This window comes from Capra hircus, chromosome 4, assembly GCF_001704415.2.
Source record: "Capra hircus breed San Clemente chromosome 4, ASM170441v1, whole genome shotgun sequence".
Taxonomy (NCBI): domain Eukaryota; kingdom Metazoa; phylum Chordata; class Mammalia; order Artiodactyla; family Bovidae; genus Capra; species Capra hircus.
The window spans coordinates 15,337,860-15,398,807 of NC_030811.1; the positions used below are offsets into that span (position 1 = coordinate 15,337,860).

Here is a 60,948-nt window from a genome sequence, read left to right on the forward strand (position 1 = left end):
TGATCTCCTTCAGAATGGACTGGCTGGATCTCCTTGCAGTCCAAGGGACTTGCAAGTCTTCTCCAACACCAGAGTTCAAAAGCATCAATTCTTTGGCACTCAGCTTTCTTCACAGTCCAATTCTCACATCCATACATGACCACTGGAAAAACCATAGCCTTGACTAGACGGACCTTAGTCGGCAAAGTAATGTCTCTGCTTTTGAATATGCTATCTAGGTTGGTCATAACTTTCCTTCCAAGGAGTAAATGTCTTTTAATTTCATGGCTGAAGTCACCATCTGCAGTGATTTTGGAGCCAAAAAAATGAAGTCTGACACTGTTTCCACTGTTTCCCCATCTATTTCCCATGAAGTGATGGGACCAGGTGCCATGATATTCGTTTTCTGAATGTTGAGCTTTAAGCCAACTTTTTCACTCTCCTCTTTCACTTTCATCAAGAGATGTTTTAGTTCCTCTTCACTTTCTGCCATAAGGCTGGTGTCATCTGCATATCTGAGGTTATTGATATTTCTCCTGGCAATCTTGATTCCAGCTTGTGCTTCTTCCAGCCCAGCATTTCTCATGATGTACTCTGCACAGAAGTTAAATAAGCAAGGTGACAATATGCAGCCTGACGTACTCTGTTTCCTATTTGGAACCAATCTGTTGTTCCATGTCCAGTTCTAACTGTTGCTTCCTGACCTGCATACAGATTTCTCAAGAGGCAGGTCAGGTGCTCTGGTATTCCCATTTCTTTCAGAATTTTGCACAGTTTATTGTGATCCACACAGTCAAAGGCTTTGGCATAGTCAATGAAGCAGAAATAGATGTTTTTCTGGAATTCTCTCGCTTTTTCCATGATCCAGCGGATGTTGACAATTTGATCTCTGGTTCCTCTGCCTTTTCTAAAACCAGCTTGAACATCTGGAACTTCACAGTTCACGTATTGCTGAAGCCTGGCTTGGAGAATTTTGAGCATTACTTTACTAGCATGTGAGATGAGTGCAGTTGTGCAGTAGTTTGAGCATTCTTTGGCATTGCCTTTCTTTGGAACTGGAATGAAAACTGACCTTTTCCAGTACTGTGGCCACTGCTGAGTTTTCCACACTTGCTGGCATATTGAGTGCAGCACTTTCATAGCATCATCTTTCAGGATTTGAAATAGCTCCATTGGAATTCCATCACCTCACTAGCTTTGTTCATAGTGATGCTTTCTACGGCCCACTTGACTTCACATTTCAGGATGCCTGGCTCTAGGTGAGTGATCACACCATCATGATCATCTTGGTCATGAAGATCTTTTTTGTACAGTTCTTCTGTGTATTCTTGCCACCTCTTCTTAATATCTTCTGTTTCTGTTACATGCTAGTAAAGTAATGCTGAAAATTCTCCAAGCCAGTCTTCAACAATACATGAACCATGAACTTTCAGATGTCCAAGCTGGTTTTAGAAAAGGCAGAGGAACCAGAGATCAAATTGTCAACATCCGCTGGATCATCAAAAAAGCAAGAGAGTTCCAGAAAAACATCTATTTCTGCTTTATTGACTATGCCAAAGCCTTTGACTGTATGGATCACAATAAACTGTGCAAAATTCTGAAAGAGATGGGACTACCAGACCACCTGACCTGCCTCTTGAGAAACCTATATGCAGGTCAGGAAGCAACAGTTAGAACTGGACATGGAACAACAGACTGGTTCCAAATAGGAAAAGGAGTACATCAAGGCTATATATTTGTCACCATGCTTATTTAACTTCTATGCAGAGTACATCATGAGAAATGCTGGGCTGGAAGCAGCACAAGCTGGAATCAAGATTGCCAGGAGAAATATCAATAACCCCAGATATGCAGATGACACCCTACTTATGTCAAAAAGTGAAGAAGAACTAAAGAGTCTCTTGACAAAAGTGAAAGAGGAGAGTAAAAACATTGGCTTAAAGCTCAACATGCAGAAAACTAAGATCACAGCATCCGGTCCCATCACTTCGTGACAAATAGATGGGGAAACAGTGGAAACAGGGGCTGACTTTATTTTTTTGATCTCCAAAATCACTGCAGATGATGATTGCATCCATGAAAATAAAAGACTTTTACTCCTTGGAAGGAAAGTTATGACCAACCTAGATAGCATATTAAAAAGCAGAGACATTACTCTGTCAACAAAGGTCCGTCTAGTCAAGGCTATGGTTTTTCCAGTGGACATGTATGGATGTAAGAGTTGGACTATAAAGAAAGCTGAGCACCAAAAAATGGATGCTTTTGAACTGTGGTATTGGAGAAGACTCTTGAGAGTTCCTTGGACTGCAAGGAGATCCAACAAGTCCATCCTAAAGGAGATCAGTCCTGGGTGTCCATTGGTAGGACTGATATTGAAACTGAAACTCCAATACTTTGGCCACCTGATGTGAAAGCTGACTCATTTGAAAAGACCCTGATGCTGGGAGAGATTGAGGACAGGAGGAGAAGAGGACAACAGAGAATGAGATGGTTGGATGGCATCACCGACTCAATGGACATGGGTTTAGGTGGACTCTGGGAGTTGCTGATGGACAGAGTGCTGTGTTTCATGTGGTCGCAAAGAGTCAGACACCCCTGAGCAACTGAACTGAACTGAAAGTGCTTAGTGGGATTTCACAGGTGGTTCAGTGGTAAAGAATCCACCTGTCAATGTTAGGGATGTGGGTTCAATTCCTGGTTCAGGAAGTACTCCTGGAGAAGGAAATGGCAACCTAGTCCAGTGTTTCACTTTTCACTTCATGGTACTAGAGTCCCATACTGTACAAACACTGTACTAAGCATTTTGTTATTGTTGTTTAGTCACTCAGTTGTGTCCAACTCTTTTGAGATCCCATGGACTGTAGCCCACAAGGCCTCTCTGTCTATGGGCAAGAATACTTCCCAGGAAAGAATACTAGAGTGAGTTACCATTTCCTCCTCCAGGGTATCTTCCCAAACCAGGGATTGAACCCATGTCTCTTACACTGGCAAGTGGATTATTTACCACTGGACCACCTGTGAAGCCACACTAAGCACTTTAAGTTCTTTTAAAAAAAGAAATTTTTTTTAATTTTCACGGGAAACAAGATAGAGTGGATACATTTTATATTATTTTACAAGGTAAGAACTGAACCTTAGGAAACATACTTAAGGTCATACAACTAGTAAATGATGGTTTGTTCAAGGATCCCAATTTCAGTCTATCTGGTTCCAAATCCCATGTACATCCTTCTCCTCCACATGATCTCCCGCTTTTCTTCACCCTGTCTGCAGTTTTCCAGGACGACTTAGCTCATTCCAGTCTCCCAAAGGCTTAGGACTTCTTGGTTCTATCCACAGTCACAGTCACGCAGCCTGTCCTGCAGCTCCCTGACTTTTCCTACTAGCACACTGCAGGGATGCTCAGAGACCAGTCATTGTGACTCCAACAGCAATAAGTTCATTAGTTAATCAAAATTGAAACTTCAATTCTGGCATGAAAATATAGGGAGAGATATTCTGAACAGATGGGCACTTAAATATAGGACAGTACTTATTCTCTGGAAACAGATTATCTGGATTCAAATTCTAGCTCTATCCTTACCAGTAGTAGGAACTTGTACAAATTAGGTAGATCTCTATAGCTTAATCTCCTTATTTGTACACTGAAATCACAAACGAACTTCTCTCCTAAGGTTGCTGTGAAAACTGAATGCATTATGTTTGGCATATAATGCATATAATGTGTGTTCAGTAAATGTTATTTTATACCATAGCAGTTTCAAGAATATTTTTATACTGATAAATTGCAAACTAATACTCAGAAAAAGATACAGACAAAGCCTCTCCATTACCTACCAAACAACTAAACACTGGATACTGACTGATATCACCCTTTATTTGCGTTATTGCTACTTGTTTATCAGTGACAGCTCCAGCCCTAATTTAATCCTCCTATCTACTAATTAAAACATTTAAAGTACCCAGTTAGGGTTAGGGTACCCCAGTTAGAGTCAGAATGTTCCTTCTTGACAACACCAAATTCTGAACTGACTCCATTTCTCTAATTCCATCTTCCAAATTATCCATCAAACCTTTTAAGATGCTCCTCCCAAGTTCCCTTTACTGGGACACATGACGTTCTCTGGAGGTTGTCCCTGCTGCATAAAGTTAAATAAACCTCACTTTAAAAAATTCTTGGTGTTGTTCTTGCTGGCATCTGGTTAGTGGGTTCAACAACTTAGGTCAAATATTGCTTTCTCCAGTTCAGGAAAGGAGACAGGAAAATATAAAACTATTACTTATTTTAAAAAAATCTCTGTTCCAACTGGGGTTTCTCTTGCTATATCAATTTATATTTCTGGGTCTATGGGTTTTCATCTAATAAGCAGTAAAAGAACAATGATTTATGCAATATCCCCAAGCATTCAGCATAATGCTGAGCACATGGTATAAACTCAGTACATAGGTATTATACAAATAAATGAATGAGAGATTAGAGTAAAACTCACTTTGCATGCAAGGGGCCATGCGAAGGCTCTGAAATTAATGCAAGGGTTTTATGGATTCATATATGAAGCAAGCATCATCACTAAAGGCTAATATTATGTATACAGACATGTGTACTTCTGTCCAAATATATACATGCATGCATTTTTTAATCTGTTGAATACTAATTGGTTTCTGCCATGCATACATGAATGCATGCTAAGTTGTTTCAGTAATGTCTGACTCTCTGCAAACCCATGGACTGTTGTCTACCAGCCTCCTCTGTCCATGGGATTCTCCAGGCAAGAATACTGCAGTGCGTTGCCATTTCCTACTCCAGGACATCTTCCCAACCCAGAGATCAGACCCGTGTCTCTTGCATCTCCTGCATTGGCAGGTGGATTCTTTACCACTAGCGCCACCTGCTTCACAACTTTTTTTAGCATAAGAACTCCTTTTAGTCTTAAAATATTTTGAATCTTTTTATGATGCTAATGTTGTTGTTCAGTCTCTAAGTCATGTATGACTCTGCAACCCCATAGTCTGAAGCACACCAGGTTTCCCTGTCCTTCACTGTCTCCTGGAGTTTGCTCAGATTCATGTTCGTTGAGTTGGTAATAATATCTAACCATCTTATCCTTTCGTCTTTCCCAGCATCAGGGTCTTTTCTACTGAGTCAGCTCTTCGCATCAGGTGGCCAAAATATTGGAGCTTCAGCTTCAGCATCAGTCCTTCCAATGAGTATTTCAGGTTGATTTCCTTTAGGATTGACTTGTTTGATCTCCTTGCCATCCAAGGGACTCTCAAGATATATGATGTTAATACATCATGTTTTATTAATAAGACTAAGAGGGGTTCTTATGATCAAAAAGGTTGCAAACCACTGGCATAGGCAATGTTCTCATTCCTTCTTACTCTAAACTCTTCCAGCACATAAATCTAATTCTTATTTAACTCCCACAATCTATCCCTGAATCCAGACCATCTCTTGTTAGCGTGAATGCTCAGTCATGTCTGAATCTTTGCAACCCCATGAACTGTAGCTCACCACACTTCTCTGTCCACTGAATTTTCTAAGCAAGAATACAGGAGTGGGTTGCCATTTCCTACTCTAGGGGATGTTTTTGACCCAGGGACCAAACCCACATCTCCCATGTCTCCTGCATAATCAGGTGGATTCTTTACCACTGTGCCACCCGGAAGCCCAGAAGGACCATAAAGGAATACTATAAACAACTCTATGCCTACAAACATGAAAACCTAGATGAATTCTGTCCAAGATATACTCTGCCAAAACACAAACAAGAAGAAATAGATAATCTAAATATGTCTATATCTGTTAAACATATCGATTAAACAATAACCTTCCAAAAGAGAAAGCACTGGGCCCAGATGAGTTGACTCATGAATTCTACCAAGCATTTAAGTAAGAAATTACACCAATTCTCTGCAATCTTTTTTAAAAGATAGAAGCAGAAGGAATATGTCCTAAATTATTCTATGAGACCAGCATTATCTTGATACCAAAAACAAAGTCATTACAAGAAAACTACAAAAAAAAAAAAAAACTTCTCATGATCAAAAATCCTCAACAAAATATTAGTCAAATCTAATTCAACAATGTATAAAAAAAATATAGATGCTCTAAGACCATGTGGGATTTCTGCTATGTATTCAGGACTGGCTCAACATTTGAAAACCAATTAGGAGCTTCTTTCCTACGTTTTCTTCTAGGAATCTCAAGGCTTTGGGTCTTTTGTTTAAGTATTTAATTCATTTTGAGTTAATTTTTGCGAGTGGTGTAAGACAGGTTTTCCATTTCAGTTTTCTGCATGTGGTTATTCAGTTTTCCCAACACCATTTATTGCAGATACTATCCCTTCTTTGTAGAGGGTTCTTACCTCCTTTGTCAAATATTAACTGATTGAATATATAAGCATTTATTTCTAGGCTCTCTATTCTGTTTCACTGTTCTACATTTCTATTTTTATGCCAATACCACAATGTTCTAATTACTATAGTTTTGTGGTACAGTCTGAAGTGTGATGCTTCTGGCTTTGTTCTCAGGACTGCTTTGGCTATTTGAGGTCTTTTGTGATTCCATATAAATTTTAGGACTGCTCTTTTATTTCTGTGAAAAATGTCATTGGAATTTTGATGGAGATTTCATTGAATCTATAGATGGTTTTGGGTAGTATGGAAATTTTAACATTAATTCTTTCAATCCATGAACACGAGATATCTCAATTTTGTTTATGTCTTCTTTAATTTCTTTCTTCAAAGTCTTACAGTTTTCATTGTACAGATCTTTCATTTCCTTTGTTAAATTTATTCCTAGGTATTTTATTTTTTTATGCTATTATAAAAGGGATACCATAAAATTCCTAGAAGTAAACATAGGGAAGAAACTCCTTAACATGGGTCTTAACAATTTTTTTTGATACGACAGTAACAATACAAGCAACAAAAGCAAAAATCAACAAGTGATGGTACATCACACTAAAAAGCTTCTGCACAGCCTGTACAGACAATGGCTGGTAGATGACATATTTCCCAAACTTCCCTGTTTCTGGTCCATCAGCTCTCCCTCCCAACAGAGCTCTACAGCCTTATCTCATAGTTGAGGCCCAATCAAACAAGACAGAGATACCTTTAGTCACTCACCAGTTATCATCAGCAAGGATAATAGGATACACTTCATGTTGATGCCTGAATCTCGTCCTGAGGATAAGGTTGTAATGGGAATAGTCACAAAGCAGGAACAGAACTTATAACCCACTTAGGGATTCTGAAGAGCAGGATGAAGTGCAAATGAGAGAACTGGGATGAGGACTCTATAAGTCTGTCATTTAGAGGCCGCTTCTCCCAGTCTTGATCCTTAGTATAAAAAAGGAGTCAGTTGGCACAGAAATCCTCGCAGTCTAATTGATATCTGCCCTATGGGAAGATGAGTTTCAGGGGTCTAAGCCTTATCCCTTATCTAAGGAAGTGAGAAGCGAGTGAACTTTCTGTGGTATTAAAATTCATCCCAAGTTCTTTCCCTAGCTTCGCAGTTCTTTTCACCAGTTTCTTCCCCACAGTGTTTAACTAGCACCCCTCCCTCTACATGTCCCATTGGCCCTCTGCTTTCTGGGCTACTCTGATGAAGCAGAGCTATGTCTCCACCCTTCTCTGTGACATGGACTCCCTTCTCCTTTATTCATGTCACACTCAGCCCACCCCTCCTCAGAACCGCTTCACTTGTACAGGCTGTATTCACAAATACCATTTGAAGAAAAGTTCTCAACCAACACCAGTACTAGAGGCCCCTGTCAGATCTCCAAATCTGTTCCTACTACACTACCCTCTGGGACAGCGTACTCTTGTTCACTCACTCTCTCCTTTCTCTGTGCCTGCCTTGTTTAAATGGATTTTTTGGCAGCAAATACAACAAGTGTGAGTGAAAGTTGCTCAGCTGAGTCCGACTCTTTGTGACCCCGTGGACTATACAGTCCGTGGAACTCTCCAGGCCACAATACTGGAGTGGGTAGCCTTTCCCTTCTCCAGGGGATCTTCCCAACCCAGGGATCAAAACCAGGTCTCCCACATTGCAGGCAGATTCTTTACCAGCTGAACCACAAGGGAAGCCCAAATACAACAAGGATATTGCTTAAATAGAAAATCTGTTAGATGACAGAATGAAACAGTAATAGATTTAGAGTCCCTTTAAACCTTAGATATTCTGTGGAATGAGGCCACGGACAGGTATATCTCCATGTATATATATGTATGGAATCTATAATAACTCTAATAAAGAACTTAACAATAAGAAATTTACAAACATGAGGAAATGTTGAATATCATACATATACATATATACTCATAGGATTCTAAAGTTATCTTTCACAAAGAGAAACTTTGAGAACAATGTCCGTATCAGATATCAATATCTCAAAAGAAAAAGGGGGGAAAAATGAAATTGGCAAACTAAAGGAAACATTCAAGGACTAAATGTATCATTAAAAAAGCTATTTATTGAAACAAGAAAATTCACACTTGAAAGTAGTTTTGCAGGCCTGCAAATAAGTATGTTGGGTGAGCAGGCAGGAGTGGGTGGCAAAGAGGGGATGAGACATGACGAAGTGAGGTGATGTCAAGGGATCTTCCTAAACCATGCTAGGGGTCATTCTACAGTCAGTAGGGAACTGCTCAAGAGTTTTAAGAAAGAGACTAATACTCTCTCACCTACATTTTAGGAAAGATGACTGAGTAAAACAAGGTTAAGTGGAGCAATAGTAGGCAGGCACATGCATTAGTTCAAGTAAGTCAAGATTATGGCATGGAGTAGGGTGGCAGCAGTGAGAATGGAAAGCCATGGATGGATTGAAGAGATCTGGGGAAGCAGGATGGACTTTGGGATTGAGTGGTCAGAAAAAGAGAAAAAATTTTAACTGAAAGGTAGAGCTGTCTCCTAAAAGGAAGAAAAGAGGCAGAAGACTGAATTTGAAAGGCTAGAGGAATAAGGAGTTTAGCTTGACAGGCTACATTTCAGGAGCCGAGAGGAGATGCAAACAGTAGTTTCCAGGAAGCAGTCGTGTATGCAGGACCAGAGCTCTGGGCTACAGGTACCAATGTGAAGCTCATCAACAGGCAGCAGACCCCGGTGCCAGCTTCTCCAGAAAATCTGCTTTTCTGCTCTCAGTCCTCACATCCCCAGACAAACTCCCTTCCTGGCCCAGAATTCATCCAAAAGAACTAGGGAAAAAAAACCTGACAGTAAAGTCTCTCTCCTTCTCAAATTTTTAACCTCTATTTAACTAATCCCACCCCCACCATTACTGCACAATTGCACTCATCTCACACGCTAGTAAAGTAATGCTCAAAATTCTCCAAGCCAGGCTTCAACAAAACGTGAACCGTAAACTTCCAGATGTTCGAGCTGGTTTCAGAAAAGGCAGAGGAACCGGAGATCAAATTGCCAACATCCACTGGATCATCAAAAAAGCAAGAGAGTTCCAGAAAAACATCTATTTCTGCTTCATTGACCATGCCAAAGCCTTTGACTGTGTGGATCACAATAAACTGTGGAAAATTCTGAAAGAAATGGGAATACCAGACCACCTGACCTGCCTCTTGAGAAACCTATATGCAGGTCAGGAAGCAACAGTTAGAACTGGACGTGGAACAACAGACTGGTTCCAAATAGGAAAAGGAGTCTGTCAAGGCTGTATATTGTCACCCTGCTTATTTAACTTATATGCAGAGTACATCATGAGAAACATTGGGCTGGAAGAAGCACAAGCTGGAATCAAGATTGCCAGGAGAAATATCAATAACCTCAGATATGCAGATGACACCCTACTTATGGAAGAAAGTAAAGAAGAACTAAAAAGCCTCTTGATGAAAGTGAAAGAGGAGAGTGGAAAAGTTGGCTTAAAGCTCAACATTCAGAAAACGAAGATCATGGCATCTGGTCCCATCACTTCATGGGAAATAGATGGGGAAACAATGGAAACAGAGTCACACTTTATTTTGGGGGGCTCCAAAATCACTGCAGATGGTGATTGCAGCCATGAAATTAAAAGATGCTTACTCCTTGGAAGGAAAGTTACGACCAACCTAGGCAGCATATTGAAAAGCAGAGATATTACTTTGCCAGCAAAGGCCCATCTAGTCAAGGCCATGGTTTTTCTTGTGGTCATGTATGGACCTGAGAGTTGGACTATAAAGAAGGCTGAGCACCAAAGAATTGATGCTTTTGAACTATGGTATTGGAGAAGACTCTTGAGAGTCCCTTGGACTGCAAGGAGATCCAACCAGTCCATCCTAAAAGAGATCAGTCCTGGGTGTTCTTTGGAAGGAATGATGCTGAAGCTGAAACTCCAATACTTTGGCCACCTCATGTGAAGAGTTGACTTTTTGGAAAAGACTCTGATGCTGGGAGGGATTGGGGGCAGGAGGAGAAGGGGATGACAGAGGATGAGATGGCTGGATGGCATCACCAACTCGATGGACATGAGTTTGGGTAAACTTAGGGAGTTGGTGATGGACAGGGAGGCCTGGCGTGCTGCGATTCATGGGGTCGCAAAGAGTCGGACACGACTGAGTGACTGAACTGAACTGAACCCCCACCGCAGAAAACCTTCCACAACTCCATCCTGTCCAGGAATCTCAAGTGTATTTCATAAACGAGCCCTCATCCCAGTGTGGCTCTGTGTTCATTGTGAGGTTTAGGAAAGTATGTGCCATGGTAACTTTTAAAAACTTATTTGTTTTTGGTGGCGCAGGGTCTTCACTGCGACGCGCGGAGTATCTCCAGTCGTGGCAAGCAGGAGATACTCTTCCTTGTGGTGTCCGGGCTTCTCGCTGAAGTGGCTTCTCTTGCTGCGGAGCACAGGCTCCAGGCGCACAGGCTTCCGTAGTTGCGGCTTGCGGGCTCTGGAGTCAGGCTCAGTAGTCGTGGTGCAGGGGCTCAGCTGCACCAAGGCATGTGAGATCTTCCCCGAGCAGGGGTTGGCTCCGTCTCCCCTGCACTGGCAGGCAGATTCTTAACCACGGGGCCACGAGAGAAGCCCCCATGTTGCCTTTTCTTTCCACACTTCAGGAAATTTGTCTGAGTGACTGTGTAATTTTCCAGGATTCATGAATGCTGGCTGATGAGGTGAAGCTTGGAGGATGTGGCTAAAAAGCGGTGGGTATCCAGTAATAAAATATAGATACTGTACTTCTAGTCTTTCCAGCCACGTGTGATTTTGAGAAAATCATTCAAATTCTTTGTTTCAGTCCTGTCACTACAGATCAGGAGAACAGAAGGAATCATACCAGCCCTGACTCATCTTTCCAGGGTGGCTGTGACACTGGAATGAGACTGCGAGTTTATGAAATTTTCAGGGGTAAGAATGATACAAAGCTTACTTAATTTTGTATCTCAGGTTTTCATATAAAACCTGACATAAAATCACCACTAACAATGTCTGTAAAGAACTGTGGTCAGTGGCTGGGATGCAGTAAATGCTCACAGAATGTTGGCTATTAGCATCCAGACTCTGTGTTCCCAGTTATCCAAGGATGACATGGCAGTCTATTATTGGCTGACCAATCTCTTCATTAGGCAAAAAGCACTTAGAGGTCCTGCCAACCATTCAGTAGAACCTAGATCTAATGTAATCTAGAATGTAAATCATTCCCTGACTGTCAAAATGACTGCTCAATGAATGCTTTACGTTTCCCCATTTCCTTAGCTCAGACCTGCTGATGACAACAACCAGGCCAAGCTATGATGGCAGAGTGATGAAATAGTGACCCCAGGGAAAGATGAAGCTAATGTAATAAAGAGGGGAGGGGCTGAAGTAAAGTATAAGTAACTGTTAGGGGGCTCAGAGCAAACCTGTGCACACCGTCTTCCTGAACTAAGGTATAGAATCCTGTCCCCCACAGCTCTGGCCTGAAAAACTCCATGGGGACATAAGTCCTAAGCCTGGAGTTCCCTTTCCCACAGATAGCTGAACTGCTTTTAGGCAGATGGGCTTTTAGGGACAGCAAATTGAGGGACCTGGGTCCTGAAGTCCAGACACAAAGCTTCCTTGTCTTTCCATGAGAGGCATAGTCCCCCACCTTCCCTGGAACAGAAGGGCCTCCATCTGCCTGTTGGAGCCCTCTTCCCCTGTTCTGCTCATGCCCAGAGCTGCCTTTCAACCCTCCTGCCTAACCGTACCCACTGGTTCTACTAGGTGTTCCAGAGAAACTACTGAACGGAGAGCTCCATACTCTGCTGATCTTCTGCACCTCACAAGGGGAGACTATGAAATTTACCTTCTGTTTGAGTGTCCTTGCTGGTATGTATCCAGGACTTTCTACTCTGTCATATAAGGCACAGGTTAATATAGAAAGGAGGAGAGCAGATGCAGGATGTGGGGATGGTGCAAAAAAGAGTCAAGAGAAACTGTGAGGAGCAGCACTGGGGATCCCCTCTCAGACTGGCCAAAGGCTCTCTGGACAGGCTGAGGAGCCCAGTGCTAAACTTGGGGGCAGTTTATGGTGTATGCCTGCCTTGGAGAGTCCCACACTCAACACTCAACAGTCAGTGTTCCACCATGGCTATTCCAAATTACAGGCTTCATCACACAGGGGCAAGTCTCAGTGCAGTCACAAGGACAGAGAACTCATTTTGATGACTGATATGCCTCCCTGTTGCAAAAGCTTAGAGACTCAGAATGCGGGGAATGGAGAAGATGGGAACAAAAGACCAAATGCAAGGACCCTCCATCCTGTACTCCCTATCGTGAAGCTCTTCTGAATTCGCCAGACCAGCCTTTCCCACCACACCCTGACTGCCTAGGTTGTTGCATCACAAATTAGCTGTTCGTGAGCTTGGACAAGTTAATTAATCTATCTGGGCTTCAGTTTCTACAGTCAAAATGGGGATATTACTACCTATATTATAGAGTCATTGTGAAGATTTAGAACAAGAGTGCAATGGCTCTTGTCCTTATTTTTACCCCACCCTTTTTTCCTTGGGGTTTCTAACAGTGTGACTTCACAGAAAAGGGTGTGGTGAGGTACAGGCCTGGGTTTGGAAAGGATTAACATAAGAACCAAGGGCAGCTGAAACAAAAACAATATTTCTGATATTAGAATCAGCCTTCCTCCTCTTTCTTCTCTTTTTCTTAAAATAATTCATTTATAAAAGCACCGCACAGTCACACTAGAAAATTGAGAAATATTAAAAAGTATAAAAAATAAACATCATTCATAGTCCCCTCAGTCAACACACGCTAATGCACTGTTTGAATTTATTCCCAGGCTTTATTTTATTTATTTTAATGGTTTATTTTTGATTCTTTACTTGTTCTTAGATAATTGGATTACTAGATTAAATGTACATTTTTATTATTTTTTAACTGAAAGGTTATTAGTATTCCTTTGTTGTTTAATATTCTTTATAAATGCAGTTTTAATATATATGCTGTTCCATTTGTTCACATCCCTTTGTATTTCAATATCCAACATTACTGTATCGGACATTCATATTTAAAACATTTACCTATTGTAAGAAAGAAAGAAAGTGAAGTCACTCAGTCATGTCCAACTCTTTGCAATCCTGTAGCCTACCAGGCTCCTCCATCCATGGGATTCTCCAGGCAAGAATACTGGAGTGGGTTGCCATTTCCTTCTCCAGGGAATCTTCCCAAGCCAGGGATTGAACCCAGTCTCCCACATTGCAGGCAAATTCTTTACCAGCTGAGCCACAAGGGTAGCTCAAGAATTACCTATTATAAATAGTGTTAAAATGAGCACATTTACTAATAATCTTGATCTACATCTGATTATTTCTTTAGAATCAAGAATTCTTGGGGTTGTAATTATTAGGTCAAAGGGGACAAACCATTTACAATTCTTGATGGTCATTTTTAAATTGCTTTTGAAGAAGACAGAATCAATTCCCATTCCTATAAGTAGTAAATGAGAGTCTTTCTCATCGTACTTTCTTAGGTTGAACATTGTTCAGTTCAGTTTAGTTCAGTTGCTCAGTCACATCCGACTCTTTGCGACCCCATGAGTCGCAGCACGCCAGGCCTCCCTGTCCATCACCAACTCCCGGAGTTCACTCAGGCTCACATCCATTGAGTTGGTGATGCCATCCAGCCATCTCATCCTCGGTCATCCCCTTCTTCTCCTGCCCCCAATCCCCCACCAGCATCAGAGTCTTTTCCAATGAGTCAACTCTTCGCATGAGGTGGCCAAAGTACTGGAGTTTCAGCTTTAGCATCATTCCTTCCAAAGAAATCCCAGAGCTGATCTCCTTCAGACAAAAATCATTATCAAAACTATTAGATACAATGGTATGTCATTTTCATGTACATTTTGATTTTTTAATGTCAAGTACCTTCACATTTCCTGCCCAACTGATTACTACTTTAAAATCGTCCATATTTCCATTCAGCTAGGAAGCTGGTGACTGTCTTGTTTGTTCTAAGAACTTCTCATATCTATTCCTCAGGGACATTTTTCTCCGCTCACTCATCTGTGCAGAAAGATGACCCTGCCCCCTATTTGGTCTACCTCAAGTCTCACTTCAACCCCTGTGTGGGCGTCCTCATCAAAAGCAACTGGGTGCTGGCCCCTGCTCACTGCTACCTACCGTGAGTGTTGAGCATCCTCACCCACTCTACTCACTTTGCATTGGTGATTCTCAAACAGGGGCAACGTTCCCCCCAGGGTACATTTGGCAAAGGAAGACATTCTTGGTTGTCACAATAGAGTGAGGGCTGCGGGGAGGGCTGTGCTAACGGCATCTGCCTGGTGAACAGATGCCAGGGCAAGGATGCTGCTTACCATCCTACGCTGCACATGGCAGCGCCTCCACAACAGTCATCCAGCCCTGCATGTCAACAGGGCCGCTGGGGAGCCTCCTCAGTCTCCCATCAGTCTTCCCAAGGTTTTTTTACTGGCAATATGAGTTTTGTCAGTTAAGGAACCAGCAGGCAACTGATGGTGCACTTAGATTTTATTAAATTGAGAATTTATAAAAAGAACTAATGACAAAGGTATGGTCTAGTTACAGGGAAAACATAGACAGCAGTTCAGGTCCTCTGGGGTTCAGTACTAGAATGATGCACTTACTACTCCCAGACCTAAAGAGGCAGGGGGAGAATGATTTTAAGCGGGGAGAGGAAAAGAGTCCATGAGAGAGAGACAGCACTGTGCAGAGATGGCCTGATAGAGGTCCTAACCTTCTGTCAGGAGACGGTCAACAGCCACAACCTTGTGGCAACCCAACGGGGCAGGGCAGGTGTGAGGATAAACACCCCAACCTCTCCCTTCTCCTTCCAATTCCTTTTTGGTGCTTCTTATCAGCCAAATACCAATCAAATGCCAGAGGACAAGAAAGCTCATTGACTTAATCCACCTATTTCACCTTCCAAAGTACAGAGATGGATGAAATAGAGTTGAGGAGATCTGATAAAGCAAACAGGAGCTGTCCAACACTCAAGTCACCTCATTCTCTTCCCGACACCAGATTGGAAATGCCCAGACAGGCTGGAGCTGGAAAGGAGGGGAAATAATATTTCTAGACCATGCATTCTTTTCTCTCCCACTACATGAAAACAGAGAAGTTAAAGACTCCACCACTTAACTGTGTGACCATGGGTGAATACTCCCGTGTGCTTCCATTCCTCCACCTGTAACACGGGGATTCTGTTTTGAATCACTGCTTTGTTGTGAGTAGTAAATTAGTGAATCCAGGACTCAGACAAAGCTCTTGGCAAAGCACCTGGCCCACTGTCACATCAGCTTTGATGATGATACCAACAGTGATGATGATGGTGACTTCCAACCCCTTATCCCTCCAGAAATCTGAAGGTGATGCTGGGAAATTTCAGGATCAGAATCAGAGATGGGACAGAGCAGACAATTAGCCCTATCCAGATTATCCGCTACTGGAACCACAGTCATAGTGCGCCCCAAGATGACCTCATGCTCATTAGGCTGGCTAAGCCCGCCATCCTCAACGAAAAAGTCCAGCCCATTGCCCTCGCCACCAGCACCGTCAAGCCAGGCACCATCTGCATGCTTTCCGGTTTGGACTGGAGCCAAAACAACAATGGTGAGTGCACCTGCCCCCAAACATCAGGTTGTCAGTTATATCTGATGAGACAGGTTGGGGAGGAGCCCCATGTCTGTGTAACTGAGAGCAGAGGAGGGTGGAGGGGAGACAAAGGGGAGGTACTATCTGAGGGGTCTGGCAAAAACAGACCCTCCCAGAAGCCCAGAGTCCTCCTTTCCCAGGGTGTCTAAAGCCCTACTGCTTCTTCAGAGCTTTGGCAGATGGAGCCACCAGGCCACCTGACTCAGCACAGAAGCCACGCCTCCTGATGGTCATAGTTCACATTAAAAAGGCTTCTCTTTCCCATACTGGCTCACTTCTCTTGTGGAGGACACCTGAGAACTTGAGTCAGGTCACCTCTTATTCCTCCAAGAACAGACACAGAGTAGAAAGAAAATGCTGCTTTTTAAAGAGGCATAAAGGCCATTTCAAAATCCTCAAGATTAACTCTCATAACCATGCACAAAATCACGTCTTCTTTCTTCCTCATTATTTTGTTCAGTTCAGTTCAGTCACTCAGTCGTGTCTGACTCTTTGCAACCCCATGGACTGCTATACGCCAGGTCTCCCTGTCCATCACCATCTCCCGGAGTCCACCCAAACCCATGTCCATTGAGTCAGTGATGCCATCTAACCATCTCATCCTCTGTGGTCCCCTTCTCCTCCTGCCCTCAATCTTTCCCAGCATCAGGGTCTTTTCAAATGAGTCAGCTCTTCACATCAGGTGGCTCAAGTATTGTTCAGACAGACACAAAACATCAGTTGAAACAGAGACTGGGGATTGGAAAGCTAAATGGCATTTGTGAACAGGAAGGTTTCTTTTATCTCTGTCTTCCCTCAGGCAGACACCCTGATTTAAGGCAGAACCTGGAGGCCCCTGTGATGTCCAACACAGCCTGCCAGGAAACCGAACAAGGAAAAAGCCACAGAAACTCCATATGTGTTAAATTTCTAAAAGTGTTCAGTCGAATTTTTGGGGTAATCTTTTCTCTCTATCCAATTTTCATTCATTTGGATATGTCTAGTTAACTATTTAACCACAGTATTTAAAAAATAGAAAGCCCACAACTTCATAAATTTTTGAGAATTTGGTAAGGCTGCAGCAAAGCCTCCCATTATCTTCAGTAAAGGACCCTCATTAGAGATGTCTGTATTCATTAAGGGGCATCACGCAACAGCTAGAGTTAATAATTGGTTTTTATTCTCATAGCTGCAACTGAAAATGGGTAGCACTTAAAAAAAATAATTCAAATACTTCACAAATTGAAACAGGCTTCATCAGTTCAAGTAAGTGGAGTTTGACTCCTTTTACATGTGAGTTCTAGAAAGGCTTTTCTCTGACTTTCTCAATGTCACGCAAGGCTAGTTGCGACAAAGTTAGATGAATGAATCAAGCTTCCAGTCTGCGGACTCTTATCTTGATGCAGCACGCTACCTCTAGCCAGGGTGCATCCACATGGGGACTAGAGAGTGCCTATAAGGAGATTTGACTGCATCTGTCTGCCTCCCTCTCTCTGTGTGATCCCTTGTAGGAGGTGGCCGTTGCTACTGTCATCTGCAAAAACAAGCTGCAGGGGATCGAGGTCGGACACTTCATGGGAGGGGATGTGGGCATCTACACCAACGTTCAGAAATATGTCAGCTGGATTGAGAGCACCACTAAAGACAAATGAGACCATGTTTCTCCCTAAGCATCCCAGTGGCCCTGCCATGGACGATACCAACCACAACTTACCCCAAATTCAAAATAAAACATCCAAATAGAAATATTTGGATTTACCACACCAGTATCTTGTGTTCTCTCATTTGTATCTCTGCGCATATCCCATAATGAGCTGAAGAACCAAGAATGAAACATGAAATAAGCACTTTCCACACTGTCCTGGGTTATACCTATTATCTCATTTAAAGCTTATAACAAATCCGCGAGGTTGTCTTTTCTTCCCACTTTACAAATGGGAAAAATGAGACAAAGAGAAGTTACTTAACATTATCTATAGGTGGTAGTTTAGCAGAGCCTGAAATGGAACCCCAAAATGCCGGATTCTTAGCCCTGTGCTCTTACCCTTGAAATTATAGGCAAGTCCATAGCATTACAACAGATATTGGATTCTGTTCCCTGGTACCTCTCTCCTTTGCTTTTTGCTTCTCTTCTTTTCACAGCTATTTGTAAGGTCTCAAGAGGCAGGTCAGGTGGTCTGGTATTCCCATCGCTTTCAGAATTTTCCATACTTTATTGTGATCCACACAGTGAAAGCCTTTAGTATGGTCAATAAAGCAGAAATAGATGTTTTTCTGGAACTTTCTTGCTTTTTCCATGATCCAGTGGATGTGGGCAATTTGATCTCTGGTTCCTCTGCCTTTTCTAAAACCAGCTTGAACATCAGGAAGTTCACGGTTCACGTATTGCTAAAACCTGGCTTGGAGAATTTTGAGCATTACTTTACTAGCGTGTGAGGTGAGTACAATTGTGTGGTAGTTTGAGCTTTCTTTGGCATTGCCTTTCTTTGGGATTGGAATGAAAACTAACCTTTTCCAGTCCTGTGGCCACTGATGAGTTTTCCACATTTGCTGGCATATTGAGTGCAGCACTTTCATAGCATCATCTTTCAGGATTTGAAATAACTCCACTGGAATTCCATCACCTCCACTAGCTTTGTTCGTAGTGATGCTTCCTAAGGCCCACTTGACTTCACATTCCAGAATGTCTCGTGTTGAGTGATCACACCATCGTGATTATCTGGGTTGTGAAGATCTTCTTTGTACAGTTCTCCTGTGTATTCTTGCCACCTCTTCTTAGTATCTTCTGCTTCTGTTAGGTCCCTACCATTTCTGTCCTTTATCGAGCCCATCTTTGCATGAACTGTTCCCTTGGTATCTCTAATTTTCTTGAAGAGATCTCTAGTCTTTCCCATTCTATTGTTTTCCTCTATTTCTTTGCTCTGATCACTGAGGAAAAGCTTTCTTATCTCTCCTTGCTGTTCTTTGGAACTCTACATTCAAATAGGTATATTTTTCCTTTTCTCCTTTGCTTTTGGCTTCCTTTCTTTTCACAGCTATTTGTAAGGCCTCCTCAGACAGCCATTTTGCTTTTTTGCATTTCTTTTCCTTGGGGATAGTCTTGCTCCCTGTCTCCTGTACAATGTCATGAACCTCCGTCCATAGTTTGTCAGGCACTCTGTCTATCAGATCTTACTTCTTCTCTCCGCCTCCACTGCTACCACTCTGGTAAACCTGGAGTATTGCAGTATCTCCCACTTTTGCCTTACTAAGTTCAACCTACTCTCAATACAACTTCTTTTAAAACATAAGTCAAGTTCTGTCACTTGTCTCTGCTAAAAACTCTCCAATGGTTCCCTCACTCAGAATAAACAAAAAATGTGTACAGTGGACTATATAGGCCCTAAAACCATGCCCCCCCCACCCCTTTGACCTCATCACCCACACCTCTACTCCAGCCACACTGGCCTCCTTGCTCTCCCTTGAACACATTTGACACTTTTTTACTCAAAACTTTCACACTTTTCCCAGATTCCTGAATGGCTACTTCCCTCACTCCCTAAAATCTTTGTTTAAATATTTCCTGGACTTCCCTGGTGGCACAGTGGATAAGAATCTGCCTGCCAACATACACCTAAGCCCATACAACTAAGCCCATACACCACAACTACTGAGCCTGCATTATACAGCCCGAAGCTCCAACTATTGAGCCTGCGTGCTACATCCACTGAAGCCTGTGCACCCCAGAAGCTGTGCTCTGCAACAAGAGAAGCCACCACAATGAGAAGCCTGCACATGGTAATAAAGCAGCCCCTACTCATCGCATCTAGAAAAAGCCCCCACACAGCAACTAAGATTCAGAGCAGTCAAAAGTAAATAAATAAATACATTTTTTAAAAGCATACAGGGATTTCCCTGGTGGTTCAGTGGCTAAGACTCCATGCTCCCAATATAGGGGCCCTGAGTTCAATCCCTGGTCAGGGAACTAGGACCACATGCTACAACTAAGACCCAGTGCAGTCAAATAAGTAAATTAAATAAACAATTTTTTAAGTAATAATAAATATCTTATTAGTAAAGTCTTGTCTGACTACCCTATCTAAAATTAGGACCTCACTTCCAGCGCGTGTTCATCCTCCATAAGAATTTGGCAATGCATAGGATAAACCTTAGAACTACGCATTCGCATATTCTCTGACATCTACCTTTAGAGTTTTACAAGGATGTTCACTGTGACACCGTAGAGAGCAAAACACTGGTAGGGTGGGGGGCCACAGAGTGTGGTTCACTTTTTAAAAGGCAGTACAATCATACACAATAATACGTGTGGTCATTCAATAATACCTACTGTTCTAAACACTGAAGACACAGGAGAAAATCAAAGATTTCTGTCCTCATGGAGTATACATTCTAGTTTAGAGACACAGGTAAATTTTAAAATGTATTATGTCAGGTAAGTACTATGAAAAAAAACTAGAGTAAAACTGGGAATACTGAGGTAACATTTTAAAGAAAACATACATTGAGAATTACTCAACAAGGATCCCCAAAACTGGAGTAGGTTCTATGAAATCTTCTTGGAGATGCAGAAAACAGAGTTGAAAGGTGCTTGGGAAAGGCGGTGTCTGCCCTCCTAGAGAAATCATGATTAACACAGAAGAGTCAAAATGCGACGATCAGGAGTGAGGAAGTGAGGATGAGGAACATGCTATGACAAGTTGTGATAGTAAAGTGTGACGGAATGTGGCTCCTGAGTCTTGAACGTACCCAGAAGGCACTGATGCTGACAAATGGGCAGAAGAAGGGAAGAGGATAAGAGATCCATCGAGGGAACATCCAGGACAGGAATCTCAGGAGTAAGGGTTGAATTGGCTACCATTCCTCTGGAGATACTGGGAAAGCCCAAAACCAATTTACAAAGCTAGGGGCCTGGGAGTGAAAGATGCTGCCATCAGGTAGTCCCCCAACTCTTCTACTAGCTCCTCAGAGATATCCAGTGCCAAGCTACAAAACCTTATTAAAAGAAAGCCTAAACTGTTGATACCTGATTTTCAGTTATCTTTTACCTTAAATTCAGGATACGTTCATCTTAATGATACTATGCTAAGAAAACTACAATGAGATTAATACTCTGCTCTTCTTAACCTCTTTTGCACACTTAAAAGACATCATGCCTGAGTCCTATCTCAGAGACTCTGACAGAATTGCTCTTGGGCAAGACTTGGGTATTTGTGATACCTTTTAATCTGCCAAAGTGATTCTCATATGCTGCCAAGACTGAGAACTTGAAACTAACTTTTACCATGAAGCATGTACTATCTAAAGCTTTCCCAGAATTTTATAGAACAGTAGAGGCTACAAAAAATGGTTTTCTAAAAACTCATGTTTACTGATTGCTTCATACTGCTAATATAGAAACATATTAACTGTTAGATATTGACCTTATATATAGTTACCTTTCTAAATTAAATTATTTCCTAAAATTTTTTAATTGTTTGGATTTTCTATGTAGACAACCATATCTGCTTAAAATAATGACAGTTTTATTTCTTCTTTTCTAATATTTAAAGTTTTTTATTTCTTTAATGTGTTGTTAAGCATATAAATCAGTGGGTTTTGTTCATATAGTCACAGACCTAAGCAAAAAATATTGCACTATCTAATTCTAGAACATTTTCATGACCCTGACAGAAACCATATATATCCATAAAAAGTTACTACCCAATACCTACAGTCCCAGCACCTGGAAACTACCAATTTACTTTCTGTTCTACAGATCTGCCTATTCTGAACCTTTGATATAAAGGGAATCATAAAACATGAAGTCTTTCTGACAGGCCTCTTTCAGCTAGCATGTTTCCAGGTCCATCTGTGCTGTGCCATATATCAGTACTTCTTTCCTTCTTATGGCTGAATAATATTCTATTATATGATTATGTGTGCGCACACATACACACACACACATCACACTTTGTTTATCCATTCATCAGACAACAGACATTTGGGTTGTTTCCACTTCTTGACTGGTATGAACAGTGTTGCTGTGAGCATTCATTGGTAAGTTTTTGTGTGGACATACATTCTCATTTCTCTTGGCTATATACCTATGAGAGGAACTGCTGGCTTATATAGTAACTGTATTTAATGTAGAATGTTGAAGTTTTGAAGCTATTTCACTAGCTTGCACTAAAGGAAAGAACCTCAGCAAAGTTTTCAGCTTTGTTCTTAAAATGCTCATACATTGCTAATGTTTTCTCTTTTAATTGAAAGTAAGGTGTCTCCAACAGTTCATTTTGTCTTCAATCTATATGCTTAATTTATTTGGTCTATTTCTCCTATTTCCATCTTTTTACTGTTTCCTGATACCTTCTCAGAGCGTTCTTTGAGCTGACCTTTCAGTTCATTAATTCACCAACAGCTGTATTGATTCTGATGCTTAATGTCACTGTTGAATATGTCATCTAATCTAAAAATACATGTTTCAGAAACCAAAGTGGAATCAGATTTTTCCTCGCCACAGGACCTGTCATGTATGGCACGTATGACCTAGAATCAACCAAGCAGAAGCTCTTAGCCAGGATTTTAGACCTTGGTACTATAATTCAAAGGGACATGTTCACAGAGGCAGTGGCAGTGTCAAAGACACAATGCTAACAGTTGAAACGTGAATGGTGGTGCCAGCATCAGTCCCTCAAGAATGACTTGGTTGTGTTCTCAGTTGTTTAAACCCCCTGATTCTCTTTCTGATACCGATTCTCCAGACATCCCTTTGATCCCAAGAGATAGCCAATTCCCTTCCAATAAATTAAATTTATTCTTAAATCATATCAAGTTGGACACATGAGTTGGGATGTGGGGAGAGCACAGGAGAGTTAAAGAACTAATTTCTTCCTTCTACATAGTTCAGATTCTGTAGATATTGTCATAAGTTATGGTTTTAAAAAGCAAAGTAAAAACTATATTATTTAAAGTCATTTCTTGACCAGAAGAATGACAGGTAAATAAAAATAATCAAATATTGGAGAGGGGAATAAATTTGAGGTTAAGTGAGACAATCCCCAAACTTTGATGAATGGGATTCAAAAGTTACAGTTCAAAGTTAATAAACCAAGTAAGAGAGGCAAAATATTTAGAGTTGTGAAAGTCATCACCAGAAGAATGAAGACAAAAGGTAAAATGTGACTACATCTGGGACTAACTTCATGGCATGGAATGGGAAAATGCTGCTGTACCTTTTCTACCTTACTGTACTATTCACATCTCTTCTAGTTCCCCTCTAGGCTGCACCATTAGAGATCTCAGTTCATAAGAGAAAGGAAGGTTAGCTGAACCCCCCACCCCAACACACACACATATACGCACATGCACACGGACCCAGCTGCAGCTCTGAGAATGCAAACTATAAAAGATTTAATTACACAAGATTTAACTCAAGAGCACAGATTTGCCTCCAGATTTGTTTCCTTGGGTAAAACACAAAGTAGCTTCACATCCATCATGAGCTAAATCACATACAGAAGAGGAAGGAAATTCAATCCCAAAAGATGAAAATGCAAGTGTTCTGTCCCTGAGAAAAGCAAGTCACAGAAACTTCAGTCTGTCATGATTTTGGATTTTGGCTCCCAAGCATCCCACTAACACCAAACTTAAAAGATTAGCTGCTTATTTCACCTGTTTAAAAATACTCAAAAACTTGAGCATGCCACAGGCTAATCCCAGAATGAAGTCTCACAAGTATGAACAAGAGGAACTTAAGGTTTACTGGAAAAAGCACAAGATTTGGGGTTCAAACACCTGGGACTGTTTCATTAGCTGATGATCTTGAGCAAATCATCACTCCAGCCTAAGTTTTGTCATCTACATAAATAGGAAAACAACTACCACTTGCATAGAGTTGCTATTCCAATCAAATGAGATAATAGACTACATAGAAGAATACTTGATATAAAGCCCAATACAAATGTTAGGTAATTATCATTATTACAATTGGTCACAACAGACAGCTGTATAGGCATGGCATAATGGAAAATCTATCCTACTACTAAAAATATAGCCAGAGAGAGGTATCTCTCTACTTGAAAAGGATGATTATTATCATTTCCAGAAGACTAACATGGTGCTTGACCTCACACAACTCACAGTGACATCGGTGGAACCATGCCTCCCTTGAATGATGACCAGCATCTACATGCGCCCAGCACAGTCCTCAGCTCACAGCTTTGGATAAGGAAAAGATACGTGCTAGAACATGTTAATGAAAGTAGACTAGCATGGTTAGTAAGCAATGAAAACAGTGTAAGTATACCAAGTACTGTTCTTTAGATTACAGAGGGGAAATGTGTTCAAATAAGCCTAAAAAGAAGGCTGAGGAAGTATATACAAAGGACACAAAGCTAACTCCTTAGGAAAGTAGTGTGATATAAAGAAAGCCTGGGATAGGAGTCAGGAAAGTTAGTTCTGGCTCTCTGTGAAACTCTGGAGCAGCCCATTGCCCTCCCTGGGCCTCATTTTCTCTATAATATACAAAAGGAGTTAGAAGGCTACTTCACACAGCAAATCAACCATTTAGAAACTGTTTCTTATAGGCCAGGTAATATTCCAGGCTCCAGGAACCTACGCAGGAGACAAAAACAGGCACAGCTCCTACCGTCATGGATGTGATGTGCTGGATGATCTCCATCCAACTCAAAGACCCAACGTGCTAAATCTCTGCCTTTAGGCTGTGGAGAGGCCAGAGTGGACAGTCAGGATGGCTGAATGACCAAGAAAATAAGGTTTGACCTCTGAAGGGAGTGGTGTTCTTTTGGGGAGCGGAAGCAAGTGCCCCTCGCTCCCATCTTGCTTCCCCCAGATCCTGGGCATCAGAACTTAATACCAATTATGGCAGCCAATTGACTTTTATCCTAAAAGGCAGGTCTAGGGCTCAAAGAAACTTCCAGAAATAGAAATTTTTTTTTGTTTTGTTTTTCAGTTAGATAACTAGAGAAATGGGAAAATCCATTGATACTTTTATTAAACTTATCTAAAATGACTAACATTAACAGATAGATGAAATTTCATACAAATTAATGATCACTTTATTAACTGTTCCTAACCTCTATTTCATATAATAGGAAAAACACAACTTACATATGTAAATTTAAAAGAAATGAATTATTTGTTATATATAAACAGAATATAACACTTCTTTTACCAAACATGAAGCTCCAGCCTTGATTTCTACAATACATGAAAATAATGTACTGTCAAGAGAGAAACACTACTGATTTTTACTCTGTATTCTCTATTTCCCATTTGTTGATGTACTGTTAAAGAAGGAAAGTTTTCATTCAGCCACTAAAAACAGTGAAATATTCACACTATAAAATAGATAACAAGAACCTACTGTATAGCACAGGGAAATCTACCCAATACTCTGTGATGGCTATATGGGAAAAGAGTCTGCAAAAAGAGTGGATATGTGAATATATGTAACTGATTCACTTTGCTATACACCTGACACTAACATAACATTGTAAATCAACTATACTCCAATAAAAAATTTTTCAAGAAGAATGAGGTAACATTTGCAGCAACATGGATGGACCTAGAGAGTGTCATACTAAGTGGAATAAGTCAGACAGAGAAAGACAAATATATGATACCACTTATAAAACGTGAAGGTCACTCAGTCATGTCCAACTCTTTGTGACCCCATGAACTATACAGTCCATGGGATTCTCCAGGGTACTGGAATGGGCAGCCTTTCCCTTCTCCAGGGGATCTTCCCAACCCAAGGATCAAATCCAGGTCTCCTGCATTGCAGGAGGATTCTTTACTAGCTGAGCCACCAGGGAAGTCCAAGAATACTAGAATGGGTAACCTATCCCTTCTCCAGTGGATCTTCATGACCCAGGAATTGGACTGGGCTCTCCTGCATTGCAGGCGGATTCTTCACCAGCTGAGGTAATAAGCAGAATCTAAAAAGAAAAAATTGATACAAACGAACTTATTTACAAAAGGGACACAGACTCACAGACTTAAGAGAACAAATGGTTACCAGGGGGAAAGAGTTTGAGGGAGGGACAGATTGGGAGTTTGGGATTGACATGTACACACTGGTAAATTTAAAACAGATAACCAGCAAGGACCTAATGTATAGCACAAGGAATTATGCTCAATATTGTGTAATAGCCTGAATGGGAAAAGAATTTGAAAGAGAATAGATACATATATATGTACAACTGAATCACTCTGTGTATACCTGAAACTAACACAACATTGTTAATCAACTATACTCCAATATAAAATAAAAAAAAATTTTAAAGAGGGAAAAATTTTTAAGTCAGTCCTCTTTGGGAGAGCTATCAAAAACTTATCTCAAAACAGTCTCCTGACCACTCCTCTCTCTCCAGCTCACAGGCCCTGGGCTCTTCAAGCACATACAGTCTTCCGCAGGATTCTCTGACATGTCTGCTTCATCCTGGGATTCCCCATGATCAGAATGACAGAATGAAGAGAAGGGCAGGCAGCTATGAGTGTCTCAGAGATGAAGAGAGTGATGAGATCTGCAGGAAAAGTCTTGGAGCTGATGGAGAAGGGGCTGGCCAGGGTATAGACCATGTAAAGTACAAGGAAACAGCCCAAGGACTTGAGGACAGTGATGCGAGCCTTGGCCTGAGCATCTCTTCTGCCAGCTGTATGGACCTTCATCTTCCTGTCGTGTCTATATAAAGAGACAATCAGCAGCCCAGAGGAAAGAGGAAACGTCATGAAAGGCATCATACTGTATTGAGCTGTAATATACATATATAGTGCCAGTTTGAAATGGGGAATAAGATGCTGTTTCCTTGGGAAGGACTGGAGAAGTCTAAGCTACCCCTGACTATAAGTAACAAATGGATCATGAAGTACACCAGAAAGCACCAGAAACTCAGGTAACAGGCCCTCTGCTTCAGCCACAAGGAGACAGGGTGTTCAACGGTCATGATCTTCCTACAATAGAAGATACTGAGAAAACTCACAAACCACAGGCTGGCCTGGCTTACCAGAACCCTGAAGACACTGAGACAGCGAAGCCAATGGCTGCTCTGGAAAAGCAGGAACAGACTTGAGTCCACCATAATCAACCATTGTAGAAGCAACCGACAGACCGCCAGGCCCAGGACAATGAGGTTATACGAGGACTCCCTGGACGTTCGAAGACATTCTCCAAAACTCCAGACCACAAGAACTCCATTTCCAGTGAGGCCAATGAGAGATTCAGCCACTGCCACCAGCATCAGCAGTCCTGGGATAGAAGTCAGCATGGCTGGAGAAGTCTCTCACTGCTGTCGCAGAAGGTGCTCTGCTTTAGCGCAGATAAGTGTAGACCGCTCCTGGCTACGCTAAAGATTCCCTGAAGGCGATACCACACTCAAGGTAAATTCTTAGATCACAAAATCTGGATTTGGTCTTACCCTTCTGCAATCTGTTCTCAAGCATGGACTGAACAGCTCTGACCAGGAACAAAGAGTTTAGAAGTTACAAATCTCTCTGTATTTGCATTCACGTGAATGAACATGGACAAACCCTGAAACAAGACATTTGAAAGATCACAGATATCAAGTCTACTTCTCAAGGATATTGGGTTAACATTAGATACTAACACATCATATAATAAGGGCTTCCCAGGTAGCACTATGGTAAAGAACCCCCCTGCCAATGCAGGAGACATAAGAGATGCGGGTCTGATCTCTGGGTTGGGAAGATGCCCTGAAGTAGGAAATGGCAACCCACTCCAGTATTCTTGCCTGGAGAATCCCATGCATAGTGGAGCCTGATGGGCTACAGTCCATGGGGTCACAATGAGTTGGACACAACTGAAGCAACTTAGCATATATGCACATCAACGAGAGAGACCAAATCAAAACATTTAGTTCTACACCATGCCAGATGTGAGCTTGTTCACATAAAAAAGAAAATCTATTTTCATAAAAAGAATTTTGAACATGTAAGCATGAAAGCTGAATAAACTCAGAACTTCAAAATATATTTTATTATTAAAGACAGAATTAGGGGAGTCCAGGGAAAGAAAACAATCAGAGAACCAGAACATATTTCACTTAAGCGGCAAATAATAGAAAAAAATATATAGGAGATAGGGTACAGAAACCATCACTATTAATCAAGATCTCTGAGGTCATATGCCCTCATGATCAATTATCCACACACACTTGACTTAGTGTATATCTCACATCAAAATCTTAAGAGAAAGGAGATGGGCTCAAAGAAGGGGAAAAAACGACTAGCATAGTTATCATGAAATACAGGGAAAGTGCTTCATTTATTGTTCAGATTCCAACTTCCTTGGGACCAGCCAAAAGCAAATGTGTTTGCGAGAGGCCGAATTCTAAACTGGCCCCCAAAGTTCCCACCCCTTGGTGTACACACCCTGAATAATCCTTGAGCAGGTGTAGAGCTATGAATAACAGGGGATGTCACTCCTGTGATTAGGTAATATGGCAAAGACAGAGGGCTTTTGCAGATGTAATTAAGGCCCTAATCAGTCAAGTTTGAGTTAATCAAAAAGGAGAGTCACCTGATTTAATCAGTTAATGTCTTAGAGGAGGAACGGAGCCGTTCTGCTGACCCTGAAGAGTCCAGCTGCCATGTTATGAGAGTGTTACATGTTGAGGAACTATGGGAGGCCCCAAGATGCTTAGATTTGACACCCCCACCTGACAGCTGGCAAGAAAATGGGACCTCATCCCACAAATGCAAAGTACTGAATCCTGCCAATAACCAAGAGCTTGGAAGAGCACCCGGAGCTCCAGAAGGCACACAGCCCAGCCAACATCTTAACTGTGGTTTTTGAGAAGCCTGCACAGAGCCCACTTGGGCTATGCTGGGAGCCTAATCTACAGAAACCATGACACAATAAAAGTATGCTGTTTTAAGCTGCTAAACTTGTCTTGCTATGCAGAGAACAGAAAACCAGTATGATATTTGATACAGGCTAGAAACAACTATGAAGGAAGTGAGAAGACAGTGGAATTGGACTGGAGAGAAGGGGAAAGGCCAGGCTGGCTTCTTAGGAGGGCAGCACGGGTGTAGTGAAAAGAGTTCTTTTCCACGTCCCAGCAGTACCTGGGGCACTCTATGAAGCTGCAAGTGAGCCACCACCCTCTCGAGGTCTCAGCTGTTCCACTAAAAATATAATGGATTGCAGGACTGGATTTCAGTTCATTTAGGTCAGATACACAGAACACTCATCGTCTGCCAGGCAGTGTAGCAGGCACAGGGACACAGCAGTGAGCAGTCCCTGCATCCAGGGTGCACGCGTTATACCTCACCCCACCCACCTGAGGACCTGGCACCTGAGAACTCCTCCTGCAGCTGTGGAGAGGCAAAGGGGAAGACCACAACTGCCACTGGTCAGAGAGCTGGGATAAGGCACGAACCTCTCCAAGAGCAAGGCTTCTGTGGTGACTTTTCAGGTAGCAGGTGCAACTGTCCTCCTCTCCCATCTGTCGCACTCAAGGTCTTGGGCAGTAGAACCTCAGGCAAAGCAGGGTAGCCACTGACATGTATCCAGAAAGCCCAGTCTCGCCTCAAAAGAAAAAAAAAATCACCAGAAACAAAAAGATGGTTTCTTGACAAATTATGAGTGGTATTAAGAAAGGCTAAGAAAAGCAAACACCCTCTTCCAACAACACAACAGAAGACTCTCCACATGGACATCACCAGATGGTCCACACCAAAATCAGACTGATTATATTCTCTGTAGCCAAAGATGGAGAAGCTCTATACAGTCAATAAGAAAAAGACCAGGAGCTGACTGTGGCTCAGATCATGAACTCCTTATTACCAAATTCAGACTCAAATTGAAGAAAGTAGGGAAAACCGCTAGACCATTCAGGTATGACCTAAATCAAAGCCCTTATGATTATACAGTGGACGTGAGAAATAGATTTAAAGTCACCACAGAAGCCTTGCTCTTGGAGAGGTTCGTGCCTTATCCCAGCTCTCTGACCAGTGGCAGTTGTGGTCTTCCCCTTTGCCTCTCCACAGCTGCAGGAGGAGTTCTCAGGTGCCAGGTCCTCAGGTGGGTGGGGTGAGGTATAACGCGTGCACCCTGGATGCAGGGACTGCTCACTGCTGTGTCCCTGTGCCTGCTACACTGCCTGGCAGACGATGAGTGTTCTGTGTATCTGACCTAAATGAACTAGACCTGATAGATAGAGTGCCTGATGAACTATGGAATGAGGTTCGTGACTCTGTACAGGAGACAGGGATCAAGACCATCCCCATGGAAAAGAAATGCAAAAAAGCAAAATGGCTGTCTGGGGAGGCCTTACAAATAGCTGTGAAAAGAAGAGAAGCAAAAAGCAAAGGAGAAAAGGAAAGATATAAGCATCTGAATGCAGAGTTCCAAAGAATAGCAAGAAGAGATAAGAAAGCCTTCTTCAGCGATCAATGCAAGAAATAGAGAAAAACAACAGAATGGGAAAGACTAGAGAGATCTTCAAGAAAATTAGAGCTACCAAGGGAACATTTTATGCAAAGATGGGCTCGATAAAGGACAGAAATGGTATGGACCTAACAGAAGCAGAAGATATTAAGAAGAGGTGGCAAGAATACACAGAAGAACTGTACAAAAAAGATCTTCACAACCCAGATAATCACGATGGTGTGATCACTCATCTAGAGCCAGACATCCTGGAATGTGAAGTCAAGTGGGCCTTTGAAAGCATCACTACAAACAAAGCTAGTGGAGGTGATGGAATTCCAGTTGAGCTCTTTCAAATCCTGAAAGATGATGCTGTGAAAGTGCTGCACTCAATATGCCAGCAAATGTGGAAAACTCAGCAGTGGCCACAGGACTGGAAGAGGTCAGTTTTCATTCCATTCCCAAAGAAAGGCAATGCCAAAGAATGCTCAAACTACCGCACAATTGCACTCATCTCACACTCTAGTAAAGTAATGCTCAAAATTCTCCAAGCCAGGCTTCAGCAATACGTGAACCGTGAACTTCCTGATGTTCAAGCCAGTTCTAGAAAAGGCAGAGGAACCAGAGATCAAATTGCCAACATCCGCTGGATCATCAAAAAAGCAAGAGAGTTCCAGAAAAACATCTATTTCTGCTTCATTGACCATGCCAAAGCCTTTGACTCTGTGGATCACAATAAACTGTGGAAAATTCTGAAAGAGATGGGAATACCAGACCACTTGACCCACCTCTTGAGAAATTTGTATGCAGGTTAGGAAGCAACAGTTAGAACTGGACATGGAACAAAAGACTGGTTCCAAATAGGAAAAGGAGTACGTCAAGGCTGTATATTGTCACCCTGTTTATTTAACTTCTGTGCAGAGTACATCATGAGAAATGCTGGACTGCAAGAAACACAAGCTGGAATCAAGATTGCCAGGAGAAATATCAATAACCTCAGATATACAGATGACACCATCCTTATGGCAGAAAGTGAAGAGGAACTAAAAAGCCTTTTGATGAAAGTGAAAGGGGAGAGTGAAAAAGTTGGCTTAAAGCTCAACATTTAGAAAACAAAGATCATGGCATTCGGTCCCATCACGTCATGGGAAATAGATGGGGAAACAGTGGAAACAGTGTCAGACTTTATTTGTGGGGGCTCCAAAATCACTGCAGATGGTGACTGCAGCCATGAAATTAAAAGACGCTTACTCCTCGGAAGAAAAGTTATGACCAACCTAGATAGCATATTCAAAAGCAGAGACATTACTTTGCCAACTAAGGTCTGTCTAGTCAAGGCTATGGTTTTTCCAGTGGTCATTATGGATGTGAGAGTTGGACAGTGAAGAAGGCTGAGAGCCGAAGAATTGATGCTTTTGAACTGTGGTGTTGGAGAAGACTCTTGAGGGTCCCTTGGACTGCAAGGAGATCCAAACAGTCCATTCTGAAGGAGATCAGCCCTGGGATTTCTTTGGAAGGAATGATGCTAAAGCTGAAACTGCAATACTTTGGCCACCTCATGCAAAGAGTTGACTCATTGGAAAAGACTCTGATGCTGGGAGGGATTAGGGGCAGGAGAAAGGGACGACCGAGGATGAGATGGCTGGATGGCATCACTGACTCGATGGACGTGAGTCTGAGTGAACTCTGGGAGTTGGTGATAAACAGGGAGGCCTGGCGTGCTGCGATTCATGGGGTCGCAAAGAGTCCGACATGACTGAGCGACTGAACTGAACTGAAACCACATAGAGAACTGAGATAATTAGTTAACTCTAATAAGAAAAATGTTTGTCTAAAAAACATCTAGCAACTAACACAAGGTTCAAGTCTTTCTAACACTCATTATTTCAAAACTACAGCTATTTTTTTACTTCCTTTCATCAGGGGATATATAGTCTACATTGGCAAAGAGAATTGGATTACCTATAATAATTTAGAAAAATGTGATCCTTTCCATGCAAAACATGAAAACTCAGTTTTGACACCTGGAGTTTAACAAAACAAGCACTTAGCATTGCTTAGAGAGCAACAGCTCTGATTTCTATTCTCCTTTTCACACTACTTTCTCATTTTATTTCAAACTTAAAGAAGAAATAAGAAAAAGAGAACAGAAATTTCATTAACTCTACAGTAAGTTAATTATAATAAGTTAATTTTACAGTAAGTGAATTTTACTATTGGCAGTTTTCTAGAGTAAGGGCTGACTCGATCTCCCTCCCATGTCATGGACACCCTCCATAGAATTCTTCAACAGGTCTGATTCCTCCTAACCATTATAATCTAAATGTCCTTAGTCGCTCAGTCATGTCCAACTCTTTGTGACCCCATGGACTGTAGCCTGCCAGGCTCCTCTGTCCATGGGGATTCTGCAGGCAAGAATACTGGAGTGGGCTGCCATACCCTCTTCTAGGGGATCTTCCCAACTCAGGGATCTAACCACATTGCAGCCAAGTTCTTCACCGTCTGAGCCACCAGTGGAAGCTCATGAATACTAGTGTGGGTAGCCTATCCCTTCTCCAGGGACCTTCCCGACCCAAGAATCAAACCAAGGTCTCCTGCATTGCAGGTGGATTCTTTATCAGCTGAGCTACAAGGGAAGCCCAATACATAAAGGCAGCCATGAGTATCTCAGAGATGAGCCAGTGGTGGGTTCAGCAGAGGAAGAGCTGGAGATGATGGCAGAGAGGCTAGCCAAGGCATGAAAGCCACATGAAGAAGGAAGAAGCAACTAAGAGACTTTGGTTTCAAAGGCTCAAGTCTGACACTTTCATCCAAAAAATGCCTTCTGCCTATAAACTACCAGACTCAGTACAGCTCCAGCTCCTACATCTGACATATCTTGGGGACTCAACCATTCTGTACTCCTGCACACAGCCTTTTTCAATGCTTCCCAGAACTGTGCCCGCATTGCCATCAGAAGGCATCTAGAAGGCAACTCACCAATAGCAGGTGTTCACCTGAGCAAATTAATTCTTCTCTTAATACACTGTATGAGTCTAAACATTCAGAAACTGAGCAAATTAAGCATGTTATTAATAAGCATATGCCACCAAAACTATCAATATACATATATTTATTGTCTTTCCAGCTTCTTTCCATCACTTTATGAAGAGGTGGAGTTCTTGCTCTCTTGGGTTGATACCATGTCTTGGGTACTGGAATTCAGGTGTTTGCAGGGAGAAGGAAGTGCCAAACTATATCATCCTCCATGGCTTGTGTGCAGCAAGGATCAGTGTAAAAATATAAGCAGCAGCAGCAACACTGGGGCAGAAAAAGGAAATGGTAGTGAGGGGACCTGGCAGATAGGGGAGCTGCTGCTGCTAAGTCACTTCAGTTGTAGCCAACTCTGTACAACCCCACAGATGGCAGCCCACCAGGCTCCCCCATCCCTGGGATTCTCCAGGCAAGAGTACTGGAATGGGTTGCCATTTCCTTCTCCAATGCATGAAAGTGAAAAGTCAAAGTGAAGTCACTCAGTCATGTCCAACTCTTAGCGACCCCATCGACTGCAGCCTACCAGGCTCTTCTGTCCATGGGATTCTCCAGGCAAGAGTACTGGGCTGGGTTGCCATTGCCTTCTCCAAGATAGGAGAGCAGAAGCTGTTTTATCTGGTTCCATAAGTATGAAAATTTCGGAGGAGAAATAAGATAGACAAGATTTGGGAGACCCTCTAGAAAGCATGGCTTAATGCTGCTTCCCTTGAGACTGAACCGGACGTAGAGACTTACCTCTAAACTAGAATGTCTGGAAAAGGAAGCAGAGTAAGCAGGCAGTGGAGAAACCTGCAGACACTACCTTAACCAAGCAATCCAGGTTAACAGGACCAGTGAATAGTCATCACGGCATCATGCACCCCTGATGTGACGTGATGTGATGAGAAGGGTGCTTCACCTCTGTTGTACTCTTCCCCAAAGGCATTCAAACCCAGTCTAACTGTGAGGAAACCATCAGACTAACTCAGGTGAAGAGACATTTTACAAAATGCCCAAACAGTAACCCTCTAAGCTGTCAAGCTCATGAAAAACAAGCAAAGACTGAGAAACATCAGAGACCAGAGGAGACCAAAACTATCTGCAAGGTGATATCCTGGATTGGATCTTGGAACAGAGAAAGAACATGTATGAGAAAACCAGTAAAATTTGGATGAAGTCTGTAGTTTAGTTAACAGTGTATGAATGCTGGTTTCCTGGTTTCAACAAATGTATCAGGTTATGTAAGGAATTAACATCAGAAAAGCTGAGAGAAGAGAATATAAGAACCCTACATACTCTCTTTGCAACTTTTCTGCAAAATAAAATTAAAACTTTATTTTTGAAAAGGTACATAAAACCCAGTTACAGAATGCTGTCTGCATGACAATCACATTTTTAACATTTTGGCACTTGTGCTTTTCCAGAGGAAATTTGGGAGATGGAGGTTTTCCCCTCGCAAGATCGTACTAAGAAAAGAGTTGAGCGACAGAGATGGCAGACAGGATGTTATGGCTATCTGCTCATCCAAAGTAAAGCGTCCACAGTCCCGTGCTAGCGCTAACCCTCAATGGGACACAAATCCCTTGACCAGCTCCTTGTAAGGGGAATTTAAAGAGGGGTGCTTGGGGCCACTCACAGAAAGGCACCATGCTTCAAAATCCGACAGGTTGGGGTGTGCCTCCCCGCTCAACCAGTCAGAAGGCATGTTCTTAGACAAGTCAATTAAGATCTCAGAGCTCCTGGTTCCTCCTTATAAAGAAAGTTTTGATAATAATGCTTACCTCACAGGGATATTGTGATGACAAAAGGACATATGAATTTGCCTAGCCTGGTTCCTACAAATTAACGTCAGTATTTTTCCTTCCTTCCTTGGTGATTTCTCTCCATACTCACTCCTGTCAACAAAGTAGGGGAACATCTGAAGTCTGCTGGTATTCACAGTACGCAAATATAAGACCTGGGATGGTGCTTCTAAAAAGGTGATCAGCTCCACACAATTTCAGAATTTCTGGACAGTAAGAGTGATGATAGGAGACAGGCCTTTAAAAACAGGCAGAGAAGTCAAACATATAGAGGAACAAGTGGGAATTAGAGAGATTTTTCTGAGTAATATCAATATGTTCGATTATTTCTTGAGAGCCCTGAATTCAGGTCATTATATAGTCATTGTCCCAACTATGAAAGTAGCAAAACTGAGACAAATAATTTTCTGTATTTAAAATAAGTCAGCACAACATTATAAAACAATTATACTCTAATTAAAAAAAATATATATATATATATAAATATATAAATATATATATATATATAAAATAGGATTTCCCTGGTGGCTCAGATGGTAAAGCGTCTGTCTACACTCCCTGGGCCAGGAAGATCCCCTGGAGAAGGAAATGGCAACCCACTCCAGAACTATTGCCTGGAAAACCCCATGGATGGAGGAGCCTGGTAGACTACAGTCCATGGGATCGCAAAGAGTCAGACACGACTGAGCAACTTCACTTTATATATAAAATAGGTCAGAAAAGCATGAAACAAATCATGTACCTGTGTTTAGACACCTCATTTGCGAGTTGTGCACACATGGAGCCATCACCCAGGGCCTCAGGCCCCTTCCTCCTGACATCGAGTTACATTCCTGCCTTTTCCCAGACCCTACCCAGCCCTCAGCCATCATCCAGAGAACAAGCCAGCTGCTCTGATGTGAAGTTACTACTGGCATGCCCCAAGAAGACTGACCTTACACCCACCCCAGACACTTGGGGAGGTTGGCGTGCAGTCTGTGCCCCTCCCCCTGCTGCGGTCCTTACCCTCTGATCCCTCTCCTCCTCCCACCCCTCCCTAACCTCCATTAACTTGTATCACCTACCTGTTGTCAGTTTCCATGCCAGGCAAATTCTCACACATCCATGGAGTTTCTCTTTTCCCTTTTTCACTTAAGGAATCAGACTGGCCAAGGGTCAGTTATCTAAATCCTTAGGGAGTTTTATCAAATTACCACTTCCACCTTCTACTCACTCAGGAAGAACAGGAAGCAAGCATACAGAATTCGAAAGAAGTCCCAGCTTCTCCAGCACTCTCTAAGAAGCAGTGGGCAGATGAGAGGATACATCTCCAGCCTGAGCTTATAAAAAAGAACATTATTGGGAAATCTACTCTAAATGCTTTCAGTAAGCTTCAGTTTCGCTGAAAAACCCTGGCATCTGAGGCTATCTTAAAAGTTACATTCAATTTATGCTTTCAAACACTACTGTCTTCTTCCTCTTAATCCCTTCTTTCTTTTTTTAGTGTTGTTTTGTTTTGTTTTTTAACTGAAACAACTGAAAAAAGCTGGTAACAACAATCAGGGAAACCCAAAGTCACATATGTTTAAGTGAAATCTCAGCAATATAGAGAAACCTTCAAAATACTTGAAAAGGCCAAGAATCTCATTTAGTTCTTCCATGAATTGTATCTCCCTTCCTACCCTCTTTCTATTGGCCTATTCCTTCCCAAGTAGTGGCATTCAAAAGAAACTGTAAAATGGTTTCTTCTTTAATGTTCCTACTTGTTGGTTTAAAAAACATATCTCACATAAATTCCACGGCCTAAAAATCCAGTATCTACAGGATCCCATAATACTTATTTTGGAAGGAAACTAAGCACCCACAAGATTTCATATCTCCCCTACCTCTCTCAGATAAATAGACAGATACAGATAAATAGATAAATATAAATTCTAAGCAGCCTTAGGGTGAGATTTTCAGGTTGGATACATCCTGCTTCAGACATCATTTTGAATATTTTTTTCTTGTCCTAGAAAATAAAGCTTTATAATTGGACATTTTTCTACTCTGCCACTATGTCTTCCCACTCATCTTGTGATACAGGGGAAAAATAATTGGATTTTAGAATCAGAAGAGGAATTGGAGCCTTGGGTCTACCCTCTCCTAGTTTCACTGTTATGATGGGCATAATGATACCTATATTACCAAAGAAATTGTGCGGAACCAATAAAATAGCATGTGAAAATGTAGCCCAGAGAATATTTGGACTTGTAGCAGTTAAAAGTTAAGTAACAAATCCCCTTGTTACAGCTACCACAGTGGACATTTCATGATGTTCTGGGGCCTGCCATTCATTTCAGAAAGTGACTCTTCTAAAGAAAGAGTTTGAAGAAAGAGTCTCAAGTTGAAGGAAGGTTCTAGACTTTCTTCAAATAGCAAAACCTAATTTAAAAAATTCCTAATACAAAACCAATACACCCAGTCCAAATAGGAAATAAATGAATACAATATAAGACAATCAATAAATGAATTAGCAGAACTTTGTCAATACTAGAAAAAGAATCCAGATAAACCCGAAGAATAGTTACTCACGCAGCCTTTCTTAGTGAGGAAAATTAGAATTTTGACATCAGAAGACCCCATAGCTCCTCTAGACAGACAGACAGATAATTTCTTACTGTTTATATTTTAAAGTATGTAGTTTGTTCTGATTACCAAAGAAACATATGTTCACCATAGAAAACTTGGAAACTTGGTGGGGGGGGGGTGGAATTACTCAAAACTTTCTGAAAGTGAAAGTGTTGGTCACTCAGTCGTGTCCAGCTCTTTGCGACCCCATGGACTGTAGCCACCAGGCTCCTCTGTCCATGGGATTCTCCAGGCAAGAATACTGGAGTGGGCTGCCATTCCCTTCTCCGGGGGATCTTCATGACCCAGGGATCAAACCTGGGTCTCCTGCATTGCAGGCAGATTCTTTACCATCTAAGCCACCAGGAAAGCAAAGCTCAAAACTTTCTACCTAAAAATAATTGTTTTCAATTTTTTTGCATATGCATTACTTTATTTTTATTTCACTTAGTGTAAGTATTTTATCAGATCATATAAAAATGTTCCTTGACTATAAAATGGTAAATAGCTACACACTACTTCATCATAAAGATATATGCTATTGTACATACTTACGGTATAGCATAAGTTATTTGAGTAAAGCAATAGAAACATCAAACTACAGAGTCAAAAAGAATGGAGATGTTTATTTTTCATAAGCGGTCCTGGAGTTAGGTAAGGCAGTTCCACAGTGTTAGGAACCAAACAGCCAAGTCTAGGATGAAAATCTGCTCCACTATCGCCAGGCCGCCACCTCATCTGTGATGCAAGACAGCCAATCCTTGTATCAGCGTTCCAGCCCACAGGAAAGAAGGGAAAAGAGGAAGGCAAGGCACCTCTTAACACCCGTTCTGGGGGCACCACCTAGAAATCATATACACAGCTTCTGCTCATACTGTATTGGCAGAACTCAATCATATGGCAATACCTAATGACAAGAGAAAGCTACCAGAATTCTGAGCAGCTAAAAATTCCATAACTATCAATTTATGGGGGAAAAGAAAAGATGTTGGGGTCCATCAGGGTTTCTGCTATTCCTTTAGAGTTCTGATGTCATAGTGTAGCTTAATCACTCTCAGCAATCCTTTTATCTCCTAATCTTCAGATTCTAATCCAACAGATACCTCCAGGTTTCGGAGTATAAAATATTGGTTTGGGTAACCTTACTTAATACTCTAGTCAAGATTCTGGTGGCTGGGATGAGAGATATCAGGTAGACTGTAAAATTTGGCGATTTCTTGGGATAATTTTTAATAAGGAAAATGTTATTTTAATAAGATTCTTTTGAGATGTGTAAATATTACATATCCTGTAAACACACAAAAAACTATATAAATTATTTCCCAAATCCCGTTTCAAAACATCAGTATTTCAACTTCAGATTTCTGTTCCCCTGTAGCCACAGTCCTGCTGTTCCAAACAAACAAATAAACAGAAAGTGCAACATTCTGGAGAATTATGCAGTGCCCATACAATTCAGTGCATAAATTCACACAGAGACGACGGAAGTTCACCAAAGGTCAGGTGTTTCCACCACTAGTCCAGTGTCTCCTCTCAGCTTTCTACTGAATTCCGTATCATATGATAGGGTCAAATCTTTTGTAAAGTGGCACTCAGAATGTGTTGATTTCACTCTGTGGCATATGCTTTTGAACTTGGCTTCCCAGATTTGAAGATCCTTAAAGCTATCCTGGATTGGGCTTCTTTAATGCTGGTCACTTCCCTCCACCCATTAATTCTGGCCCTTCCCTTTTTTCCAGAACAAAAGTAGAAATTCAGTCCTGAGTTTCCTGGCAGTTACTGTCAGGAAGTTGAGGACCCTTTTTCTCTACATCTAACATAATGTTCACGTATCTCCTTTGATGTTTCTCTTTCCTCTCTTTTCTCTCTGAAACTTTCCCTTCCTCTTTTTCTCGCTGCACCCTCTTGTTACGCCTAAGCCAGTTGAGTGGCTCCCGATGACCATTTACCCATTGCTGATCCCTTACCCAGGGTTCCTCAGCTAAACTTCAAAAATTTAACTAATGAAGTGACCTCTAATATATTGCTTAATTTGGGGGAACTACCCATTACACTTCAGTAGCCAGTGGAACAGTGTGGTGATTTCCATGATCCAGGGATGTGATGCCCATGCAAAACACGATAAGCAATGCCTCCAACAAGTTCCTTACAGAAAGTGCCTGATTTTAGAATATTACTAAACAATATATTGTAGAATGAACTGAAATACGGGCACTTAAAGGTTTATGGAGTCAGATCAGTAATTACAAAAATGAATTTCTCAGATCACTGGGAAAACTACCAACAAAGAAAATCTTGCTCCCCCTGAAGTGACTTTAGCACCATTTATTATTGAAATCCCACTATTTACTGAAACAAAGAATATTCTTTGCTTTTGTTTTCAGTTTAGGATGTGTGAGAATAATAAGAAGAGAATGTCCTGGAGGGTAAATGGTGGACATAATAACATAAATAGACTTGGTTCTCAAATCCATCCCTATAGAAGAAGGGAGATAATGGAGCAAGGTAGCAACTGAATATGGAATGTAGAGTATGAGGAAACAGATCATCAGCTTCATTGCACCCACATGAGCTTCAGTCTGGGGATTCCAAAGAACAGTGGCACTTCTCTGCATCTTCCGTATATGTCTCTTCAAGGAATTGATTAACAAAGAAGCAGAGGTCACATTAATGATGAACTGGAGAAATGAGCTCAAAACCAAAGGAGTCACCAAAGACAGGAGTCCCTCATTGATGTCAAATACTGTGCCATTTCTCACAGTCACAAATTCAAGACGGGGTGCCAACTGTCTGAGCATAACATACAGGAGAGTGGTGAAGACAGAAAGGAGCATACAGACCAGCAGCAGCCGGGGCATCCTGGTGGAGAGATTTCGTTTCAGCAGGAGAAACACGGAGTGTTGGTAGTTAGCAATCTTCACACAATACAAGACGTTGAGCAAGGTTACAAACCAAAGACTACTAGAGTCCAAAAACATCCAACATGACAGGAAGAAAGAGGATAAGGAGACTGACCTTTCCACATTTGGAGAGATGATGACAACAACATTCAGTAACAGTATAAAAAATCTGGTGATGCCCAAACTGAACAGGAGTCTGTCAGAAGAAGAGATCCTGTGGCTTTTGATGCAAGTCTTGTAACTGACCACTACAATGAAGAGATTCACAATGAGTCCTACAAAAGTTAAAATTTCAGAGACAACGATAGAAGAAAAAAAGACTATCCGAAGCATCTTTACTCATTGAGGACTCAGGAGATGTGGTGCCGATGCTGGGAGCAGGGAAAATATTGTAATGTACAAGCAGGCACCAGTACCAAGCCAGAAAAGATATTTCCTATTTTAATTTCCCCACTGTGGTAAATGAACCATTAGTGGTCTAAGAGCCAGCTGCTTTTACTGAGATGCAAATCTTCCAAGGATTGCATTACTATTTCTTCATTCATATCCTGTTTTCCTTAGAAATGCCTAATTAAAACCACCAAAGTGAACCTGGGAGTCCACTTCTCCGGGAGAAGGAAAGCTAGAGGGAAAAATTACAGCAGACTCCAAGGTTATCAAAATCAAATGACTGAATTCTGGTCTAGCATGTCTGGACTTCTCTTCATAGCAACCTCAGAATATGATGGGAATTCCCATGCCTCGCTCCTACACACACACACACACACACACACACACACACACACACACACAACCACAGGTGGCCACATCAAACAGGCAACACAGAGTGAGCAAGCAAGGCAACAATTAAAGGAAAGGTTGTATCAGAGAACATATTTCCACTTAACTATCTACAAAATTGATTATTACATTGAAGTAATTACATTGAAATATTATACCTACCACATTTAAACAGAATAAACAATAAAGAGTAAGATACAAGAATTACATCTTAATTATATCACCAGCTCCGGGAGTTGGTGATGGACAGGGAAGCGTGGCATGCTGCAGTCCATGGGATCACAAAGAATAGGACATGACTGAGCGACTGAACTGAGCTGATAAGAATTAACGTTCAATATTTGAAAACCAAGGTTTGTAGTTATAAATTAAAAACATACAATGGATTCACAAACACAAAAACAAGAGAACTCAAGCATGAGACAAAGAAAATCTTCAAACCACAAAAGGAAAAACAAAAAAGAAAAAGAAAGGAACAAAAAGAAATACAAAATCAACTGGAAAACAAGGTTTAAAGCAGCAATAAATACATATCTATCAATTGTTTTGTTCACTCAGTCGTTTCAGACTCTGCAACCCTGTGGACTGCAGTACACGAAGCTTCCCTGTCCTTTAATATCTCTTGGAGTTTGCTCAAACTCATGTCCATTGAGTCAGTGATGCCATCCAACCATCTCATCCTCTGTCGCTCCCTTCTTCTCCTCCCCTTAATCTTCCATAGCATCAGGATCTCTTCCAATGAGTTGGCTCTGCACCTCAGGTGGCCAAAGACTGGAGCTTCAGCATCAGTTCTTCCAATGAATATTCAGTGTTGATTTCCTTTAGGATGGACTGGTTTAATCTCCTCGCTGTCCAAGGAACACTCAAGAGTCTTCTCCAGCACCACAGTTCAAAAGCATCAATTATTTGACATTCAACTTTCTTTATGGTCCAACTCTCACATCCATACATGACTATTGGAAAAACCATAGCTTTGACTATATGACCTTTGTCAGCAAAGTGATGTCTCTGCTTTCGAATACACTGTCTAGGTTTGTCACAGCTCTTCTTCCAAGGAGCAAGCATCTTTTTATTTCATGGCTGTAGTAACCGTCCCCAGTGGATTTGGAGCCCAAGAAAAAAAAAGTCTGTGACAGTTTTCATTTCTTCCCCATTTATTTGTCATGAAGTGATGGGTCCAGATGCCATCATCTTTGTTTTTTGAATGTTGACTTTTAAGACAGCTTTTTCACTCTCCTCTTTCACCTTCATCAAAAGGCTCTTTAGTTCCTCTTCACTTTTTGCCATTAAGGTGGTATTATCAGCACATCTGAGGCTGTTGATATTTCTCCCAGCAACCATGATTCCCACTTGAGCTTCACCCAGCCCAGCATTTCACATGATGTATTTTGCAATAAGTCAAATAAGCAGGGTGACAATATATAACCTTGACATTCTGCTTTCCCAATTTTGAACCAGTTTGTTATTCCATGTCCAGTTCTGATGTTTCTTGACCTACATACAGGTTTCTCAGGAGGCAGGTAAGGTGGTCTGGTACTCCCATCTCTTTAAGAATTTTCCATAGTTTGTCATGATTCACACAGTCAAAGGTTTTAGCATAGTCAGTGAAGCAGAAATAGATGTTTTTCTGAATTCCCTTGTTTTCTCTATGATCCAATGAATGCTTGCAACTTGATCTCTGGTTCCTCTGCCTTTATTAAATCCAGCTTGTAAATCTGGATTTCTCAGTTCACATACTGCTGAAGCCTAGCTTAAAGGATTTTGACCATAACCTAGCTAGCATGTGAAATGAGTGCATTTGCATGGTAGTTGGAACATTCTTTGGCATTGCCCTTCTTTGGGATTGGAATGAAAACTGATCTTTTCCACTTCTGTGGCCAATGCTGCATTTCCAAATTTTCTGGCATATTAAGTACAGCACTTTAACAGCATCTTCTTTTAGTATTGTAAATAGCTCATCTGGAATTCCATCACCTCCACTAGCATTATTCATAATAATGCCTCCTAAGGCCCACTTGATTTCCACTCCAGGATGTCTGGCTCCAAGTGAGTGACCACACCACTGTGGTTATCCGGGTCATTAAGATCTTTTTTGCATAGTTCTTCTGTGTATTCTTGGTACGTCTTCTCAATCTCTTCTGCTTCTGTTAGGTCCTTGCCATTTCTGACCTTTACCATGCCCACCCTTGCATGAAATGCTCCCTTGATATCTCCAATTCTCTTGAAGAGATCTCTAGTCTTTCCCATTCTGTTGCTTTCCTCTATTTTTTACATTTCACCTGAGAAGGCTTTCTTATCTCTCTTTGCTATTCTTTGGGACTCTGCATTTGGTTGGGTATGTCCTTCTCTTTTTCCCTTGCCTTTTGCTTCTCTTCTTTTCTCAGCTATTTGTAAAGCTTCCTCAGACAATCACTTTGCCTTCTTACATTTCTTTTTCTTTGGGATAGTTTTAGTCACCATGTCCTGTACAGTGTTATGAACCTCCATCCATAGTTCTTCAGGCACTCTGTCTGCCTGACCTGATCTCTTGAATCTATTCATCACCTCTACTGTTTAATCATAAGGTATTTAATTTAGGTCATACCTGAATGGCCTAGTGGTTTTCCCTAGTTTGTTCAATTTAAGCCTGAATTTTGTAATAAAGAGCTCAAGATCTGAGCCACACTCAGCTCCAGGTCTTGTTTTCTGCTTACTCTATAGAGCTTTTCCATCTTTGGCTGCAAAGAATATAACCAATCTGATTTCAGTATTGACCACCTGGCGATGTCCATATGTAGAGTCATCTCTTGTGTTGTTGGAAGAAGGTATTGCTATGACCAATGTGTTCTCCTGATTTGTTAGCTTTTGCAAGGATCATACACCATGATCAAGCTGGATTCATTCCTGGTCACAAGGATGGTTAAACATATGGCAATCGATCAATGTGATACACCACATCAACAAAAGAAAACAAAAACTACATGACCACCTCAATAGATACAGAAAAGGCATTTGATAAAATTTAACATCTATTTATGATACAAAAACTCTTACCAAAGTGGATATCCAGGGAACTTATCTTAACATAATAAAAGCTATTTATGACAAATACCTAACCAACATAACACTCAAAAGTGAAAAGCTAAAAACCTTCCCACTAAATCCAGAACAAGAAAAGGATGTCCCCTCTCACCACTTCTATTCAACATATTATTGGAAGTCCTAGCCACAGCAATCCAACAAGAAAAAGAAATAAACGGTATCCAAATTGGAAGGGAAGAGGTAAAATCATCTTTATATGTAGATGACATGATACTATATATAGAAAACCCTAAGGACTCCACACAGAAACTACTAGAACTGATAAACAAATTCAGAAAGGTAGCAGTATAGAAGATTAGTATACAGAAATCAATTGCATTTCTTTATACCAACAATGAAATATCAGAAAAGTGAAAAAAAAATCCCTTTTAAAATCACATCTAAAAAACTACTTAATAAAACTAACAAATGAGATGAAAAACTTATATACTGTGAACTATAAAACACCAATAAAGGAAACTGAAGGTGATATAAACACATGGAAAGTTATCCAACACTCTTGGATTAAAAGAATATATGGCCATACTACCCAAAGCAATCTACAGATTTAATGCAGTCCCTACCAAATTACCCATGCTATTTTTTCATAGAACTAAAACAAGTATTAAGATTTATATGGAACCACAGAAGACCCAGAGCTGCCAAAGCAACCCTAAGGGAAAAGATCAGGGAGGGATAAATTAGGAGTTTGGGATTATCAGATGCACACTACTATGTATAAAATAAATAACAAGGAGCTACTGTATAGCAGAGGGAACTATAGTCAAGATCTTGTAATATCGTGGAAAAATCTGAAAGGAATATGTGTGTGTGTGTGTGTGCGTGTGTGTGCATCTTAACCACTTTTCTATATACCAATAACTAACAAAACATTGTAAATCAACTATACTTTAATTAAAAGAAAAAAGTAGTAAATGTTCTAAAAAAGAAGAGGAAACCCAGTGTCTTGCAGTAATAGGCCACATTCAGAGGCTGATACATGAAGTGGTTGAGTTCTCAGCAGCAGGAGGCATGGAATTAAGATGTGATCATGTTAACTAGCAAGAGCAATGAGTAAGCTGGTTCTATCTGAAGTCATTTCTGAAAGGGTCACTATAGGCAAAGTGTTAACTAAATCCCTTCTCCCCCTATATGAGAATTTGACCTTCAGTTAAATATGTTATGGAGACCTCTTGCTTCCTTGAATGTGATGGATAACTCGTAGGTGTGTATCCTTTGGCTCAACCTGGAAACTAAGGCCATGAAATTATTACAAGAGAAACTGATTCTTTGAAACATGAAGCTTTTATTTTAGGGCAGCTTCTAACCTTATCTAAAGGTGGATCTCTTCTCCTTGTACCTGAACTGTGTAACTGGCAGCAAGCACACTGCAAAAGAAGGTCTGACATTCCCCTGATGCTGAATTGGACCCCTGAACTATACCCATCTGAGTACACTAGTGCCAGAGTGGCCTAAGACATCTTGTGAGTCTGACCATTTTTTGTTTTATTTATAGAGCCCAAGAAGACCCAGGGTGGATACAGTGCAGTCCTGAGTTCATACTTTGTTACTCAGTAGATCTGTAGGAGAAGTCTTAGGGCAAACAGTTAAAGCAAATGGATGCCTTGGTTTATCTGATGAAGATTTTGAAGAATGAGATCAAGCACGGATAAACAGGAATTAAAAACTTTGAATTGTTTTCAAAAGAGTACCAATGTTGCTTAGAAGAGAGAAGAAAACATTTATTAATATTTCTTACACTTGAGTGATTATGTTCCCAGGCATTATAAATCTCAGTTCATCTTTAAAACAGTTCTAAGAGCGAAATCTGGTTATTCGTACTTCGATGAGGAAAATTTAGATCAAAGAAAGTTCAGTTCAGTCACTCAGTCGTGTCCGACTCTTTGCGACCCCATGAATCACAGCACGCCAGGCCTCCCTGTCCATCACCAACTCCCGGAGTTCACTCAGACTCACGTCCATCGAGTCAGTGATGCCATCCAGCCATCTCATCCTCTGTTGTCCCCTTCTCCTCCTGCCCACAATCCCTCCCAGCATCAGAGTCTTTTCCAATGAGTCAACTCTTTGCATGAGGTGGCCAAAGTACTGGAGTTTCAGCTTTAGCATCATTCCTTCCAAAGAAATCCCAGGGTTGATCTCCTTCAGAATGGACTGGTTGGATCTCCTTGCAGTCCAAGGGACTCTCAAGAGTCTTCTCCAACACCACACTTCAAAAGCATCAATTCTTCGGCGCTCAGCCTTCTTCACAGTCCAACTCTCACATCCATACATGACCACTGGAAAAACCATAGCCTTGACTAGACAGACCTTAGTCGGCAAAGTAATGTCTCTGCTTTTCAATATGCTATCTAGGTTGGTCATAACTTTTCTTCCAAGGAGTAAGCGTCTTTTAATTTCATGGCTGCAATCACCATCTGCAGTGATTTTGGAGCCCAAAAAAATAAAGTCTGACACTGTTTCCCCATCTATTTCCCATGAAGTGATGGGACCAGATGCATTGATCTTCGTTTTCTGAATGTTGAGCTTTAATCCAACGTTTTCACTCTCCTCTTTCACTTTCATTAAGAAGCTTTTTAGTTCCTCTTCACTTTCTGCCATAAGGGTGGTGTCATCTGCATATCTGAGGTTATTGATCTTTCTCCCGGCAATCTTGATGCCAGCTTGTGTTTCTTCCAGTCCAGCGTTTCTCATGATATACTCTGCATATAAGTTAAATAAGCAGGGTGACAATATGCAGCCTTGATATCCTCCTTTTCCTATTTGGAACCAGTCTGTTGTTCCATGTCCAGTTCTAACTGTTCCTTCCTGACCTGCATACAGATTTCTCAAGAGGCAGGTCAGGTGGTCTGGTATTCCCATCTCTTTCAGAATTTTCCAGTTTATTGTGATCCACATAGTCAAAGGCTTTGGCATAGTCAATAAAGCAGAAATAGATGTTTTTCTGGAACTCTCTTGCTTTTTTGATGATCCAGCGGATGTTGGCAATTTGATCTCTGGTTCCTCTGCCTTTTCTAAAACCAGCTTGAACATCAGGAAGTTCACGGTTCACATATTGCTGAAGACTGGCTTGGAGAATTTTGAACATTACTTTACTAGCATGTGAGGTGAGTGCAATTGTGCGGTAGTTTGAGCATTCTTTGGCACTGCCTTTCTTAGGGATTGGAATGAAGACTGACCTTTTCCAGTCCTGTGGCCACTGCTGAGTTTTCCACATTTGCTGGCATATTGAGTGCAGCACTTTCATAGCGTCATCTTTCAGGATTTGAAATAGCTCTACTGGAATTCCATCACCTCCTCTATCTTTGTTCGTAGTGATGCTTTCTAAGGCCCACCTGACTTCACATTCCAGGATGTCTGGCTCTAGATGAGTGATCACACCATCGTGATTATCTGGGTTGTGAAGATCTTTTTTGTATAGTTCTTCTGTGTATTCTTGCCACCTCTTCTTAATATCTTCTGCTTCTGTTAGGTCCATACCATTTCTGTCCTTTATTGAGCCCATCTTTGCATGAAATATTCCTTTGGTATCTCTAATTTTCTTGAAGATCTCTCTAGTCTTTCCCATTCTGTTGTTTTCCTCTATTTCTTTGCATTGATCGCTGAAGGCGGCTTTCTTACCTCTTCTTGCTATTCTTTGGAACTCTGCATTCAGATGCTTCTATCTTTCCTTTTCTCCGACTGCCAAATGTCACAGAAAATCAGTGGCTAATTTGGAAGGTCTTTTGAGACTGAGCTCTGTCCAGTACACTAGGCAGCTCCTCATTGGTTCATTCATTCAGTAAACTGTTATTATCAGCCAGTCACTTATACATTAGGTGCTAAGGAAACAGGGAAGAATCACCCACAGCACACCTTGCCTTCAAGGAACATACAGAATAGTGGAAGAGACAGACAAATAGACAATTAGATCATGTATTAGGTGTTATAACAAGGAAAAACAAAGGGTACACTGGGAGTGTTCCAGAGGAGCCTTTAACACAGCTTTGAGGATTCACAAAAGGCATCCTTAAGGAGACATATAAATTAACTATTGAAGATGCAAAGAGGTTATCCAGGCAAAAGACTGGAGTGAGCAATGGAGAGTCACTGCAGGACTTTGAGAAGAGCACTGTGATTGTATGTTCACTGCATGAAGCCCACAACCCAGTAATGCGGAAATGCTTTGCTGGAAGGGATGGAACTGGAAAAGGGAACTAGTTAAATCATGCTTAAGGTGCTTCCCTGGTGGTCCAGTGGCTAAGACACTGAGCTCCCAATGCAGTGGGCCTGGGTTCAATACCTAGTCAGGGAACTAGATCCCACACACTGGAACTAGGACCCAGTGATGCTAAATAAACAGATATTAAAATAAATAAATAAATAAATAAATAAATCCTGCTGCAGTCACTCTTAAGGAATGAAAAGAGTACAAATAGAGACTAGCAGGGCATTTGAGAGAAAAAATTTTAGAGTACAACCAAACAGATTTAGTGACCAAATGAATATCAAAACTGAAGGAAAAGGAAGAATCTGGGATGATTTTCAAAATTCTAGTTCACTTGAAAAAACACAACACATACCTTTTACACAAGAAACATAGGCAGAAATAGGATTAGACATGCAAGAGATTTTAGGTGGCAGGAAGCGAAAGAAGGTGAATATTCAGATAGCAATGTACGTCTGATACCTATAAAAGGGAGGGAGAAGAAAGAATTGGGTAAGAAGAGCTCTAGACTGCAGCACAGTTTCAAAAAAGGGTCACCCAAGCTGACGGAGAGTCCTTGGGCCAAAACTGCCTGTTGGAAGAGTCTCATGTCTCAGTGGAGCAGACCTACCTTAGTACTCCGGTCTCCATCATTGGCTGGGAGCAGTCTGCAGGAAGTGTGGCCTCAGCAGCTGGAGCCCTCAGTCAGCTTTGCTCCCCAGGGCAAGAGAAATGAGCAGTACATTTTTTTTTTTAATTTATTTATTTTAATTGGAGGCTAATTACTTTACAATATTGTAACAGTACATTTTAATAGCTGTCAGAGAGAGCTAGAGATAAAGATCACCTGGGCCAGAACCCTCTGATAATGACAGGATCCCTCCATCATACCTGAAGCATCTGTTTCAGTGATGGAGATGGAATACTGATTTCTGCATCTGTATTGCCCACTACATGCAATTCTTCTGAGAATAATGATTGATCTAGCACACTGGTGCAGAGAGAGTGTTAAATAAGTGTCTGTAGTATGAAAGAATCAAGTAGAATCAAGATAAGCCAGAGAGGTCAGAGAGTATCAAAAACGAGAAGTAGTTCCATGAGACACAGGGTATACAGGGGGCCCTGGTGGAAACCTGGTGGAATGTTTCATGAGGTACTGTCATAATTTACTGTGGATTCATGTGTTAAAGGCCTCTCCACCATACACCAAAGAACAGATGTGCTCGGTGGAGACACGTGGCCTCAGGAACAAGCTCTAGCCTGTAACTGGACTCCAAATGCAAGGACAATTCTTGTTCTCATACTTTGACCCTAAGAACCTGGTCACAGCGGGGAAAAGATATGCTCTGGTCCTTTGTGCCTAAAACGGCCATATGTAAGAGTCTTAAGGGATTTAGCAACTAAAGCTAATTTAATGAAAACAAAACAAACAAGATGGCCACTTGCAGGGTTTCTCAAAAATGGGAGTGAGGTATTAGGTAATTCTCCCCTATGGCCTTGGACTCAGTTAGGAGAAGGCAGATTAAGTATTTTCCCTGGTGGGTTCAGAAGACCATATCCTCTCCAAAAGAGCTAAACTTCCCTTCAGTGTTCCTCTAGCCACAAGTAAGACTCCTTTCCTCAGCAAATCACCTACTGCTCAGACTCACGTCCCCACTCCCACCCCAGTCTTTGATTAAGGGCAGCCAATATATTGTTGAAGTCACATAACAAAGTCTGAGCTTTCCCAGGAGTCACCTCCAGATTTCTCTGAAAGAGGAAATGGGAGGGGTTGGGAATGCCACACCTATGAATCTGATTTCATTTGCTCTCAGGGAGCGAAACTCTGCACTCAGCCAACTGACTACCACAACAGACTCCCTACTGGGGAATTCTACATTTTCCATCCATACTCCAGGCTCCAGTGGAATGAACATTAGTGGTAGCCTGAGCAAGTTTATTGGACCCACCCATCTGAATCTGTTAGATTGGGGTAGGATTTAATGAAACCTCAGTAGAAAAAGGAGGAGGTACCATCCAGGAGTTAGCCAAAGGCACCAAGAAACAAACAACAGCCAAGCCAAAATCTCTAATAAAATGCTATGTTCAATTAAAAGAGAAGAAAATCCCCACACCCAAGGCAGAAGGCAGGATTAGAAATTCCGGTAAGGACTAAAGAACCAGAAAGTCAGGGCTAGGTGGAGAAGCTGTCAAAATGACAAGAAGTAAGAACAAGTGTTCAAGAGTCAGAGAGGATAAATCCAAGAGTAGGGTTCAAGGTGAACAAAGCACATATCAGTTGAGACTGCAGTTTTTCCACAGTTAAACTTCCCTGTGCTGAAAAGAAGCACAGATTTTTTAATTACAGAATTTCCCCTTTTAGAATCCTTCTATGTTAGTGAATTATGCATGAATATTAAATCATTATGTCCACTGATGATTTTTCTCTGTATATTTTTAGCTTTTTTTTTCCCATTTGTTTCTCTCTGTGTGTCTACAACCTCTTGGAAAATTCCTTCTTCCTTCAAATAAAATTTTTATTAAGAAAAAAATCATTATTTTAAGTTTCAATAGATACCTTTTTCAAAGAGAACTTTATGTCAGAATTAGGAATTTTCCTAGCACCTCCAAGAGGCAAATTATCAATATGAAAGCAGACAATTCAGACCAAAAGACATTTTATTTCTATAATTTTGAAAATGAATGTATAAATCAGAACAACCTGGAAACTCACTTTGGGCTACATATGACAAAGTGCTAAGGAATATGTTAACTCTTTATGCTATGTCAGAATGTAACCTTTTTCACAAAACAAAAACAATAATAATAGCAGTATTTACTGATTTACTCCACATGGGACTCTAGTTTTCATGTGTTGATTCACTCATTGCTTTCAACAATCTATTAAGAAAATACTATTTCTATTTTACAAATTGTTGTTGTTCAGTTGCTAAGTCACATCCAACTCTTTACGACCCCAGGGACTGCAGCACGCCAGGCTTCCCTGTTCTTCACTGTCTTTCGGAGTTTGCTCAAACTCATCCATTGAGTTGGTGATGCCATTCAAACATCGCATCCTGTCACCCCCTTTTCTTCCTGACCTCAATATTTCCCAGCATCAGGATCTTTTCCAATGAGTCAGCTCTTCGAATCAGGTGGGTCAAAGTACTGAAGCTTCAGTTTCAGCATCAGTCCTTCCAATGAATATTCAGGGTTGATTTCCTTTAGGATTGACTGGTTTGATATCCTTGCTGTCCAAGGGACCCTCAAGAGTCTTCTCCAGCATCACAGTTCACAGTTCAAAAGCATCAACTCTTCAGCGCTCATTCTTCTTTACAGTCCAACTCTCACATCCGTACATGACTTCTGGAAAAACCATATCTTTGACTATATGAGGAAAGTGAAATAGAGAGAGGTTAAGAAACATCCCCAAGGTCACTCAGTTTGTTAAGGTCTGAGTCAGGATTTGAGCTCAGGCCACCTGGTCTACGTTTTTAGCCACAAAACTTTATACCTGAGAGCTCCATTAGTGACAGAAATCCAGATTTAGAGTTGCCATGTGTCCTAAATATGTTTACAAGTTTGAGATCTCAAGCAATAACATTCTCACTGACTTGTCAGCAATGCTCAGTGACAGGAAGGAAATCAAAGCCTACATAATTTTATTAAAATAAAAGTGATTACATTTAGAAAAACCACTTATTTTGCATAAAACTCTGACATTTTAAACACAGATATGCATCTTGGATAATTTTTTTTTTTTAATGCTTGGACATTTGACCAATCTAAAAAATTAAAGATTACTTGAAAATTTGCTTCAGCAAAATTATAAAGGAAAGCAAAGGACTATTGAAATTAGAGTAAAATGACTTAACCAGGAGACTGGATTGGAACCTAGTATCCACGAGTCTTGACTTGCATTTCTCTGCTTATCAGTACATAATGGATTTGTGGAAGCAGGTCTCCTGCGGTGACTGCGGCGGCGGCACACTTCACTGTTATAGTAACAGCTTCACTGCCTGCAGATTTCCTTCTTGGTCAGTCACTCAGTCATGTCTGACTCTTTGTGACCCCGTGGACTGCAGCACGCCAGGCTTCTCTGTCCATCACTGTCTCCCTGAGTTTTCTCAAACTCATGTCCATGGAGTCAGTGATGCCATTCAACTGCCCCCTTCTCCTCTAATTCTGATATAATCCTGACACAATGCACTGTGCTGAAATGACAGCTCACACTGTCTTCTGAATCTCTAAAACCCTGTGAAGTCAGTATCACAGTCTGCATTTTAAAATGGGGAAAGACAGAATCAAACAGGTAATTAAAGTAACTCCCCTAAGGCCAAAAACAAGTCGTGAAAAACGGACTGAATCAGAATTCAAACCCGAGCCTGTGGGACTACAATGTTTTTTTTTGCTCTCTCCCCTCTATTCACTACATCACTGTCAGTATAAACTTGAACTTAAAGCTAGTAATCAGCTCATTATGTTGAGTTGATACTTACTAAAATACAACTCCTTGTCTACATGTTCCAAAGACTATTTCAGCCTCTTCAAAGCAACCACAAAAGGAGAGGCCGTGGGAAGTGTCCCCAGGGGGACAGGATGAAGCGACAGTTATAGAATTGGTGCCACAGGAGGGTGAGGAAGAGCCCTGTGATCCTGGCTAAGGACTCCTAGGTCTAAGGACCCCTAGGCTCCCTCCCACACCCCACGATGCTCTATGGATAAACAGATCCCTTGGATCCAGGCTTCAGACAACCAGGCTCACACCGAAGCATCGCCACAAACGTCTGCTTCAGCTTGCTATTTCCCAGAATGAGAACATAAGAGTGGCCAGCAAGATAGAACATTGTAATTACTTCTCCAATCTTCGCAATCATCTTAGTTGCTGGTAGGAAATAACTGGATGTTAAAACAGAAAAGGAAAGATAGTAGAGTAGGAAGAGGAAGAGGAAGGAGAGGATGACTCTGATGGCCCTCCTGTGGGCCTCGGTACTGGGATCTCTGGAGCTGCCACAGTCTTGATGCATCTGCCGCACGTGCCTCCCGAGGGAGAGGATAAGCAGAAAGTAGGAGATCAGAGATACGACTAGGGGAGGGAGGTCCCACAGAGTCCCAAGAACATGGATCAGTTTGTATTCTTTTTCCTTCCTTCTAAAGAGCTCAGTCATATTCCCGGTTCTATCAATTCCACCGAGAACAGAATAGATCTTAAATTCTCGGATCAGAGAGATGGCACTGCAACATGATAACAGCAGGGTACTCAACAGCATCCATACAACCACCCTGGAAACTCTCCATTTGAGCCAGAGGAACATAGGATGGGAGAAACTGGCCACTTTCAGGCAGTAGAAGACACTGACACAGGTGGTAAGCCAAATGCTCAGATGGTTTGTAAATGTCCAGAACACATCAATAATTTGCATGATTATCCCTTCATCGTGTAGTTTGGGAGAGAACACCAGTAAAACACCATCAATCAAGAGAATCCACAGCAAAACAATCCTGGAGACAGCCAGGTTAGTGATAATGAAGTCATGCAAAGAGATCCTCTTGCTCTTGAACCAGCTGCTGCCATTGACCCACCCTATGAAACCATTCCCCAGCATTCCCAGGATGAACTGAATGGCGGTCAGAACCAGAAACCCCAAATTGCTGAGTCTCAACATGTTAGCTGTTCAGCAGACCTGGTCTTTGTTCTTTCCATTGAGAAACATTCTCTTCCTGATTTGAAATTCCTGTTAATCACCTCTATCTGCTGCTTCTCTGTACTTGTCTCTTATCTCTGCCCAGTTTGGTCTGTTGTAGACACAACACAGAAAACCTTCTTCTGGCTCTTTCAGGTTAGTCTGTCCTCTTCAGAGGACGACTTGGTTTGTCACATTCCATCTACAATCTAAACTCAGAAGCTCTTTGCCAAAATGCAAATAGTGTCCAGTGTCACGCAAAGAAGGAAGAGATGAGTCACAAGAAGATGGAGGATTTGGACTCCATTTCAAAGGTAGTAGGGCTCTGAGTGGAAAGTGGAGTGGAAACCCAGAGTGGAAAGGTGGGTCACCAGAAGGGTCACACAGAATCACTCAGGAGGAACGACTCAGGGACACATACAAAAGGGGGAAATATCAGAATTTCACCATATGGCACTATCACAATCATCCTGGAGGGAGGTTTACATTCATAAAACAGGAAAAATTCAGTCAATGGTCCTGGACCAGAATTAAATGGTGTGCCTCTTAGTGCCTCTTTCCTTGTTTTCTTAGAGTATGCCTCACATGAAGGGGCTACAGGCTCATCTCTAGGGAGCCAGGATATCGGAAATTCTTAAGTACCTGAATGTTTAAATGATAACAATAATGAAGTATCATAAAAGCTGCTCAAAGGATGGATTTTTTCAGAGGGCCTGCACTGTATTGACATGTCAGTAATAATTCAGGCTGACCAAAAAAACATATATAGACACTCTCTGTGAACCAAAACAGTGCCTTACAAATTTCCCAGGACAGTGTACTTCCATGTATATCTCATTAGCTGGTGACCAGAATTCAATTTCTCAAATGACTTTGTTGAATGTCATCATTATCACTGCCATCATTCCATCAGGTATCAGTGATATGAGCCCACAGTTATAACTATTCTTATTTCTTAACATAAATAGTAGAACCATCATACTATAACTAAAACCACAGCATTACTAAAGGCTGCTTCCAAAATCTACATTGACCACAGTCTACCAAGTAAACACATGTATTTCCATTCTATTAAGCCTGCAGTTTGTTGGAGAAATCAATACTGGAGCTGTGATACTGTGGCAACCCAGGCTGCAGATACCTAGAAAGAATACTGAGATCACACATTTGCTCTCAACCATTCTTTTCAGTAAAAGACCAAAGTAAGTAAGGTAAGTCAGGGCACTGGCCAAAATAATTTGCAGACTACGTCATTCCAGAAGTGTTTTAAAAGGGGATTATTTTTTAAATGAAGACAGAGTATTAGGGAAACTATATACAGATAGTTTAGGACTCCAGGGCAGGAAGAGAGGGCACTATAATATGATACCACTCCCAGAGAGACAGCTGTGTGTAGAGGGGACCTCCAGACCATTAGCTGAGATTTTTTCAGCTGGGAGACCCTAAAGAGGGTCAGCTGAGAGAATACCGGTCAGCAGACTAACAAGGCATTCTCAGATAATCTTCCACCCCTTCATTATTCTTGGCACTTTCTCCCCAAGGACTTAGACATCATGGTCCAAGTCTCTGCATCATTCCTGCTTCTGATACTACTCTACATGACAACTGTGTGGCTAAATGTTAGTAGTACACTCAGACTGACATCAAGACAAATCTTAGACAATATGCATTTATACCAATCAAAGTTCACTAATCTGAAGAACACAGAAGGAAATCAGCAGAGTTGAGTGTACACAGCAGAGATATCAGCAATACAAATAAAATGATAACAGGTCTGCAGCCTTGCAGGGCCTTTAAAGTCCTGACCTGAAGAATGCACCATGTCCAGTAATAAGTCTACTTCAGTTCAGTCGCTCAGTTGTGTCCGACTCTTTGCAACCCCATGGACTGCAGCCAGGATTCCCTGTCCATCACCAACTCCCAGGGCTTACTCAAACTCATGTCCATCGAGTTGGTGATGCCATCCAACTATCTCATCCTCTGTCATCCCCTTTTCCTCTCACTTCAATCTTTCCCAGCATCAGGGTCTTTTCCACTGAGTCATTTCTTCACATCAGGTGGCCAAAGTATTGGAGTTTCAGCTTCAGTGTCAGTCCTTCCAATGAATATTCAGGACTGATTTCCTTTAGGATTGACTGGTTGGGTCTCCTTGCAGTCCAAGGAACTCTCAAGAGTCTTCTCCAACACCACAATTCAAAAGCATCAATTCTTCAGTGTTCAGCTTTCTTTACAGTCCAACTTTCACATCCATACATGATGACTACTGGAAAATCCACAGCTTTGACTAGCTTTATTGCCACAGTAATGTCTCTGCTTTTTAATATGCTGTCTAGGCTGGTCATAACTTTTCTTTCAAGGAGCAAGTGTTAAATTAAAAGATTTCATGGCTGCAGTCATCTTCTGCACTGATTTTGGAGCCCCCAAAAATAAAGACTCTCACTGTTTCCATTGTTTCCCCATCTATTTGCCAGGAAGTGATGGGACCAGATGCCATGATCTTCATTTTCTGAATGTTGAGTTTTAAGCCAACTTTTTCACTCTCCCCTTTCACTTTCATCAAGAGGCTCTTTAGTTTTTCTCTGCTTTCTGCCATAAGGGTGGTGTCATCTGCATATCTGAGGTTATTGATATTTCTCCCGGCAATCTTGATTCCAGCTTGTGCTTCATCCAGCCTGGCATTTCACATGATGTACTCTGCATATAAGTTAAACAAGCAAGGTGACAGTACACAGCCTTCACATACTCCTTTCCCGATTTTGTAATCAGTCTGTTGTTTCATGTCCCGTTCTAACTGTTGCTTCCTGGCCTACATATAGATTTCTCAGGAGGCAGGTCAGGTGGTCTGGTATTCCCATCTCTTGATGAATTTTCTATAGTTTGTTGTGATCCACACAAGGCTTTGGCATAGTCAATAAAGCAGAAATAGATATTTCTCTGAAACTCTCTTGCTTTTTCGATGATCCAACAGATGTTGGCAATTTGATCTCTTTGCCTTTTCAAAATCTAGCATGAACAACTGGAAGTTCAAATACTGTTAAGACCGGCTTGGAGAATCCTGAGCATTACTTTACTAGCATGTGAGATGAGTGCAATTGTACAGTAGTTTAAGCATTCTTTGGAATTGCCTTTCTTTGGGATTGGAATGAAAACTGACCTTTTCCAGTCTTGTGGCCACTGCTGAGTTTTCCAAATTGGCTGGCATATTGAGTGCAGCACTTTCACAGCATCATCGTTCAGGATTTGAAATAGCTCAACTGGAATTCCATCACTTCCACTAGCTTTGTTCACACAGATGCTTCATAAGGCCCACTTGACTTCTCATTCCAGGATGTCTGGCTCTACGTGAGTGACCATGCCATTGTGGTAATCTGAGTTATGAAGATCTTTTTTGTATAGTTCTTCTGTGCATTCTTGCCACCTCTTAATATCTTCTGCTTCTGTTAGGTTCATACCATTTCTGTCCTTTATTGTACCCATCTTTGCATGAAATGTTCCCTTGCTATCTCTAATTTTCTTGAAGAGATCTCTAGTCTTTCCCACTCTACTGTTTTCCTCTATTTCTTTGCATTGATCACTAAGGCTTTCTTATCTCTCCTATTCTTCAGAATTCTGCATTCAAATGGGTATATCTTTCCTTCTCTCCTTTGCCTTTAGCTTTTCTTCTTTTCACAGCTATTTGTAAGACCTCCTCAGACAACCATTTTGCCTTTTTGCATTTCTTTTTCTTGGGCATGGTCTTGATCACTGCCTACTGTATAATGTCACAAACCTCCGTCCATAGTTCTTCAGGCACTCTATCAGATCTAATCCCTTGAATCTGTTTGTCACTTCCACTGTAAAATCATAAGGGATTTGATTTAGGTCATACCTGAATGGTCTAGTGGTTTTCCCTACTTTCTTCAATTGAAGTCTGAATTTGGCAATAAGGAGTCATGATCTGAGCCACAGTCAGCTCCCAGTCTTGTTTTTGCTGACTGTATAGAGCTTCTCCATCTTTGGCTGCAAAGAATATAATCAATCTGATTTTGGTATTGACCATCTGGTGATGTCCATGTGTAGAGTTTTCTCTTGTGTTCTTGGAAGAGGGTGTTTATTATGACCAGTATGTTCTCTTGGCAAAACTCTGTTAGTCTTTGCCCTGCTTCATTTTGTACTCCAAGGCCAAATTTGCCTGTTACTCCAGGTATCTCTTGACTTTCTACTTTTGCATTCGAGTCCCTTATGATGAAAAGGACATCTTTTTTGGATGTTAGTTCTAGAAGATCTTGTAGGTCTTCATAGAACTGTTCAATTTCAACTTCTTCAACATTACTGGTTCAGGCACAGACTTGGATTAGTGTGATTATTGAATGTTTTGCCTTGGAAACAAACAGAGATCATTCTGTCATTTTTAAGATTGCACCCAAATACTGCATTTTGGACTCTTTTGTTGACTATGAGGGCTACTCCATTTCTTCTAAGGGATTCTTGCCCACTAGTAGATATAATGGTCATCTGAGTTAAATTCACCCATTCTAGTCCATTTTAATTCACCAATTCCTAAAACATCCAATGTTCACTCTTGCCATCTCCTGTTTGACCACTTCCAATTTGCCCGGCTTCATGCACCTAACATTCCAGTTTCCTATGCAATATTGTTCTTTACAGCACTGGACTTTACTACCATCACCAGTCACATCCACAACTGGGTGTTGTTTTCGCTTTGGCTCTGTTTCTTCATTCTTTCTGGAGTTATTTCTCCACTGATCTCCTGTAGCATTTTGGGCACCTACCAACCTGGGGAATTCATCTTTCAGTGTCCTATCTTTTTGCCTTTTCATACTGTTCATGGGGTTCTCAAGGCAAGAATGCTGAAGTGGTTTGCCATTCCCTTCTCCACTGGACCACGTTTTATCAGAACTCTCCACCATGACCCATCCTTCTTGGGTGGCCCTACACATCATGGCTCATAGTTTCATTGAGTTAGACAAGGCTGTGGTCCATTTGATCAAATTGGTTAGTTTTCTGTGATTGTGGTTTTCAGTCTGTCTGCCCTCTGATGGAGAAGGATGAGACTTATGGAAGCTTCCTGATGGGAGAGACTGACTGAGGGGGAAACTGGGTCTTGTTCTGATGGGCGGGGCCATGCTCAGTAAATCTTTAGTCCAATTTTCTGTTGATGGGTAAGGCTGTGTTCCCTCCCTGCTATTTACCTGGGGCCAAACTATGGTGGAAGTAATGAAGAAAATGGCGACCTCCTTCAAAAGGACCTGTGCACTCACTGACACACTCAGTGGCCCCAACCCTGCACCACGCCTCCACCAGACTCCTGGACATTCACAGGCAAGTCTGGGTCAGTCTCTTGTGGGGTCACTGCTCCTTTCTCCTGGGTTCTGGTGCATACAAGGTTCTGTTTGTGCCCTCCCAGAGACTGTTTTCCCAGTAAGTTCTGGTGGCTCTATGGTGGGGTTAATGGTGACTTCCTCCAAGAGGGCTTATGCCATACCCAGGTCTCCTGCACCCAGAGCCCCTGCCCCTGCAACAGGTCATTGCTGACCTTCACCCCCGCAGGAGACACTCAAACACTCAAAAGGCAGGTCTGGCTCAGTCTCTGTGGGGTTTCCCAGTGTGCACAAGGCTTTGTTGGAGCCCCCCGAGTATCTTTGGCGAGTATGGAGTTTGATTCTAAACATGATTTTGTCCCTACCATCTTGCTGGGGCTTCTCTTTTGCCCTTGAACATGGGGTATCTTTTTTTGGTGGGATCCAACATTCTCCTATTGATGGTTGTTCAACAGCAAGTTCTAATTTTGGAGTTCTCACAGGAGAAGATGACCACACGTCCTTCTCCTCCACCATCTTGTAATCCAGTTAATAAATCTAAGTGAGCATTTAATTAGGATCCTGAAGGCCCACCTTCAAACCTTATATGCATAAACACATTCTGAATGTGGCTAACATGAATAACACAGATAATTTTCCATTTCCACTGCCCCTATCCTGGTGCAGACTTCCACGATCTCTCCTCTAAACTGCTTCACGGCCTCTTAACTCATTTTTCTACTTCTAATCTTTTCCCCCATAATATATTCTCCACACAGCCACAAGAATGATCCTCTGAACATGTAAATTAGATCATTCCACTCCACTACTTAAAACACTTCCCCGGTTTCCCAGTACAACTACACAAACCATAAACTCCTCATATGTTGAGGTCCTTTAATGGACCGGAACCTGGTGGTCTGGAGTCGACAATAAGAAAGTAAAAGAGATAGAGAAAGAGGCTGATATTCCTTGTTTTATGCAGAAAACCAATAAAGCTCTTGACACAGAGCTTGAGTCACTCATGAAGGCACCGGGCGCCCTCTCGAGGGAGTGAAGGCACAGTGCGCCTTCTCGAAAGGGTCTTAGAAGCCTGGGCAAGAGAGTGAGCACTACGGGTTTCTACGCTCCAGAGAATTAGCTGGAGAGAGAGAGAGAGAAAGAAAGAAAGACAGACAGACACAGGGACCCAAGC

At 41.5% G+C, this 60,948-nt stretch overlaps 4 protein-coding genes across 4 annotated transcripts; 1 reads left to right on the plus strand and 3 right to left on the minus strand.

Moving 5' to 3' along the window:
- Positions 11,813–17,820, plus strand: PRSS37 (protease, serine 37). The gene is made up of 6 exons (XM_005679540.3): positions 11,813–11,839; positions 12,156–12,260; positions 14,426–14,567; positions 15,780–16,033; positions 16,875–17,011; positions 17,566–17,820. The coding sequence occupies exons 2-6, from the start codon at positions 12,227–12,229 to the stop codon at positions 17,704–17,706; spliced, it is 708 nt and encodes a 235-aa protein (XP_005679597.1). The 5' UTR covers positions 11,813–11,839; positions 12,156–12,226; the 3' UTR covers positions 17,707–17,820.
- Positions 26,447–27,321, minus strand: TAS2R5 (taste 2 receptor member 5). The gene is given in 2 exon segments (XM_013963483.2): positions 26,447–26,802; positions 26,805–27,321. Coding segments are annotated over 2 exon segments (873 nt in total).
- Positions 40,189–41,079, minus strand: TAS2R4 (taste 2 receptor member 4). The gene has a single exon (XM_005679539.1). The coding sequence runs from the start codon at positions 41,077–41,079 to the stop codon at positions 40,189–40,191; it is 891 nt and encodes a 296-aa protein (XP_005679596.1).
- Positions 52,919–54,501, minus strand: TAS2R3 (taste 2 receptor member 3). The gene has a single exon (XM_005679538.3). The coding sequence runs from the start codon at positions 54,433–54,435 to the stop codon at positions 53,485–53,487; it is 951 nt and encodes a 316-aa protein (XP_005679595.2). The 5' UTR covers positions 54,436–54,501; the 3' UTR covers positions 52,919–53,484.

Bases quoted from the DNA above. Each gene is read 5' to 3' on its own strand.
- PRSS37 (XM_005679540.3), top strand. From the start codon at position 12,227: ATGAAATTTACCTTCTGTTTGAGTGTCCTTGCTG. The intron at 12,261-14,425 runs GTATGTATCCAG...TCTATTCCTCAG, and splicing joins CTGTTTGAGTGTCCTTGCTG to GGACATTTTTCTCCGCTCAC. The intron at 14,568-15,779 runs GTGAGTGTTGAG...TTATCCCTCCAG, and splicing joins CCTGCTCACTGCTACCTACC to AAATCTGAAGGTGATGCTGG.
- TAS2R3 (XM_005679538.3), bottom strand. From the start codon at position 54,435: ATGTTGAGACTCAGCAATTTGGGGTTTCTGGTTCTGACCGCCATTCAG.
- TAS2R4 (XM_005679539.1), bottom strand. From the start codon at position 41,079: ATGCTTCGGATAGTCTTTTTTTCTTCTATCGTTGTCTCTGAAATTTTA.